Source organism: Peromyscus eremicus, chromosome 7 (genome assembly GCF_949786415.1).
Source record: "Peromyscus eremicus chromosome 7, PerEre_H2_v1, whole genome shotgun sequence".
Lineage (NCBI taxonomy): Eukaryota > Metazoa > Chordata > Mammalia > Rodentia > Cricetidae > Peromyscus > Peromyscus eremicus.
In genome coordinates, this window is record NC_081422.1 from 86,607,991 (window position 1) to 86,680,079 (window position 72,089).

A 72,089-nucleotide genomic window follows, 5' to 3' on the forward strand; every position below is an offset into this window, starting at 1 on the left:
TTAATAGACAACTCTAGGTCTTCTTTAAGGAACATATTGATTGCTTTGTCACGTCTACCTAACTCTAAGATCAGAAAGCTTTGTGCCATTGACACTTTTAGAGAAATTCTGAATGAATACTGAGAAATGGAACATATGACTTTGTCTTTCTGGGCATTTGTCTTAAGAACACATGTAAAGCCAATGATATCAACCACAACTATCTTAAAAACACAGTCTCCAGTTTTGGCTGCTGAGCCCTACTAGGACTTTTGCTCTTGCTCTGTTGCTAGTGCCCACAGAGCTCAGAGATTTTTCTTGGAAAATGAGGATTTAATAGGACACATTTGGAAACCCATATACTTGATCATGTTTTCTTTCCTCTCTTAACTTGTGCTATGTTATGGCCTATTTTCTATTGAGTAACCATCAACAGACATGGTTGATATCAAATTTTGTGGAAAATAATACATATTATCAATAAAAGAGAGGGACATTTACCTTATTTTGCTATGATTAGCTAAATCAAGATAAATGGATATAGTCTCTTATTTTATTTATTTATTTATTTATTTAATTTATTTTTGGTTTTTCGAGACAAGGTTTCTCTGTGTAGTTTTGGTGTCTGTCCTGGATCTCACTCTGTAGACCAGGCTGGCCTCGAACTCACAGAGATCCGCCTGGCTCTGCCTCCTGAGTGCTGGGATTAAAAGTGTGTGCCACAGTCGCCTGGCTTCTAATTTTTTATCTTAATGAGGCAAAATCTGATGCAAAATATTCAGGCCTGTTAATGTTCTCCCTTTCCATTTCCTCGTCCAAACAGAACACCTGACAGCTACTTCCAAGCTTGTTTCACAGAAAAAATAAAATAATTATTTAAAAGCCTTAGTCTTGCTGCAAGACTATGTCTGCTGTACATTCCCAGCCAGACATACACAAATCACAAATTGGAGCTTTTAAAAAAAGATCAAATAATTCACGGAGTCGGAGTTTGAAACCTGCAGCTCAGTTTGGGGTCAGTTCCCATCTGCTGAATTGTATCAATGTGCTTCCAAAGAAACGGGATTAAAGTTCACAGAATCTTCACTTTGCTCTTCAACATAGCATCTCACTAAGAGATACCACGCATACATCCAGGCAGTTTCCTTGTTCAGAATCCAGGTCTCCCTTGAGGCAGGACCTTTCAGGCTGTGCAGTGCCCAGTGATGTCATGAATAAGGTGAGGCAGATTTGTACATTAATTACAATAGCCTTTCTGAGCGCTGAAAATGTCTAGTTCTAATAAAATCAGAAAAGAGTTTTCCAGGGCGTGGGGAGGTGGCTCAGTGTATAAAATACTTGGCAGGCAAGCATGGGGACCTGAGTTTGAATCATCAGACCCTATGGAGATGCCTGTGTGGTCCTGTGCAGAGCAAACATCTGTCACCCCAGTACTACAGTGAGAGGAGACACAGAAACAGAAGAACCTGCAGAAGTGCCAGGGCACAAGACTGGCTCAAGAAAGGTGGAGGATGAGGACTGACGCCAGGAGACCAACATCGAAGTCGTTGAAATCATCCTCTGATTTACAGCTTGTGCTGGCATGCTCTTACACACATTTACACACATAATAGTGTGCACACACAAGTGCCTACCTACATGTGGGAGCACACACACACACACACACACACACACACACACACACACACACACACCGTACAGACAAAAAGTGAAAAAAGAAAAATGTTGTCTCTTGCCCCTGAAACCTACCTGCCCCTATCCAGCTCTGTGCCAGATGAGTTATCTCCTTTACTCCATGTTCTGGGATTCCTTAAATCAATTTAGAGGAACTAGGAGTGGAGGACAGTGGGATACAGGAGCTGTGTATACTGTCTGCCATGACCCTTGCCCCCTTCACCCACTCCAGGAAGCCAGTCACCTCTTCTTCTGGATCATATGGTAATTTACATGCTCTCTGCTGGGATGCTGACTTCTGGACTGAGAGGTAATCTTTTTAAGTCCAGCACTTCCATGTTTATAAGCAACCGCTGTGTAATAAGCACCCCCAGTTTTCCCTGACTCCTGGAGGTGGCTCTCGGTGTACACACACGCATGGCACCAAGTGCCCTTTCTATGGCCCATGCTTCACATTCATAATATCTGGTCCATTAATGCATGTCTCCTTCATAGGACAAAGGGAGCAAGTGGGCCATCTGAAGGGAGGAATCAATGGGGAAGAAAGCCCTCACAAAAAGTCATCATATGTGCCTCTGTTCCTCTTCAATTAGGAGAAACAAACCTCTGCCTTCTCTTTCCTGTGAAAAACGTCACTCCCAGTTGAAGAAGAACAAAAAACAGTGATTCGAGGTTTGTCCCAAATGCTCAAGACATCAATGTCTAACCATACAAATACTGCAAAACTAAGTCATATCTCAACCCCGTCCCTGGGTCATTGTCTTTATCCCTCTTTGAAGAGATAGCAGGTATATTTAAAGATATTTTGAGAATATATGCCTGATCAGAAGATCAAAGATGTTACAAAATTTTTATATCTAAGTATTATAAATATCTGAAAATATTTATAATTTGATCCTAATTCGATTCATCATTTATTTACTTAAATACTATGTATTAACTAAATTATATTAGATTATCTATTCAGTATTTAATAAAGTATACTTTATTTGACTACATTTTAAAATATAGAAAAATGTACAGTTACTTTTATGATTTTGATTTCTATAAATACAACTTCTATTGTTTACCTAAAGCAAGTCCTCTGTGTCCTAGCCACTCATTAATTTAAAAAAATTGAAAAGCAGTAAAAGATTTATAATAGGATGACATATAATACTGCGGAATGAAGTTGTGTGACAGAAAAGAAAATAAAGGACAAATAACCTTACGTTCTAAATTGTTCACTAAGAGGAAACCGTTCTCAGCACCAAGGTCTAATTAATTCTCTTATCAGACGATCAATGGCTCAAAATGTCGCCCCATGAGTGCCTGTTCCTCCACATTGAGCCACACATACAGTTATGTCTAATTTTAAATGGTAGAGAATAAAAAAATTATCTCATAGTCTATAAATTATACAAAAATATAGCATTATTTATTTTTAAACACCAATGGGTTTATTAATCTTAGAAAAAAGTGATAATGAGAATGCAATGATAGCTTCAGGAAGGTAACCGTGGTAACAGTTTGGCTGGTTTCCATGGTTACAAAGAGTACAGCGGAGAGGCTCAAAGAATCACAATTTCCTTTGATTGGTAGATTCTGAAAATGATGATTTGGAAAGTGACAAGGGATTTAAAAAGAGAAAAAAAAAATCCCTTGTGAGGAATGAGACATTAAGTGTAATAATAGCACATTGATGGCTGGACACAAGACAGGCCTTTGAAATTTAATGAAACCTCCTTTTGCTCTTTCATGAAAAAAATGGGTGGAATATCTCAATCTATAGCAGCGTGAATTCACAGACTGAACCCCTTGCTCCTGATTAGCTAGCCAGAGTATATTATTGTCTATAACATGCTTTTTAAAATTGGCTTAAAATCTATTAGTGGACTAAAAGTGTGAACAAAAATTAAAATAAAAATTTCAAGACAGGGATTTAATGTGTATAAAATATATATTTTTGATATCTTCATTTTGTTTTGTGAAAATAAACCAACAACTTGAAAATAGTAAAATTAATATTAAGAAATCCAGGGCCATGGGTCTATTTCCTTAACTATTTGAATATATGTAGTCACAAAATTTTATTTGATACTTTGCTTTCTTTTGAAGTATTAACTTCTGGTATTCAGTATAAAAATAATACTAACTCCAAATAACTACATAAGCTATTGCACAGCAGATCTTTGACTGATGATTTAAATTTTATATATTTATAAATACTGCATTTCCTAGCCTAACAAAAAATAGTAACATGGCATATTACAGACTATCTGTGGATGACAAGGAGCTGCTGAAATATGCCCTTGATCATCATCATAACAGAGTGTAAACCTTGTATTACTATCCCAAGGAGGGAGGGAGATGCCTGAATTTTACTGTTAAAAAATTCTATTGATTACTTACCATTTTCACATAAATTTAAAAAAAATCATAAATTGAATCAACCTGTAAAAGTCAGTAATTCCTATAACACATGATTGTATTTTATTTGTTAATACATTTATTTTATGTGTATGATTTTTTTCTCCTGCATGTATGTCTGTGTGCCATATGCATGCCTGCTTCTCATAGAGGTCAGAAGAGGGCACCGGATTACTGGGATTAAAATTACACAATTGTGAGCTGCCAGGTGGGTGCTAGGAATTGAACACAGGTCCTATGGAAGAGTTGTCAGTAGTCTTATCTGCTGAGCCATCTCTGTATCCTGACAGGAGATTGTTAAGGTCTCTTTCTATACTTTTAATACTATTATTTTAAAATATTTCCCCCTATGTGAAACAAAAACTTGGAGAAGTATGCTGTCAAGATAGGAAAAGTCAGGTCATTAACTCTAGATATCTAGATCCTCTTAAGTACATCAGTTTCAGAAGAGGTGAAAAAAATTGAAAGAGCCTAAGTCTTTTCATTATAATTTTTCCAGAAAGAAGGGTGTTTAAAAGAAAGAAATGTTTTCCCAGAAACAGTTGTTTCCACCCACAAGATAAAACAGCTGAAAACAATGAACTGGAAAAGCACAAATCCTAAGAGCAGAACTAGATGTACTAATGGCCATAAATCTGTGAATGTTAATAAAGGTTTCTCAAACACAACACATGCAATAGAGGACAAAGTCAAGAGAAGATTCATCTCAAAAGATTAAATGACTTTATGAATCAAAAATGGATATGCTTTTAAAAAATGTTATACACAACCAGGTAATATAACTTCTCCAGGCAGATAAGCAAGGAAGTTAAGATATTGATGAGGGACAATGCCTACTATATTATTCAGGGTTCTCTAGAGGAACAGAATTTATAAAATGAATTTGTGTATATAAAGGGAATTTATTAGCATGGATTATGGGCTGTAGTCCAGCTAGTCCAACAATGGCTGTCTACCAACAAAAGATCAAATAATTTAGTAATTTTTCAATCCACAAGGCTGGATGTCTCAGCTGGTCTTCAGTATATGCCAGAATCCTAAAGAAGTAGGCTCTAATGCTGGTGAAGGAATGGAGTAGCTAGCAAGATGACACCAAACAGGCAAAGAGAGCAAGCTTCCTTCTTCCATGTCCTTTGTATAAGCTTCCAACAGAAGGTGTGGCCCAGATTAAAGGTGGATCTTTCCACTTCAAAATATCTGGATTAAAAGAGGGTATTCTCACTTCAAAGATTTAATTAAGACAAAATATCCCTCACAGTTATACCCAGCTGGTTGGGTTTTAGTTAATTCCAGATGTAATCAAGTTGACAACCAAGAATAGCCATCACATCTACTATGTGTTGGTATCACATAAATATCCAAAATGAACAAGAACAGATGCTACAGTGATCTAAAGGAAATAAAATGCAATCTGTGAGTATTATACCAAGCCAGTGTGACCTATAATTTAGATGGCATAAGTTTTCAGATCTGGCATGCCTGAAGTAAGGGAATAGAAATGCCTTTTGAAACACATTATGATAACTCATGATACAGTAAATTATAACTCAAGAACTAATCCTACATGTTGAAATATTTATATACAGAACCTAGGAAATCATGTGAAAGTGAATTTATGTCTTCTTATCACCTGCCTCCAACCCTAGAACTTGAAAAATAAATTTATTGCTTATTATATAAGCATACTCAACATATAATGTTTGGTTCTACAGAAGTAGGACTTTTAAATTATTACTGTCACTATTTATTCTTTGAAATTTTCATATAAGTATACAATATGTTGTGATCATCTCAACGCTTCACCCTCACTTCCAGTTCTCCCAACAACCCCCATTCATATCCTATCTCCATGGCAACTTTGTATGCATTTTTAATTTAGATGTTTTTGTTTTTGTTTTTAGTTTGTTGTTTTAGGCAATTGAGAATGGGGTTACATCTTTGGTTTCTTTCTCAGGATCTTTGTTATTTGTATATAGGAAGACTATTAATTCTTGGGTGTCCATTTTATAACCTGCTACTTTGCTGAAAGTGTTTATCAGACCTAAGAATTTTTGATAGCGTCTCTAGAGTTTTATATGTAGAATCATATCATCTGCAATAGGACTCTGACTTCTTCCTTTCTTATATGTTTCCCTTCTCTTGCTGCTTCTTAAGCGAATACATTGGGACCAATTCTACTTCAAGGAAAAGCCACATTGAACCCATCACCATTTTCTTAAATGAGCTACACTCATTTTTGCTTTCTTCACCTCTCTCTTTAGACTCATAGTCTATAAATTAAGTTAATCATAAATGCATTTAATTCAACTCTTTCTGGACTATGTCTATTTTTATTTATGTACATATTTACACTAATATGTTTGATATACATCTTTGGATTTATATATACATTGAAAAACATTTAGGTATGCTTTATGCATTATATTTTAAGCTGTGCATAGTGACTTATATATCCCATAATAATTTTATATTATTCTCTATAGATTATGTTTATAGAGGACCTATCTATGAAACTGACATTTTTGATGCATAAAGGGTTTAAAATAAAATGAATATGAAAATAAAGCCAAAGCCGGGCGGTGGTGGCGCACGCCTTTAATTCCAGCACTCGGGAGGCAGAGCCAGGCGGATCTCTGTGAGTTCGAGGCCAGCCTGGGCTACCAAGTGAGTTCCAGGAGAGGCGCAAAGCTACACAGAGAAACCCTGTCTTGAAAAACCCAAAAAATAAAAAAATAAAGCCAAATATTTCTTGGTTATGTTCTTGAAGAGGAGACAGACCTATGCGATAGATATAATAGTTAAGATAAGTATACAGTATTTTGGAAAATGATCGAGCATAAAAAAAGGAAGAAAAATGTAAGACAAGAAGAGAACAGTAAACCCTGAAGTAAGATTGTATCTGAGTATTAAACACTGTGGTTAGGATAGACCATGTTTAGATGATGGTTCTTGGATAAAACCATCACTGATGTGAGGCAGTTCTCCTGCAAATACCTTAACAGCCTTCTAGACAGAGGAGTCACTTAGAACAGATGTCCAAAGTGGAAGAATCCCAAGGAGGTATAAGCCATAACAAAGATGCCAGAGCAAGTGAAATTGAGTTAGAAGACCAGAGTTAGATGATGTGATTAAGAGCAAGTTCCAGGACAGTATACCACACAGAGAAACCCTATCTCAAAGGACCAAAATCAAAACAACAACAAAAATATGGCTAAGGGACAAGGTAATATAAGACCTTTCTGGCTCACTTCAGGTTGCATAGAACAATCAAGACTGATTTTCAGTTTCAGTGAATAAGGTTGCTTTTTGCCTTGAGAATAAGTAGTAAAAGCATGAATAAAGATAACAAACATGCTTATGAGGCTAGTATAATAATCCAAGTATGATGTTTTCATGCTGTATAGGAAAAGGGATGGTAAGAGTTGGGTGTTGATTGGAAGTAAAACCAAATGATTCATACATGAGATATATAGCTAAGAAGGAATGTAGGATTTCACCTAACAGGGATGGGTCACCGTAAGTCAGTGAAGAAAATTAAGAAGTTGTTTTTAAACCTGGTGAAATCACATAAAAGTATATAATTCAAAAGAAAAGCTTGAACTTGAGATATATTTTGGAGCAGTAAACATACATAATATATTTCAAGAACTTAAACATAGGAAGATCATCCAGGAAGTGAATGAATAGAGAAAGTGATTAGGGTTTAAAATCTGAATCAGTCTGAAATAGAAAGATTAGTTCTTATCAGCAAAAATCTACAAATATGATATGCCAAAAGCCTAGCAAAGAAAGTGTGTGACACAATAGAAATGTTGTCAATAGATAAGAGGAGAATCATTATGAGTCACTGGAGTTAATAGTAGGAATATTATCATTAGCCTTATAAAAGCACATTTATAGCATAGTATAGATAAAGGTTTGAATGAGTACTTCAGAGAACATGTTAGAAAGAAAGCCAGAGGCTGCAAGTGTAGAAATCTCTTTTGAAGAGATTTATTACACACAATATCACAAAAGAACTCATGGCTGAAAATGGAGCAGATAAAGAAAAATAAATGTTTACAATAGAAGTAATTTCAGTGTGTGAACTGACAGATAAGACAATGTTAGTAGTGAAATTTGAAGAAAAGCAGAAAATTGTCTTGCTCAAATGTTTTTGAGTGTGGATGAGCCAATGAGATACCTTGTAATTGGACACTTTTCTCTGTTCTGCCCCGTCCCGCAGTCCCCTGGCTACTTTTAAAATAATCACTCAGAGGTTTAATATCAATTACAAACTGTTTGGTCTATGGTACAGCTTATTGCTAGCTAGCAGGCATTTTTTGTCTTATTGGTCTTTTATTTTTATATTTTGGCTTTCATTTTTGTGGTATGTGTTTCTTGTTTGTTTTTCTAAGAGCTAAAGAAAGGGTATAGATTGGGTGGGTAAGAAGGATCAGGGAAGAGCTGGGAAAAGGGAAAAGTGTGATTGGAACATTGTACTTTTTTTCAATTAAAATTTAAAAAGATAAATAAATTTAACAAAATCCAATATATCCTTAGTTTCTGGAAAATCAAAATTCCAAAAATGATCAAAATAATCCCAGACTCCCTAATTTGTTTCCAACAATCATGTTTCCTATTCTAATTTGGTCTGACTTTTAAAAGAACATCAGTCTTCTATTTTTCCATACCTTAGCTGCATCTGTTAGTCTATATCTTAGATGCCTTTGTGATTAGATAATACAGTCCTGTCATTTCAGGTTTGTCATGTCCCTCCCTTCTCTCTCCATTTCTCCATTTCTATAGCACTCTCTCTGGTGTTTCCATGAGTAGTCTGATGTGCAAAGCCCTTCAATCCCACCACAATGCACTCAATCTCTTATTCCCCCACCCTAAATTTTATGGAATGATTACTATAAAGTATTCTTCTGTATACAAATTTCTTATTTCTTAGTATCTGATGAAATAGAAAGTAAAGACAAAAAGCAGGTTAATTCTGACTTTTTTTTAATCATCCAAGTCTGCATGGAAACATGTACAATGCATGCACAATGAGGTATTACTTACTGACCTCATTTTTATACTTATGATCTCACAGCTGTGAGATCAAGCATTCAAATATGTGAACTGTGGGGGCCGTTCTCATTCAAACCACAACACCAACCACGAATTTTTGACCTAGTTAGCAATACCAGACAGTTCCTTTTTGCATAGCAGACATTAAATGGAACAAGAAAGTGGTTGATTACTCGTATAACGTTTGTGACAGTATTGCATTAATACCTGTAGCTGGAGTTTTCTCCAGTCCCTCCTGGCCCACAGCTGCTCAGACCCAAATAAACACATAAAGGCTTATATTAATTAAAACTGTTTGGCCATTAGCTCAGGCCTACCACTGACTAGCTCTTACATTTAAACTAACCCATAACTCTTATTTATATTTAGCCATGTGGCTTGGTACCTTTTCCCAGTTCTGCCTTTACATCTTGCTTCCTCTGTGTCTGGCTGGTGACTCCTGACTCAGGCTTCCTGTTCCCAGAATTCTCCTCTCTGTTTATCCTGCCTACACTTCCTGCCTGGCTACTGGTCAATCAGCATTTTATTTATTAACCAATCAGAGCAACACATTCACAGCATACAGAGAGCAAATACATTTATCTTTCCAAGCTGCTTGTAATTGTAACTTGCAGGGTTCACATCCGAGTAAGACTATAAATTATTGTCCCTCAGCACCATGCAGAACACTCTTTTTTTTTTTTTTTTTTTTGGTTTTTCGAGACAGGGTTTCTCTGTGTAGCTTTGTGCCTCTCCTGGAACTCACTTGGTAGCCCAGGCTGGCCTCGAACTCACAGAGATCCGCCTGGCTCTGCCTCCCAAGTGCTGGGATTAAAGGCGTGCGCCACCACCGCCCGGCGCAGAACACTTTCTAAAACCATGAAGCTAGCCAGTAGAAATGAAGGTTCCAGGATGGTACTGGCTTGGTTTTTCCATGTGTTATGGTTCAAGTATGTGATATCTTCTGCAAGATGGTCTTATGGTCAAGTTATGGATGGAAATCTAGGGCAATTGCAGTAGCCTGTAGTGTTTGTGGAGTCTATTGCCCCCATTGACCAATACTCAAGAAAAGGTAAGCCATACCTGGCACTGGAGGTCTTATTTGATATCCTATGGTGTTCAAGTAAGGTATTGTCCCCTGCTATAGGATAACTCTGTTTGAATTCCTTTTATAAATACATATGTATATTTATGAAGCTTCTACAGTAGTAGATTTTCATATAACATTTTCAAATGGTCCTTAGTGTTGTTTATACCTCTCCATACTTCCTCCTCTATTCTGCCCTCCCATCCCCTACTTCATTTAACCTCTTCTGTTTCATTATTTCCCTATTCCCCTTTATACCACCTGCATTCTATTCCATTCCATTGAAGCTCCCGCCTTATAGTTCCTTACTCATTTCTTACCTCCAATGGGTATTCCAGTTTAAACACATATGAAGTTGATAATCCCCTGCATCAAAGTAACAGGATACAAAACCAATATACACAAATCAAATAGCTTCCTATACAACAGCAAAAAACATATTGAGCACAAAGTCATGAAAGCAATTCAATTCACATTAGCCTCAATAAAATATTAGAATAATCAAACCAAGCAAGTGAAAGGTTTGTACTATGAAAATCTTGAGACACTAAAGAAAGAAATTGAGGAAGGTACTAGAAGATGAAAGTCATCCCTTGATTATGGATTGGTAGGATTAATATTGTAAAAACAAATGGCTGTCCTACCAAAGGCAATCTACTGATCCTCCTAAAAATTCTAATGAAATTGAAAAAAGATCATCTCAAATTTCACATGAAAACACAAAGTATCCAGGCAAGTCCAAACTGTTCTGAATAATAAAACACTGATGGAGATAATCACCATACACCTGAGTTCAAGGTATATTACAAAACTATAGTAATATAAATAGCATTGTACTACAACAAAAACAGATGAAACATGTTAAAATAATTTCAACTGTTTAACAAATATTTTAAATATACTTTCCAGAAGGCTTTTAATTACATTTACATTTATAGCTCACAATTTGTATGAGAAAACCAACTAAGGAGATTCGAAAGAAAAAAAATAACATTATAGAGAATAGAAATATCATTCACCCTTTTCAATACAGAGTTTGAACACAGTACTCGTAGAAACAGAAGAAAGGATTTGTAAATCATTTCTTAAATAAAAGTCAATAATAGTTTGTTTTAGATTAACTTACATGTATTCTTTATGGATGTGTTTACTTCATACACCAAGGCCACTACAATTTTCATGGTCACATTTTATAGCAATATCCTCATTCATCTAGAATACATTGCCTCTCTTATTCTACCTTACAAAAACAGTCTTAGAAGAAATAAGGTTCATCAGGGCATAGGTGTAGGAGTACAACCCGTGAAGGAGCTATAATTTCCTTGTTGCTTATCACACATATTGTCCTGTAGAGTTTTGCACATGCAGTTTCTCTACTACACTGCTTTTCGTGTTCCACATTCTTTTAGCCTTAGACCATGGGCTATCATTGGTGCACATGAGACTAAGTAACTTTATCTGAATTGACATCCTATGACTACTCCTTCAGAGCCTATGGGTCAAAGTGACATGTCACAAAATTCATATGTAAGGGATATGCTAGTAAGTATAATCAAAACATGAATTACTAGTTAACTAGAAGCCTCCATGCCTAATTTTTTTTTAATTTTAAGAGAATTTCTTCATTTTGTAAAGAATACCTCAATAATGTATTTTACAAAAATCAGAGTAACCTATATTTCTAGAAAAACCAACCCACGGTAGCACAGTCATTTGCAGCTGGTGTAGATCATAGCTGATTATGATTTAAAGGAAGGATAAACATTGTAGTTCTCATTCATTTTCATAGTTCATGAATTTGCTCATAATTAAGAGAGGAAGACCCAAACTATAAACAAAATTATTGTCGAAACTACGCCATTGTTTTTGGTGAACACTTCATGAAAGCCAAGGGGAAGCCAAAAAAGGTATCAGCATTTTAGCAATTAGGTAAAAAGAACTGAAATAAACAAAGAGCAAACATAGACCTCGGTTTTCCCACAAAACTTTTGCCTTCTATTTAGTGAGGCATCCTTCTGCCTGGCTGTCCCAGTTTGTTTTCTGTTGCTGTGGTAAACACCAAAAGCTACTTGGTAAGGAAACGGTTTAGTTGGCTGGCTGGTTACATCACCTAGGAAAGTCAACACAGAGATTCAAGGCAAGAACCTGGAATTGAAGTATGTCGCGTCCACCTCGACCAGCAAGGAAGACGCAACACCGAGCTCTTCTTTCTGCCGTTTATTCAGGAACCTTGAACAATCTTCTGACCCCAGGGAAAGCCAGCCCATGCCCTTTATAGCCACTGGGCAACCAACCCCGTAGTGCCACGTGGACAATGCCGATAGGGTCAGACATATGCAAGCAAGCCAGATTCTATGCCCAAGCCAAATAAGGAGTTGTTTATCTCAGAGAACACCCGCCATCGGGAAGGCGGAAGCGGGAAGCCGGACGCTGGCGCCATCTTTGAGGCGTGGCCGTGCATGGCTCTCTACAGAAGTAGAGACCAGAGAGGAGCGCAGCTCATGGGCTTGCTCTCCCAGGCTTACTCAGACACCTTTCTCGTAGAAACCACACCCATCTACCCAGGGATGGCACCACCCGCAGTAGGCTGGACCCTCCTACATCAATTAGCCAGCAAGGATATCCCCCCACAGACATGCTCACAGGACAATTTGAAGAAGGAAGTTCAAGTGAGAGTTCCTCTTCACAGTTATGCCTAGGTTTTGTGTCAAGTTGATAAAAGCTACCCAGTACTGTTGTTTGTAGGGTCTCATCTCACTCTCAGCTATTGCTTAGCAAAGCATTCCTTTCAAATGTGCTATTTTCTCAATGACTTAGCCCATAAATAGCACAAGAGGTAAATAATAAACATGCACTGTTAAGCATAAATTGATTCTGATATGTTTTGCCTATATATTTAATGTATATTTATTACAATAATTACTTCATTTTCATGGGAGCTTTGCTCCTGGGGGATTGAAACTCAGGGAAGTTATTTTTAGTGCTAGAAAAGGGGAGAAAATACGCTGCACAAAACAACTGGTCTAGCTGGCTGCCTCTGAACTGCAGCTGCCCTGGCTCTGCGTAGTACAGCTTCAGCCAGTGAAGGCAGTGGTATACAGAGATGCTGGGCTGGAGGCTGCAGTAACTGGAGGGCTCGTTGCGTATTTTGGTGGTATTTGTGAAGATGCGGACAGATGTTGAGAGGAAAAAGTAGCCACAAGGTAACTATAACTCCAATAATGACTAAAAAAAGAAATGGCAGAAGAGTTCTTGTTGGGGTACTTTGAGGGCTCTGAAGATTGGTAATATCTGCTAATCTTTCCATTTGTTTCATATCTCCAGCCCTCCTCTCTTCTCTCTCTGTCTCTGTCTCTCTCCTTCTCTCTCTGGAAAATTCATATAAGCCAGAAGATCTCCAAATGTTCTCTTCCCTCTTAGACTGTCAGGATAGTATCAGAGATTATTAAATTTTCATTGTGGGTAACAGGTAAGTGGCAGAACAAGGCCATGCAGACAGATTTCTGTCCGAACACCATCCCACCTGAGACTTATTGAGCTAAATGTACAAGGCTGAAACAACGTAAAGAGCAATAAGCCAGGTAAATATCTGCTTCTTGCATAGGATTTGCAATCTATTGACCGGAGGTCTTCCAATTCTGTCATTTCTACTCTACCCAGGTCAATGGGGGCTCTAGATCAATGTGTGAGGAATCAAGTCAGATCTGTTCTTCTGAATGTCTAGGATTCTTTTCTTTCCTTTCTGGTCCTTTAAAATGTTATTGTTTCTTATTCTGTTAGAAAGAAAGCAGATTGAAACATTTCTTACTGCCAGAAAAGAAGCAAGATGCAATTTATTACTCTCATTACTCACAAATGAATATTGCAATAGCTATTACTCTTGTGTTGGAAAGTAACAGAAAAGGAGGGCATTTAACATGCATGTGTGAAACAATTAATTGTCAATCTCATTTGAAGACGTTATTGATACTAATTAAATGGTTTTTCAGAAAGAGAATGAGTTGTGTCATTTTATTTTCAGAAGGTAGAAATTGACTTTTAATTGTCAAAAATTGGTAGATTATTGAATTCTGTTGTGATATCGCACTAAGGTACACATTCCCCAGGGTGGAACCATGTCACTAGATTCTTCATGATGCCATGAACACAGTGAAAAGCTAATAAGTGTTTTTAAATGCGTACGTTAATAAAATGCTGTGTTAAAAGAGCAGGTTTGAGTAAACAGTAAGTAAATGCACTCAGGTGTGATGTTTATTCACAATTGTGTAAATGAATAGTAGTGTTAAAGATAAGAAACATCAGTTCACATTAAAAGGTTGTTTTTTTTTTTTCACATTTCATGGATAGCTATGTTCTGGAAAATACCAACAATGATATTTCCTCATATTTGTTTTTTTCTTTCTCTTATTCATTTATTTACTTATATCCTGCTTGGTTCCATAATGTATTTGTTGATAGGGGAAAAATTGAAGATTAGACTTATGAGTAGAAATGCATGATGCAGGTGCTGTTGATGGGATGCTCACATGGCTTCATATTATAGGAAAAATTGCTATAAGCAAAATTGAAAGGAATCTTTATACTGCTAACTTACAGTCCTTCTACACATAGATTTCTATGTCTCGTCATCACTTTCAGAAAGTCAAAAAACTAGTCACTACTATATCATGACAATGAAGTCAGAGAAAATGAAAAAAGAAATGCACATGAAGTTATTTACTTTTCTTAGATTGTGGTGATATTGTGTCCCGCAATATATTGTGCACCTTAATAAACTTATCTGGGGTCAGAAAACAGAACAGCCACAATATTAAACATAGAGGTTAGGCAATGGTAGCACACATGCCTTTAATCCTAGCATTCCAGAGGCAGAGATCCATCTGGATCTCTGTGAGTTCAAAGCCACACTGAAAACAGCCAGACATGGTGACACACGCCTTTAATCCCAGGAAGTGATGGCAGGAGACAGAAAGGTATGTAAGGCGTAAGGACCAGGAACTAGAGCCTGGTTAAGCTTTTAGGCTTTTAAGCAGCAGTTCAGCTGAGATTCATTCCATCTGAGGACTCAGAGGCTTCTAGTCTGAGGAAACAGGATCAGCTGAGGAACTGGCGATGTGAGGTGGCTGTGACTTGTTCTGCTTCTCTGATCTTCCAGCATTCACCTTCATACCTGGCTTCAGGTTCGTTTTTATTAATAAGACCTTTTAAGATTTGTGCTACATTAGATTATATAATTAAGACTTTTGAGTGCTACCTGCTCATAGATTAACATTTATAAGTCCCTAGTTAATCCCCCATTACACTGACCAAGCATGTATTGAAAGAATGTGTGGAAATAAGAACTCTTAGTCACTATTGTTGGGATGGCAATTTGTACTTAGTATTTAGAAAAAATCCATATTTTCATATTCCATACAAGAAATTTCATTTATGCATAGTATAGTACAAAAGAATGACATGTGTATAGAACCACTGCTTGCACAATGGAGACATCACTTTCTATGAAAAGGACAATAGCCAAAACTTAATATGTCAAATAATTACATAGAAAATAATATTTTTAATAGTCAAGAAAAATAAGTGACCTTTTATATAAACTTAGATTGTAGTATGTGTTTGTGTTTATACACCTATGTATAGATGTATACAAATATACATGTGTTTATATGTATAAACATGATTTTTAAATGCTTGTGCATTTCATAGTAAAACCAGAGACAGAAAACCAATCTAGTGAAGCATTACAAAGGCGAGCTCTTCCCAGACTTCTCTCTCAGTTTCTGGCAAATCTGTCATCTTATGGATAACTCTACTCCTCATCTTTTTGCCACTATGTGATTTGGAGAACATTAGTGGCATTTTTCATGTTGTTTTGTGCTGTAATGCATAGTATTTTTCTCTGTTACTATGCAGATTTAAATAAATTCTCTTCCTTGGTATCAGAAGAGACTATTTTGATGAGTCTCTCCACTGGAAATGGATTTCAAATATCTGACCATTAAATAACATGCAATGTTTTAAACAGGGATTTATTATTGAATGGATAGCATAACAAAACACCCATGATATTTTCTGTGAAAAGGCCATGGGCAGAACATAATGGTGCAGGGGATATATTGCAAATTTGTCTTGTTTTCTTTTGGCTGGAACAGAGGACATGGGAACAGACAAAGAGCAAACAAGGCTGGGTGTCATGAATGGAGAATAATTTCACACAAGGAAGCTGCAAACCAAAAGCTCAAGGGAGAGCCGGGCAGTGATGTCTCACGCATTTAATCCCAGCACTCAGGAGGCAGAGGCAGGCAGATCTCTGTGAGTTTGAGGCCAGCCTGGTCTACAGAGTGAGATCCAGGAAAGGCGCAAAGCTACATAGGGAAACCCTGTCTCGGGGGGAAAAAAATCGCTTCTTGGCCTTTTGGCTAAGATCAAGTGCAAAAGCTCAAGGGAGAAACTCTAAAGGGCAGTCAGAGTTTGGGCCACCTGTTTCCTGATCTGGGATTCTTATTTAAATAAATGAAATAAGCATTCACACAGATTTCCATAAGTAGCAAGAAAACTATTCAAAGACAAAATGAATGGCCTGGCAAGATGGCTCAGTAGATAAAGGTACTTGCCACCAACTCCCACAAGTTGCCCTTTGACCTTTATTTGTGACATAGTGTACACACACACACACACACACACACACACACACACACACACACTATAAATAAACAAGTCAATATAATGAATAAATCTAAAGATTGACAGCAGGCCATTGACAGTGAGGGTCTGTAAGGGGCCCAGTTACTGTTTAGAGCTTCCTTTTTGGGGATTTGAGAAAAAGAATGACTGGTTACTAAGCAATATAGTTTGTGTGGGTCCTCATTTTAATTGATAGGAAATTATGTAAGCCTTTGCCCATTGCACATGTCTTTTCCCATAATGAATCTGATTTTAATCATATTCACATACAATTATGCATAACATGGATATTTGGTAGAATCTCACCAAATAGACACTTGAAGACTCATAGTTTTGCCTCATTGTCTACATCAAACACCTGCTCAGGCAGGACTGGCCCTTCTAGGAAGTATTGGAAATAACCTTTGAAGAGAAACTGTCCAAGTTTGGTGGTCACTGAGAGAAAGAGAAACTGACTCCATTGTTTATAGTGGTGTGTGTGTGTGTGTGTGTGTGTGTGTGTGTGTGTGTGTGTGTGTCTTAATGAAAGTAGGAATCTTACGTTTCTAACAGGTATACAGGAATGGGAATTGTGTGCATAGTCTGTGCAGGTAAATACATTATGATTCGAGGGTATTAGTACAGTCCAAGCCAAGTGGAGTTTAAGATGGCTAAGCTATTCTGTACACTTGCTTGCCTCAAAATAGCCAGTCAAGAGTTAACAGGGAAGGGGCAAGCCACAACCCTATGCTTTCTGGTATTTGTTTTCAAGGTTATTTGGGTTTTGTTGCTGTTATTATTGTTTTGTTTGCTTGTTTTCCTGCAAGCTCATTATTTGATTTTCCTATTTGGCACTATTTTTTAATATTACTGGGTTTTTTGTTGTTGTAGGCTCACTTTGTAATATCTCTGCTTAATAGAATCACAATTGGAGAGGAGAAAAACACATCACCATAGCAAGAGAAGCCGCTGTCGGGGGTGGGGGGGAGGGTGTGGCTATCTTGAACAATAGTGGGGACCTTGGTTCTACTATGAACACAGCACTGTTAGGACTGGTAGCGTTCAAGGTGAAGTTGGACAGTAGTTTCTACAGAAAGAGACTAGCTGCAAAGCCCAAAGCAACAGTTATTTATTGGGATACCTGGAACCGTTCGCATGCTTGAAACAGCTGAATTTCACGAAAGAGGGGCCGGTGCCTCTCCTTGAGAAAGAATATGAATCAGGAAGAACAGAGAAGGAAGCCCTGAGGCAGGCAAGAGGCATCTGAAAAGAGAAAAGCAGCGTTGGCCCTGTGATTGGCTGGGCAAAGAGAATGCACAAGAGAAGAAACAGGCAGTGACACACTTCAAAGGTAGCCACACCACATTAGAGCATGCAGAAATGCCAGGTTGCAGAGCATGGTATAAAGAGCTCAGCCATCTGTCACATGACCATATGCAATTGCAGGGGTGGTGTGCCCTCTACAGGTCAAATGTTTAATCATGCTCTTTTAATTTCAAAGTTGGTGCTCGATAGAACCGTCGAAATTATTGTCCAATTATGATCACAATTTAAAACACTTCGTTGGATAGTGTAACTTAACTTCTTAACTTCTTTAGATTATCTCATTTTTTTTTGCAAATGCCAATAAAATGTATGAAGTTTAATTTTTTTAAAAATGTAAATATAGCTTTTCTTTGGAACAGAAACTTAAATAAGATAGTTATGTTCAGCCCCAGACATAATAAGCAGAATAACATAACAACAAAAAGTTTCCTGTCAAGGAAGAAATCCAGACTTTTAATCCGTATCATATTAAACTTCCAGTTTTTTTGCCCCTCTACCTCCTGAGGCAGCTGCACTAATTTTAGAGTCGACACTGCTGTGATGTTTCCTGTGCTATAGCATCCAGGCTAGCTGGGTGAGCAAAGCCCCGTATCCTCCTAGGAAGTGGCACTCACAACCACAAGCTGACTCTTTAGGGTCAAAATTTCATTTTCAGTACATGATGAGTGAAATATGTGTAGGCTTTGCTTAGCTCTGTGAAGCTACTGAAACTTCATGTTTCCTGATCCTCATGATTAATCACATTTAATTTACACCTGAAAATAAAAAATTATTTATCTGCATGAGAGGTGGGGAATGCATCCTTTTTTTTGGTTTTTTGTTTGTTTGTGTTCGTTCGTAGGGTGTGAGTTGGACAGAAATCACACAACAAAATAAGAAAGAATGTGGCTCAAACATTTGAACATAAAAAGAATTGTGTTTCCATCTGTGACAGCCTTCCAGGTGATAGGATGACTTACACAGCATCTGACTTAGCAGACCACATCCGATTTCAAAACATACCACACACCTAAGCGGCAGAACAATGACATGAATGTGTTTTCCTTTCTCTTTGTTATTTTTAAGTAGCTCTTTTAGCCACCGAGTTATATGACTTTTTCCAAGTAGGCCTTTTTTTTTCACCTTGGGTAATGGCTTCATCTCCCCCTATTGTCCAAAAGATAAAATCAAACACTCTAGAACCAGCGAGGCACTGTGTTTCTGTTGTCTGTAAGCTGACATGAGGCAGACAGTGAGTGTCGGGAGTTTTATTCATTCTGTTCTCTGTGTGTTGAAACAGGAAAAGCCTTTTCACCTGGCTGCCTTTGAAGAAGTACTCAGACTGCCATGGCCTCTAAAGGTAAGAGAAAACCTAGTCAGCAACTAAATAGGCCCTTATATACATTATAACTACACGTGCATGGCTCTTGAAGTATTTTAACCAGTGAGGTCGTTACTTTAAAAGCTGTTATTTATTGCTCTTAAGCACTGGAATTTGTATTATTTTACTCCAAGGTTTACTTTGTCCTAACTTAAAATACACACACATTTTAGTCAAAAGAACGTAAAAAGTTCTCATATAAAAATGTCTTTTCACTGCTGTGAATGCAAACTTAGCAAATTGAATAAGAAACGCTTGTAAAGCAAAATTGAGAATGGAAATATTTAATTTAAACCCAATAATGGAATGAAATTCCAAATTTAAATGAATCCAAAGGAAAGATTCCACATAGACAGCTAAAAATGTTATTCCAACATTTGTAATTGCTCATCTGTTGTTCAAAGCCATGTGGCATACAGCCCAATGAAGAACGGAGCGTCAGTGAAGCCTCAACTTGATGCAGTCGAACTAAATATTTTACTTTATAAGCTTAAAATATTTTAAGAATACTTTGGTAGTAAATTCCTCATAAAAATCAATCAAAGTGATCAAATTATCCAATTTAAGCAAGCAGATCTATTAGGAACATTAGGAGAAAAGGGTATACAGTTTCACTCAGAACCTTAAAACTGTTGAAACATCTGTTTTAATTAAGACAGATGTCAAAAGATGAGAGATAAAGTTTTGTCAGGGGTAATAAGACACAATCACAGAAAAAAATATTTCTAAAAATCAAATTATAATCCATTTTATTCAATTATCAAAATAAATCACTATTAAACTCTACACTATTATGAAAAGTTTCAGAATGAGGAGTTTGGTTTGTGAAATTTAGGAAGCATTTAAAACTCGTCACAAATGAGATGACTCTACAAATGTAAACTCTCCTAAATTATCTAAATAGATGATTTAATCCAAATACTGTGAATGTACTCTTGTTTGCTTCATAAACACATCTCCGACACCTATTAAACAAATTAAGTAGTCTTTGTGTTTTTCATTCTTATTTAGTATAGGTCTGAGAATCCTTGGGAAAGCTTAGAGACAGATTATACAATACATCAGGAAGAGAAAACTATTGAATTTTACTGTATGTGTGCATAACGGTCTCTACTTGAAGACAAACAAACACAAACCTTGAGAAACGTTTCTGGAGACTGGCACAACCACGGTCCAAATGCCTCTCGTTTTGTAAATTAAGAGCAGCAACAGAGTGGCCTGGAAGGGGAAGAGTTGCAGAGTGTGTAAAATATTGATGGTTTAGTTATACATTTTTAAAAGAGTAGATAGAAATTCAAAGCCAGATAGCAATTCAAAGGAGTTTCTTATTCATCTGGTGGTCTGGGTCTTTGAAGAAAATGTGACTGGAAAGCAATATTATGATTAATCTTCCAAAAAGACATAATGTTCAGTAATGAAAAGAACTGTATTTGTGACTTAAACATACACGAAACCTAGAGACAAACTTTAAGATAAAAACGGGCGTCCCTGTGACCAGCTAAAAACATTTAGCCCATGGCTCAGATAGAACATTTATTATAAAACCAAAGTGACAGGAAAGTATCATTTAAATAGGAAATCTTGTTTGAGCAATCGCCTTATCTCATTTTTGCCTAAAATATGTTTGAGGATATGTTTTTCAGAAATATTTAAAGATAGGACCATAACTTCATAGTGGTCTTTGGCCTATGAAACTGTGTTGTCAGATAGCATCTCCTCAGAGACGCCAGGTTAATGGGGCATTTTATAGACAAGTCCAAGACAGCCTGAACTGGATGCAATAGATCAAAGAAATGGATATCATCTGGAACCTCTTCACTTGGTAAAAATAAATGCATGGAAAGGCATTCTCTGGACCTGCTGTTAGGTCAGAAACCTAGTAGCCCCAGTCAGGGATATATGTAGCCCCTTTCCAGACATTTAATAACCTACTGTGGTATGTTAATGCAGCATAATTTACAAGATAAACTTGGAGTAATTTACCAATGTTTTAAAAAACAAAATGACAATAGAGGTAATGTAATAGTCTAACAACTTTTGTTATTAATTAACCACGCTTTTATTGTGGAGCTTCGCATGTTCATAACAAACACCAAACGCAGGTCTCATGATTTTCTTAAACAAAGATATACTCATGTAACCGCCACCAAGAGCAAGATATGGAATGCTTCCAGCAGCTGACAATGTTCCCTTTCTGGCCAATAACCGTACCTCTCTATGGTGACATGAACTACCATCACGCACTTTGTTTGTGACCTAATATTTTTAGATCATGATTTTGCCACTACTTTGCTTTTGGTTTTGTTTTCTGCAAAATGAGGATGACAGCTGTTTGGGGCACTGAGGTTGGATGAGGTGTTTGTTGCATTAACTGTTTTCCAGCTGTTTCTCTTGTGGTAGCTCCCCTCTGATTTTAAGACAGTTTTACATTGTCTTCCTGGTCTTGGGGTTCCCTCTTCGAATTCCCTTCCAGTGTCTTTTCCTAAGAAGAAGAGGTGTTATCCCTTTCCCTTTTTGGGGTCTGCTCCCAAGGTCACAGCATTTCTGGAGGAATCTTTGTGGGAAGCCAACTGCTGCAGCCTTATCACTTACAAGTTCTGTTACAGAGGGGCCAAAGGACAAGTTTCTTCATTTGTTTAATCCTCAAGCAAGTCCTGGACAGATCTCAAATGCCACAGACAAATGCAAACTTAGTAACTGACATCAATATTAATATAAACCCAGCCAGTTCCTGCAACCTTAGGGGTAAATAAATAAATGAGTCATCTGGCAATTGCCCCTCATTAACACTTACTGTATGCACAAGCTTTACAAGCTCGTCATTACTAGAATCAATTTATTCCTTTGTCCGAAGGGCCATTCATCTGTGTTCCTTCATCCCTGTTCAGACTGTGCTTGGGTTTTCTTAATGATGGGAGTTTATTATCTTAGAAAGAATCCCAGTACATTTTTAAACTGTATTTGTGATTTCAAGATACAGAAAAATACCTCAAACACACAAAAACTTTCATAAATCTGGCTATTCTTGTAGAAATAAGACGATTATAATTTATGTTAAGTATTTATATAGCACCCCAATTTTACTATATGATCAGTGAGAGAAATTGCTCAAATCTTATGCAGCTGTTATAAATTTATTCTTTGTATCAATCCAGAACCAATTCTTTTGTCTCATTCATGTACATGTTACTTAACAACATTTCAGTCTGTGATGAGCCACAAAGACCATAGTCTATAAAATACTTTTTCCTAATAATGCTAGAGTCTGTTTAGCTTTTAAACATACTCCATGACCTTTACACATCAGTGAATCACCTAATGATTGACATATTCTCAGGAAATGCTAATGTTGTTAAACAATGTGATGCTTAACTGTGCTTGCTTTCATAATGAACCCTGCTATAGTTTTAAAAAGAAAAAAAAAACTTGGTCGTTCACTTTCTTGTGAATCAACAGCTAAGCTAAAGCAACACAACTTTAATAAAACACTTAAGTTTATTCACATTAAAAAAAAAAGAACCTTGGCACTCTATGAGGATGAAAAGCATGAATACTGACAGTCTATGGGAAAAACAGCATCTAATGAGGGAAACCACACAGGATATTTCTGAGAATGGAATAGGGAAACTACTAGAAAGCTATCATTTATAACTTTAGATAAAGCTATTCCTGCTTGGGGCTTATGCATAACATCCATAGACTAATACACAATAAATAGGAAGCCTCCAGAGTTGAATGTGAGATGACTGAAATAGAAACATACTTACTTGGCAGTAATATTGATATCAGTTGATATCTCTAAACTAACAGAGTGACCTTTATACAATTCCAAAATTATGCTAAAACACTCACAGATAAATTATGAGCTTCTTTAAGCTTACTCAGTTTAACAGTGAGTTTTCAGAGCATATCCTCATACCACTAGGACTATTAGCTTTACCAGAGATCTTATCAAATGCAACTTTGCAAGCCTCCCACCCCAGTTTCTGAATCAATCACTGAAGAGAGGCCCAACAACTATTTTGATAGGTCCCCACCCCAGGTGGCTTTGATGAAGGCTGAAATATGAGATTATTCAATTAAACTGGGCTATAATACTATGACTAATAAATTAGACAAAGTGTCTTCATAAAGTACAAGGTAGCCCCATAATATTCAAAGAAAGAAAACCATGACTTAAAAGGTAGTCAAAATCCCAAGGAAAAATTCAAGTCTAAGGCTATCCTTTTATGAGTACAGACTATCTAGGGTCTATTACCATTTATTTTGCTTTTATGATCTATGATTCCTCATCACAGGTGTTACTTGCACTTATACACAAACATATTTATACATGCAATGTATCTCCAGGCCAATTATTTAAGCCAAGTTATTCAGCTTTTTCTCATGACTACCAGCATTCTTCTACATTCCTTTTTCTTTGGCTGAGAAGTCAAGTGGTGGTGGTAAGGAGTAGTGAAAACAAAGGAAATGCACTAAAATGAGAGATACATCAATCAAGGAACAAACTTCCATCTAAATCAAAAAGGAAAAGAAGAAAGAAAGATTAAATAAAAGCAAACAAAACCTAAATTGTAACACACATAAAGATATCCATTCTTGGGCTGGAGAGATGGCTCAGTAGTTTAGCGCACTGGCTGCTCTTTCAGAGGTTCTGAGTTCAATTCCCAGCAACCACATGGTGCCTCACAACCATCTCTAGTGGGATCGGATGCCCTCTTCTGGCATAAAGGTGTACATGCAAGTAGAGCACTCATGTACATAAAATAAATAAATAAATCTAAAAAAAAAAGAGAATGCTGCATTCCTTCAGAAATAAAAAAAAAAATAAATTACATTTCATTTAAAAAAATAAGATATCCACTGTCTTGCAGATTCACAGAATCAAAAGCCTGGAGGTCTGCCTGGTTTTCTTCCTGAAGTCACAAATCCAGATCAATACTCTCGAGCGGCTTCTTCCCATCCCAGGAAACAAGCAAGGCAGCAGCCGGATGCCCCTCAGCCAAGCAGTTTCCTGTCAACAACCAGTCTTCCCCCTGGTCTAGAATATTTAAGCCAGGTTTGCACGTCTTTCCATTTCCACTAGTGTGTTCCCTTTAAAAACAATTAAACTCAGTTTCTTGTCTTTAAACCAATAATTTAATGGAGTACAGAATGCATTACAAATCATGAAGTTATAAAGTACTGACTTTATTTACTTTTGTTATTTAGATAGAATTTTATTCTATGCTATTGCTATCTATCCTTATTTACTTGACAGAGTAACGAGACTAAATAGTTTTGACTTTGCCATTTAGCACGTTTATCTACCTTCTGTTCATTGCTCAAGGTGGGGAGACAGAAATTCTCCAGGAATTATCAGACCAAGCTACCTACAGCTATTAATTAAACATTTATTGAGTACTTGTATATTCAAGGCACAGAAGAAGCATAAAATCTAGCCCTGTTACTCAAACATTTTATTAGTTAATGATCAAACAAAAAATGTTGACCAAAAAGTGCAAAGCATGGCCCAAAAGCCAAGAAAACACTCATCTTTAAGGGAGAAGGCAGTCGTGGAGACTTCTGCAAAATGCTGAGACTTTTCAACAGATCTCAAAAGCAACATGAAAGACCAAGGGAAAACGAGTTACCAAGGCCACAGTACTGTCTTCCGATGTTCCTGAGTCCCCAGGCCAACCTGCTTGGATGATCACAGCCCACTATTAGGTACCATTGCCGTTCATGGCAGGACAGACGGCACTTCAAGCCTTGTAATAACTTTGTTCTGTGGCAAACAAATAGAAGTCGCTCTTCATATGTGGATGTATTACTGTTATTTTAGCACATTATCCTACCCAAGATTAGAAAGACTCTAACACTAATATTGAGATGTCAGCACATCTGCTGCCATGCTCACTTGTTTGGCATTCCTTCAAACATAAAGTCTATCTCTTTTATCAAAATCAAATCTCTGTGTTAATTCCCTTAAGGTACAAGAGATTTCTGCTCTGCCTGATAGGGCCTAAGCTGCCTGTAGCATATGTTCCTGGGAAAATGTTTATAATTGCAGATGCCTTCCCCAGAAGCCCACTGGCAGACAAATGTTCTATAGAGACTGGCGAGCTCAGGGAGCTACGGAAAGAAAGCTGGAAAAGCTAACCTCCCATCTTCCATCTGCAAAAAGGATCAGCTGTAATAGCTGACTAGAGTTGATTAACTGCTGCAAGCTGTTTGGGAGCGTTGTCAGACAAGGTTTTGCCAAATATAAAAGTGATATACCAGCGCCAGAGGGCTGAGGTTTGATGATCACATATGGTCATCACATATTCTTCCTCCACCCATGAATGATGACACACCGTGGCCAGATGCTTGACGTGAATGCATGTTCTAACCTTCAATAAATAGACAGAAGGACTCATGAGCTTCAGTTTTAAATGCAGTACATATTCTAAAAACACATCTTTGCTAATTTTTTTTTCAGAAAACAAAATATGCCATAAATTGTTTACATTTTACTTCTAAAGGGAATAACGTACTCATTTTGTACCAAAAGACTATGGGTTTGCTTTAGGCTGTATACATATAGAAAGATAAGCGGGGATTTCAAAAGTATTTCATGTAAGTCTGTAAGAGCATGTCTGTTAAATGACTTTGTATGTGTTAACTGTTCTTTCTTTTATTGAAAATATACTTTTTTCTTCACATAATATATCCTGAAAACAGTTTCCCCATCCCCTTCTCCTTCAAGTCCCACCCCCCTTCCCCTCTATTCTCAATCCACTTCTTTCTGTCTTTCATTAGAAAATAAACGGGCTTCTAAGGGATAACAATAAAATAAATATAATACCATAAGACAAAACAAAAACTAACGCATAGGAATTGGACAAAACAAACAAAAGGAAAAGAGCCTGAGAGATGGCACAAGAAACAAAGATCCACTCATTCACACACTCAGGAATTTCATAAAAACACTAAAGTGGAAGCCATAATATGTATGCCAAGGATTTGTAGGGTTAAAAAGAGAGAAGGAAAATCACACACACACACACACACACACACACACACACACACACACACACATATATATATATATATATATATATATACATTAAAATTAAAAATATATAACTTTTTTTAAAGGAAAAGCCCTGACATTACATTGTGTGTCAAGTAACCTCCAAAGATGCCATTGAGTTTATTTTCTTTTGGCCATCTACTGCTGGGCATGTAGCCTACCTTTAAGAGTAGTTTGTATCCCCAGTGAGACTCCCTTGGACAAAATTAGATTTTCATTTGCAAGTGATTATCAGTTGGTGATTGCTTCTGGGTTAGGGATGGGGACATGTGTCTAGCTCTTCTTTCAGCTCTAGGGCACCATCTGGTGCAGACCCATGCAGGCCCTGTGTATGCTGCCTTAGTCTCTGTGAGTTCATATGTTTTTAAGTATGTTGGTTTAGAGGGCCTTGTTTTCTTGGTGTCCTCCATCCCCTTTTGCTCTTAAACTCTTTCTGCCTCCTCTTCAGTAGGGTTCCCTGAGGCCTGAAAAGAGGGATTTGATGGAGACATCCATTTAGGGTTGAGTGTTCCAAGATCTCTCCCTCTCTGCATGTCTGGCTGTGGGTCTTTTCTGTATTTGTTCCCATCTGCTGCAGGAGGAAGATCTTCTGATGGCTGAGTAAGGAACTGATTTATGAGTATAGTTGAATGCCTTTATGAGTCACTTTATTGCTACACTTATTTTTAAGAACAATAGTATTTATTTTTACTGTAGACCCCTGGGATATCTAGTCTCAGGTTCTTGATCACCCAGGTAGTGTCAGGTACAGTCCATCTCATGGAGTGGGCCTTAAGTCAAATCACATATTGGCTAGTTACTTCCACAGGCTATGTGCCACCATTACTAGCATATTTTAAAGGCAGGACACCCTTGTAGATCAAAGGGTTTGTGGTTGTACTGGTGTTTATATTTCTCCTTTGATAGAGTGCAGAGTACCTTTCTGTATCAAAGATGTTAGCATGTAGAAGTGAAGGCTCTATGTACTTCACTTAAGTCTGTAAGAGAATTTCTGTTAAAAGACTTTGTGTGTGATAACTTTCAACTGAAAGACATAAGAATTAGTTAAAACTATGAATATTGAAAATACTGCATAATTCAAGAAATCAGAAATATATAAGAAAAATCTTTCTATGTTAAAAACTAGATGGTTATTTAAACTCTTACTATATTATTTGTGAATAAATTCAATCCACTCACTCTCAAGAAAATTGTGTCAAACAATTTGAAAATAAACATATGTATATATAGTAGGATAAATCTAAGGAGAAGCTAGTAGATACCTTCTAGATTATATTTACACATCCACAGGAGTGACTAATATTTAATCCTATAGCATCAGAGTATAAATATTAAAACTTAGCTATCAACAAGGGGATAAAATCACACATAAACATTCCATTTGTTTTTAAATGCATTCAATGAAATCAATACTTGTAATCTTTTTTTAATTTACGTTTAAGTTATATATTCAAAACTGCCACAATGTTTTTATTGTCCCAGAAAAAAATCACTTTCTTTGTCCTGATATCTGAATGTATGTTTTAGTCTATTTAAAATTTCTACTGACTCCTAGTCCATCAGCCAGCAGGAGACAATGGAAAGGGTCCATTTAAGACAATTTATTAGTGACTGCAGTAGTCAAATCAGCACTGTCAAAAGCAGGGGACTTGCCCACAGACAGAGATCATTTCAGTTTTTCTTAGAGGATGACAAAAGTGTGAGAGAGAAGAAAGCAGGGAACACAGGTGTTGTAAGTCATGGTGTCATTTGGGAATTGCTTCCCTTGTTCCTAAAGTTAGGTTAGCCACACCAGTGGAATAGGATGGGTGGCCATCTGCATGCTCTGTGACTAGTGCAGGTCCCTAATTTCCTGGGGTATCCATCTAGATCTAGTTGGGGGTTTTATTTAATTTTTGACTATACAATAAGACAATATACTAAAATCTATAGAACAACAAATGCTTTATGGGCATCATTCGGCTAATATCTGTTGTTGGAAATTAGAGACACAGCTTCCCTTTTCTCTGTGGAGTAGATCTACATAGCTTCAAATTTTAGGACTAAAACTGGATCCATGACACCAATATTCAAAGACCTTAAACTCAGACTGCTGTGGATATTGCTCTGTATGCTGTGAATGTGTTGCTCTTACTGGTTAATAAATAAAGTGCTGATTGGCCAGTAGCCAGGCAGGAAGTATAGGCAGGACAAAGAGAGAGGAGTATTCTGGGAACAGGAAGGCTGAGTCATGAGTCATGAGCCAGACACAGAGGAAGCAAGATGTAAAGATACTGGTAAGCCACAAGCCATGTGGCAAGGTATAGATTTATAGAAATGGTTAATTTAAAATGTATGATCTAGCTAGCAAGAAGCCTGAGCCATTAGGCCATACAGATTTAATTAATATAAGCCTCTCTGTGTTTACTTGGGGGACCAGAGTGAGAAAGATTAGTCCTGACCATGGGCCAGGCGGGACATAGAAAAACTTCAGCTCCATCAGACACCCTATCCCTGACCTCAGTGCTCCATCCCTAATTTAACTCTTCTCAGAGCTAATAACCACATTCTTTCTGAAGTTTACCCCCTTCTTTGCCCACAAAGAAAATCTCTATTTTCTGCAAGATGACAGAAGTAATGTGATACCCTCAAAAACTTACTCCACTTCAAGATGCTTTGCTTTGAGTGCTAATATGATTTTAGACTATCTCAAGTCATAAAATGACTTCCATAAAAAGTATTGGTGATTTTAAAAAGAGGCCACATTGTATTTCTCCATCAGTGATAAGACAATAAGAGAAAATGTTTACCTCACCTGAGGATATACAAGGAAAATGAAAAAAAGAATACAGCTTCAAATTTCCTGGAGTTGTAGATTTACAATCAATACCAAAGTTTATGAAAAATTGCCTTGGTTTAAAGATTCTTACGGAGTTTACATATATGAATAGAGAATACAGTGAAAACAATGTCAAGATAGGTTTAAAAATGAAGCATTAGAAATGCGGTGATCAGCAGCTCAGTCAAGGCTCATGATTTGGCTTTACTAGGTCTATGAGTGCTGATTAAACTAAAAAAAAAGAAGCTGTTCTAAATCTCATATTTTATATTTCCTTTGCAAAGGTAATATATGGGCTGCTAAGATGGCTGGGGGGTAAGGGTGCTGCAAGCCTGGCAACATGAGCTCCATCCCCAGCATCTACATAAAGGGAGAAGAAGAGAAACAACACCAAAATATATCCTCTCACTACTAGATGGGCACTGTGCTATGTGTAGCATACATCATGCACACAAACACACACGGTATCAAATAAATTTGTAAACGGCTATTTGACTTGTATAATTTCTTTTTAATTACTTAGCCCAAATGCTATGGCAGATATTTGGTAACGGAACACTTATTCTGCTTCAGTTGATGTTCTGTGGGTGTCTGAAAGTTTTGTTTTCCCTGGCCTGAAGAAGAATAAGAACTATTTATAAAATGTCATTTTTCCAGCTTACAGGTATTTCCTCCCTGAGAGGAGCATGGTGCCAACTGACAGAGTCATGAATATACAGGCACTGGAAGAAGCTGGATGCCCAATACTCATCTGGGTTCATTTCCTCACAAGAAATTTGGGGACATTTTAAAATGTCGTCTATGTTATTACTCATAGGTTATTTAAAAATATCCTAAATGTACTGTTTGACGTATCACCCATTTTTCTCATTATCACAGAGTTAGCGTAAACACTATTGCTTTTCTTGTTCTTGGCAATTCTGACTTGGAATTTTAAGAGTTCTATAAATTATTAGTTGAACAATAACATTTTGTGAAGAGAGGTCATGCATCCTATAAGTGAGACGAAGCCTCAGAGAGAAATTATAGGGTAATTATTTGAGAAATAAATTCTTCCTTACCAAATTTGTTCTTTAGTTGAAATACAGTACATGTTTGTTCATAGATCTAGAATAAAAAGTAAATAATTTTCTTCTCAGAGTTTGCTTTCATTCCTGTGGCTAAGTCTTGCCTTATAAATTGTGAATGTTCAAAACTTTTTAATGAAAATGACAGATTTCCTGTTGCATAGCAAGGGCTGTGGCAGAACGGTTTTCACTTCCTTTGTATGATCCTTTGCAGTTGGACCTGATAATCATCCATCAGCAGGTGGAACTTCTTGGGAGTAAGTACATCAGATTCTGCATTTATTAAAATTACTGAAAAGGCTTTACTGTTCAGAAGTTTCTTTACATCTAAAATCTTATAAACAATGGATGGAAAGATCAAATGATTGCTTGACCTATTTTTTAAACCAAAATTAAATTCATTAGTTTAAGCACAACTATAAGTATAAAAGTAAGTCTTTCATAACAATGACATCCAAACTGCAATAAAATTAATCTGAAAGTGACAAAGTAATTAATATCCCATAGATATTAATCATTGAAATTTCTTAACATTCTGAGAAGGGGAATCACAGTTGAGAACATATTAAAATTTCATCAACACAAATGCTACTGTTTTATTGCTTCACAACTTACTTAATAAAATAGGCACACAACTTATCAGTAGATAAATGTGTGTAAGCATGATTAATAATTTCAAACTGCTCAAGTGTTTCCTGTTTATAAGATCCTATGTTATGTCAAAATATATCAGAACTGAAGAAGTTGGCCAGCACCACTACTGTGGATGTTAAAGGACATTTTAGATACAGGAAAAAAATACCACTGTAAATTGTCCCAATTGCTTGCAGAAGAATAATAGGGTTATTTTTTGAGTAATGAATTCTTCCTTACACAATCTGTTCATTGGTTGAAAGATGTCACAACATGCTTGTTCATAGTTCTAGAATAAAATTCAGTTAAGTTGTTAGTTTTGTTCTTGGATCTTGCTTTGACTTCTGAGGCTGAGTCTTCAGAGTTTAGAGCCTGGTAAGAGATGTGTATGAAGATGAGACTATCAGAAATTCTGCAGCAACTCTATGTTCTCCTAATACTCTTTTACTTTTGACAAGTGGCGATTCCATGTCTTTATAAGATGTGTTTTCTGATAGTGATACTCGGCACTGAGACTTCCAACAAATATGAGATCAAAAACGGCTTGGGACAAAGAATTTACTTTGCAGTGGAGGAAAGCATCTGTTTTAACCGTAATGTATGTTCCACGCTGAGAGCCTGCACCCTGAGGATCACAGACAACTCGGGTCGAGAGGTGATTACAGTGAACAGGCCCCTAAGGTGTAACAGCTGCTGGTGCCCTTGCTACCTACAAGAGGTTGGTCACTGCCTCTGAGCATCTTTCCTTTTTAAGATTATTCCTTTAAGTGGCATTCATCTGGAGCTATGAGAAAGTCAACCTAACGGTTGTTTGAATTTATATCTTCCCTTTCAGGAAAAGGAAAACATGAAGATTTGGTTAGGCACTTTTTCCATTTGTAACTCATAACTATGATAGCTTGCATTGGATTAAATAGTAAAGGAAACCCGTTGCATCCTACAACTGAGACATAGCCTCCTGAACAAGTATATTAGCCAAGTAATTGTAATATCTACAGGTTCCTGTTACACAAATACTGTCATCTTCTCTGACAGTAGCAATGCCCAGGAGGTGCCATGACACTTAGCCTCTTCTAATGTGTTATCTTCCCTGGATGTTATTCTGCTCAGAATAACACCATTTGCACATTCAATAAACTCATGGTATGAAAAAGAATGATGTTACTCAACTATTTTATTTTAAACTATAATTGGTTGTCATTGTTATTAGAGCCATAATAATAACTTTCACTGATGTTTCTCTATTCTGCAGATTAGAAGTATGTGTGTGTGTGTGTGTGTGTGTGTGTGCGCACGCGCGTGCTTGCATGTTCTAATATCTAAGACATTATATATATTATATCATTATATATAGATTTCACAAGGTTGATTCATAGGGAGTTAAAAGCACATGTGGGAAAGAGTGAATTTCTGTATTTTGACTACATATGCCATATGTACACATAGGCCATACATGACTATATATGTATGAATATATGCATATCAGTGCAATGAATCCTTATCATTTCCATGATAAAATATAAAATGTCAAAACACCAGTTTTCATCTTAAATAAGTCATATTTATTCAAAATGCACTTTATATAATACACTATATATATATATATATATATATATATATATAGTCTATCCAAGAACATTGTAGACATATACACAAGAAGATAAATTTAGTATGAGGTAAAAAATGATATAAATAGGTAGAGAACTTGTTTACTTCAAAAGAAACATTTTCTATTTGCCCCCTCTCCAAAATATCTTACAAAGGGATTTTGTTTGGCTTACACTCAAATGCTAAAATAATTTCTAAAATGAGGCTAAAATAGATACGTGTTAGGGCTACAACTGAGAAGTAATTACTGAGTTTATCCATGCTAAAGGTTATAATTCCCTCACTGTTACAGATAAGATGAAATGGTGACTGTGCCAAGGACACCAAGGCATTTAGAGGAGATTGCTAAACAGATCAGTGTAATGAACTCTTATCATTCTCATGACAAAATACAAAATGTCAAAAGAAAACACCAATTTTCATCATATATATACATATATATATATATATATATATATATATATATATGTAGCTTTGGTGCCTGTCCTGGATCTCGCCCTGTAGACCAGGATGGCCTCAAACTCACAGAGATCCACCTGGCTCTGCCTCCTGAGTGCTGGGATTAAACGCGTGTGCCACCACCACCTGGCCAAAAATATATATTTATAATGACTCTTATAAGACGTTAGTTATTTTATAACAAATATTGTGTAGATATAAATTGACATTCTTATGTGATTAATACACAATAACCTTAGTAAAATTTCATTTTGTTACTATTTTCTCTTACAGCTAGAAATCCAAGCCCCTCCAGGTACTACAGTTGGTTATGTTGCACAAAAGTGGGACCCCTTTCAACCCAAATTCACAATCCAAAATGCAAACAAAGAAGACATTTTAAAAATTGTTGGTCCTTGTGCAACCTGTGGCTGTTTTGGTGATGTGGACTTTGAGGTATGGATGACAAAGAAAGTTTTGCTTAGGTCCTGATTTCTTGAATCATAATCCAGTTTATAAAATATTCAAATAATGGGGCTAGAGAGATGACTCAGTGATTAAAAGCACTGGCCGCTCTCCCAAACGACTGGGGTTCAATTCCCAGCACCCACAAGGCAGTTCACAACTATCTGAAACTACATTTCTAGGGGATCTGGCATCCTCACCCAGAAATACATGCAGGCAAAACCCCAATGTACATTTTTTAAAAATACTTAATTAAAAAAATCATGATGTATCCCTTAAATACATTTTAAAAATTGCATGTTAGGCAGGGCAGTAGTGGCCCATGCCTTTAATCCCAGCAATCAGGAGGCAGAGCCAGGTGGATCTCTGTGAGTTCAAGGACAGCCTGGTCTACAGAGAGAGATCCAGGACAGACACCAAAACTACACAAAGAAACCCTGTCTTGAAAAACCAAAACAAAAAAGAAAAGAATTGCATATTAGTGTAATATTCTCACAAATCATGTTTCCATGTCAATAATAATAGCCATTACTCCAGAGATTCTAAATCCATGGGTTTTTAGCCAAAATAATGCTGTGACAACATACTGGTCTTAACCATTTTATCTGTCATAGATCACCACACATGCTCTTCAAAGAAACTTTAACAAATGAAAATGAGAGATATAAAATTGAAATTCTTGACATATTTGCTAAATATAGTAGATAAACTACTATACATCCTTACCTAAAGAAGTGAATGTCTTGTTATTTTTAACTTCAGCCTCTGAACCTTTGAACATCAAGCTTTATATATAGAGAGAGATAGTATTGTGATTTTTTAGATAACCAATATGTTGTGATTGTTAAAAATCATAGTAACCCTATGTTTGATGAGGTTGATTCATAGGAAATTAAAAGCACAAATGGGATAGAGTGAATATGTTTTTTGATCACCAAAATTATCTATGCCCTTTCTTGTGGATCTGCTTGATGGACATTTAACCCCATTCAGGTCTCATTTCAGAACATACTCCACTAGAGTGTCACTATATAAAACTGCATTTGTAAGAGTACAGTCATGTACTTTCAGGTTTCTGGAACTGAATATTAAAATGGGCCATTGCAAATTTAACCTGCAACAACATATGCTCTCTGAACAGATTATTGTAAACATACATTATAGGCAGGGTTCAATAAAACCATTAGCTTTTAAAGCATCTACTTTCTTTATTTGTATGCATCCCACCCAGATATTTTTTCCAGACTTCTGGAGGAGCCTATACACACTGAGAACACAGACTTTGTTAAGTGATTTGTCCTAGGCCTAGAATTGAGAAAGCGTGTGACATGGCCTTTTTGGATTCTTTTGGTTTTGATTTTTGGTTTTTGGTTTTTCAAGACAGGGTTCCTCTGTGTAGCCCTGGCTGTCCTGGAACTTGCTCTGTAGACCAGGCTGGATGTGGTCTCGAACTCAGATCCTAGTGCCTCTGCCTCCTAAGTGCTAGGATCAAAGGGGTGCGCCACCACCACCTAGCTACATGGCTTCTTAATAATATGACTGATGAGATTTGAACATCTGGGTTTAGGTTCCATGCTATAGCTATGTCCTAAGAAAACTTTCCTATTTTCTATTTTCTATCACCACAGGGAAAAAGAAACTATATTAAATAAGTGTCATAATAATAAACAGGATAAATAAATACATAGTTGATGGAATCAGATGTAGATCCCTTACTCAGTGGGCTTGGTAGACTTCAAGGTCAGACTCATCTCAATCTCCTGTTTATACACTAGCTCAAAGTGATTTCTAATACTTATGGTTAGTTAGAAGGAAATGTGTTGACAAATGGCTGACCGTAATATAAAAGTGTAGCTTGACAATGTATTTATGTTTAAAAGCTTTAATAATTACATAGTTAATAAATGTTTAAAGTTCATGAATTATACCTAGAAAATACTTTAATTCATCCAAATAATATTTCTAATATGTGTGTGTACACACACACACACACACACACACACGCACACACAGAGTATATATGTTGTTCATACACATATTTTATGATAGTAAATTCAGGTTTAAAAAACAGGTACCTTCAGGCTTAGCTACATAACTAAAAGATGTACCTGCTGCCATCTTGTGGTTGTCTAGCCTTAATTATTTCCTCCATCTGCATAGAAAACTAAAAGGAAAACAAATTATAATGGTCTACAAACTGTGGCAGTCTGAAACTCTTGAGCACTGTGGAGGTAAATGTCCACACAGGAACAAACAACGTAGAGCCGCCTTTTGGATATGGCAAATAATACAGCAGCTCAAATTCATCCTGAAAGAAACATGCTGAGAAATGTCAACTATCTCTGTTTACCTGCAAAGCTCCTACCTCTTATTTTTCTTTTCAAAGGTGAAAACTGTGGACGAAAAGCTTACGATCGGGAAGATTTCCAAGTACTGGTCCGGATTTGTCAATAATGTGTTCACAAATGCTGACAACTTTGGGATACATGTTCCTGCAGATCTCGATGTGACACTCAAAGCAGCAATGATTGGTGCTTGCTTTCTCTTTGTAAGTTTGGTCTAAGCTGCATGGATGGATTTTGTCCTTACATGCCAGACTGTATAGCGATAATCCTCCTCCACACAATCTTGACCTACAGAACACGCTTTATACAAAGAAGGCAGTTTAAGATAGGATCATTGTCCTTTGGCACTCAGAATTTAGAGGTTTACATTTCACTAAGGCTGATAACACAGGAGACAAGTAACACCTTTGCCAAAATGCTTGACTAGCTCCTGCCTCAGGTCTCCCCCATTATGAGCATTTTGAACTCACAGAAACCTATGTCTCTCTCTCTCTCTCTCTCTCTCTCTCTCTCTCTCTCTCTCTCTCTCTCTCTCTCTCTCTCTCTAATAAACCAGCATCTTTCTTTTTCCTTTTGTTTTTGCTCAGAATTTAAGATCTCAAATCTAATGATTACATCAATCTATGCTGCTGTTGAATAAACTCAACCCATTTATTGTGTCTCTGCTAAAGATACACATTGACCACATTAATTACATTAAAGTAATTCCATAGTTATATCTTTGATGGACACAGAGAATTACATATAAAATAGGTAAATAGAGAGAGTTGTATATCAGAATTATGTCTTCAAAATCTTTTGAGAAATCAGCTTAACTAATTATTTCCTATCATTAATAGTCAGTCCCTATTTTTATTTACAAATCAAAGTAACTCTAATTAATTTTGCCTGTCACCCAAATTTTCATTCATAGTACTTCATTGCTTCCTGTTTACTCTTCCCTTTTTTGGTCATTCTACACTTCAGCATTAACTTTTCAACACATACACACAAACAAACACATATAGAGACGTACATTTACACACACACACACACACACAGAGAAAAACACACTCTCACAGAAAAACACACTCTCACACAAACACACATTCACATTCTCTTTCTCTTGCTTGTTCATTAGATCTTCCTGATAAAGCTGTTTAGTTAATTTTCATATTAAAAACAGTTCATCTGTTATGTTTTCTATTAACCTACTTTGCAGACAGGCTGGTGACAAAATGGTCCTGGTAAACAAGAGATGTTTTCTGGATCTTAAACCTCACTGATTTTTCTTTTTGTTCATTTCCCAAAGCCTTCTAAATATGTGTGCCTTCACAAGTGTATTTCCTGTCCTTGGCTCACATTCTTTGAGAGATTAATGTGATATGGGCAGGTTGCTTAGATCCTGTTCAATATGTACTACATTGTACAATCTCTGCATGGCTTGAAAGCTTGTAGACTCTTAGCTTTCCCCTGGGTGCATCAGGGCCAGCGCTTGAGCATGACATCTAATGAGTCCTCTGTGCTCAATAAACTCAAATGAAGACTAATCTGGATAGTCCCCCCAGTTATATGAATGGGTAATACTCTAGTGACTAAGAGACACACATACTTAAGTGACAACAGGAAGAACTCTCATCCACTTCTTGTTAAATCATAACCTTATGATATCTTTGCAACTTTGCCAATATATGTTTTGAGACAGCTTCTCACATGTGTCTCTAAGATAGATTACAAGCACTTCAAAGGTGATGCCTGCTATCATTTCTTCCTCTGCCTTATGTTTACAATTGAATTTTACAACCTTGATCGCCCCCAAAATTTTGATTGGCGATATTGGGATTACTTAGATAAGGGTTTAAGTTCCTTACATGATGAAAATGCAACATGTAAGAATCATGAACCTTAAAACGTTGTAGTTTTTAATCTTCCAATAAGTCATGCATTGCTGAGAAACCATTAGGAACATCTTTGCTTCACATAATCAAAGCTGGCACGTCAAGCTCTTGATCCTAATTGTTGCCTCTTTTATACATACATTCATATTCAGTTTATTTGTTTGTAGGATTTTATGTTCTTTGAACACTCACTTGCTGGATTATAACAAGCATGATGACGAAAACAATAAAATATGCAGAGCACATTTCAGTAAGTAAAAGACAAGTTTAAATGGCCTCCTTCCTTTGAAGATGTCTATGTTTGACACTATCTAATTCTTTTTCATTTTCTTCTAGATGTCCCTTGGGCTCTGAATTTAATTTCTGAATGGTTTGAGTATTTGAATTTTTATAACTAAATGTTAATTATTATATTTATTAAAACACAGTGTAATGAGACCATTACCTGGTTGTGGATGCATGATAGCTAAATATGCAATTACTAAGCATGAGTACAAGGTTACTTTGAGAGATTATCATTCTCTTTTCATCCTTTTGAAGTTACTGCAATGGTAAGCATGAAAGATGAGAGCTAAGGCTTGCAGCATCACTGATGGGAATTCAATGTTTAGAGAACACTTTGAAGTGTTTCTGGTACTAAGGGTGGTTACTAATCAAAAGGCTTGAATTTCTAAAACATCTTTTCAAAAGTAGTTCCTTTTGACTTTCTTAATTTTATTTTTTTAATTGTCTCATGTAGTCTTAACAAATTACATTATAAGCATTATTTTATAATGCATTTTTCACATTTTTGAGAGAGAATCTCATGCATCCCAGACTATGTTAATTTTCTTATTGTAGTAAACATATTTTATTTATATTGGAAAAGATGGAGATTGATAACTAATATGTGTAAAAATCTGGAGAAAGATAGATAGTTTTTATTTCTTGAAGTAGCAGAGGCACAATTATATTCTGTAAGGCAATTAACTAAAGCACTGAGCAGAATTGTTCCAAAGATTTAAATAGCATTACAGATAGACTCTAAGTTAGCAAAAGCAGTCTTATCAATCAGGATTTTATCTAACTGCTACGAAGTTTCTGCCAGTTAAAAGACCTGAGACTTCAAAATGAAAAATGGACAACTCGGGAATTGAAAACAAACACACAAAACCAAGAGTCCGACCTGAATCCATGCAACAGTGCGGAGGGAAGAAGGCATTGATTCAGAATTCACATGATACTGGGTAGCCCTCCTGATTCCTAGCCCTTACTTGTCCATATGTTCCCAGAGCCCTCCAGCCAGCCTCCACCTCCTGAACATTACCAAACAGGGCCTCAGTTGGGAACCAAGCGTTGGCATACATGAGCCTGTGGGAGACATTCTCATCCAAACCACCACCTGAGGTCAAGGCCATCCTGGGCTGCAAAATCATGCCCCATCTCAACCTCACACAACCCAAAATAAAAACAAAAGAAATTAAAAGAAACGTCTTAATTGACCTGAAGCTGGTATGCGGTACCTAATGCTCAATGGTTTTATGAAAGATACCTCACATTGTCTTGCAGATGTACATACTTTTGCAAAAATCAGTCTTTGTTTGATTCAGTAAGTTTAATGCTAGTTTTAATTGTTACCCATTAGGATGATAAGTAACACGAATTGCTAAACGGTCTTATTAATAAAAAATCCAGAGCCAGATATTGGGGTGAAAGCTGAAATATCAGAGAAACAGAACAAGCCAGCCACGTTCTTACCTCTATGAAATCCTCAGCCTAAAGAGAGCTACTTCCTGTTTACTCACACCTTATATACCTTTCTGCACCCTGCCATCTTACGTCCTCTCTCTGCTCAACTATATCACTTCCTCTTTCCACCCAGCTCTATCACTTCCTGTCTGTCTGTACAGCCCTTCAGACCTCTACGGTTAACTAGTGCTGGGAGTAAAGGCATGTGCCACCATGCCTGGCTCTGTTCCCAGTGTGGACTTGAACTCAAAGAGATCCTGATGAATCTCTGCTTCCCGAATGCTGGGATTAAAGGCGTGTGCTACCACTGCCTGGAATCTATGTTTAATATAGTGGCTGGCTTTGTCCTGTGATTCCCCAGGCAAGCTTTATTTGTTACAACACAAATGAAATATCACCACAATGATAAGTTATTAATCAGTTCTCTCTTAAAAGGGCAAGAGTTTTGTTATTTCCAGGCCCAGAAAGAAAAGTTATTCAGGATAAATAAACAGACATACACAGAGCTGTTAATTTGAATAAAAGGGAAAAGAAGTCAGCGAGAGATAAGAGCATTCAGAAAAGAGAAATCTTGGCAATTGAAAAAGAAAGTGCAAAGTCTCTGAGTCAAACATGCTGGGCAAGTTTGATAAACACAGGAAATGTGACAGGAGTGTCGTAATCAAGAGGAGATACAAGGGCAATAGGGTTTTAACAAAGCATTCTTTGTGAACCATAAAATCCTGAAACAAAAGACTGAAAGCTTCCCATGAATCACCAGTATGTCTCTATGAAAGAGAAGTTTTAATTGGTGCAGTGATGTGTGCCTATTATCTTGGTACTTGGAAAACAAGAGAATCTGAAGTTTGAAGTCAGTGTATTACAGAACACTCAAGAGAAGCCAGGTCGATCCCCAAAACAGTTACCATGCTGGATAGGGAGATGCAGTCACAGGATACTAAAGGGGATAAAGCACTCCCCTAGCATCTGCAGGGATCTGGGTTTGATCACGAGGACTGAAGATGAAAAATAAAACTAAAAAGAGAAGGGAGAATATTTGCTCAACAATCTGAAAAACCAGGTGACATAGGAACAGCTCACTAAAATTCTGACTCACTTGAGTCTCAGTTAGTACATATACTGTTTTTCATACAGATTTTTATATTTGTAATTTTTACTACCAAAATAACAAACTTTTAATGCTTTCATAACTTGACAGCATTGCTATTTTTATTTACTTTATTACTTTTTGTGTATTGGTCTTTTTCCTATATGTATATCTGTGTACCACTTAAGTGCCTGATGCCTGTGGAGGCCAGAAGAGAGCATCAGATTCCATGGAATTGAAGTTACATATTGTTGTGAAGTTACCATGTGGGTGTTTGGAGTTGAACTCAGGTCCTCCGGAAGAGCAGCAAGTGCTCTTAACCTCTGAGACATCTCTCCAGTCCATCAACATTTCTATTTCAGGAGTTCTATGTCATTATGTCTCTGTTAAAACTGGAGGGTCTTGAATTATTATTTATTTATAATATTTAACTTTTCAAGTTACATATTTTTCCCTTTCCATAAAATTTGAATTTTTGTTTTGTTTTGTGAGATTTTCTTTTGTTTTGTTTTTGTTGTTTTTCAGTATGCATAAGGGAGGCCAAAGGCCAACCTTAGGATGTTTTTTTAGAAGCTGTCCAACTTGGTTTTTGACACAGGGTCTCTCACAATTGTGAACCTGGAGCTCACAAATTAGACTAAGCTTGCTGTCCAGTGAGCCCTGGATCACCAACTCTCTCAGCTCCCTTAGCAGTAGCATTACAATTGCCTTCCACTATGTATAGTTTTTTTTTTTTTTTATGTGGAATGCTAGAAATTGGATTCAGGTCTTCATGTTTGCACAGCAAAAAAATGAGCTGTCTTCAGCACCTAAAATTTGATTTTAATCCTTTCTTATTACATTTTTAATTTATTAAGTTTGTATTTTAACCATTCTGGACATGGGCACAATGCATTGATTACTCTCTAGGCTTACCCTCACTTGTCTCCCCCATCAATCTCATCTTCTCTTTACAGATCCTTTTACCATATTCTGTGTTTATGATTTGTCTTGAAATCTGATGTGTTTATAACCAGGATCACCTGTGTGACTGTGTTTGGAACTGTATATTAGAGCCTGGTTGGATAACTGTAGTTACACAACTACAATTACTACCACAATCTATCAATGAACACTAATTCAGTAGAGTGAATAGGACCCTATGCCTCTCCTTCATCCATGATTGATTGTGGACAGGTCCACTTTTGTGCAGATACAAGATAAGCAAGCACAGTTACATTGAGTTCTTTTTGGAATGGCTGCACCATGGCACATTCTAATACTTCTTCATAACTGTCTTCCAGCTCCTACATTCTTTCCATAACTTCCTGAGAAGGTGATATAAATGTCTTGTTCATGGCTAAGCATTCAACTTTCACTCATTCTCAGCTTCTTGATCAGTCATGTGTGTCTTTGCATTCACTGCCTTTCACCACAGAGAGGCTTCTCTGATTAAGGCTGAAAGTAACATTAATCTATGTCTATAAACACGAATAATTAGAAGGCAGTTTGACACTGGGTCTCTTTAACTAAGCAACATTAGTCAATTATTCTCAGGCATTGAATTTTTATTTTTTACTAGAATTTGTAATAGCAAAGACAGAGTATGTCCAGTGGACACCAATCAGAGAGCAGTTGGTTACTCCCACAAGAGCCATGCCACTATTGCATAATTAGGCACATCTTGCCTGGCAGACAGGTACTGTAGTTTGTAAAGTTTACAACTAATTTGTAGAGTTTACAATGATTCGTGTCTTTTCTCCCCCAGGCAGCCTGCATGACAACTTCTATATGTATGAAACTTAACCACCAGGGAGAAATCTTCCATCTCAGTTCCAGATTAGTTTCTCTTTGCCTTTATTTCTTTAATGACTCATTCATCTTTCAATAGGGTATTGTTTAATCTCCATGATCTTGTGTCTTTTTAAAGCTTATTTTTTTCTGTTGACTTCAAGATTTATTCGATTGTGGACAGATAGGATACAAAGAACTATTAAAATTTTCCTCCATTTGTTAAGATTTACTTTGTGTCCCAATATATAGTCTATTTTAGAGAAATTTCCATGAACTACTTAGAACAATATGTACTCTGTAGTATTTTGGTAAAATATTCTAGATGTATTCATTGGATACATTCAATTTCTGATGTAATTTATTATAAGATTTCTCTTTTTAAATCTGTCTGGATGACCTATCAATTAGTGAGAAGTGCTGATGTTATTTAATGCTGTATTGAGATTAATATGTAGCATTCTGCCTAGTATTATTTGTTTTATGAAACTGGTTGCACTTGATTTTGGTGCATGAATGTTTAAGAATGTAATGTCCTCTTGGTGTATTATTCCTTTGATCTGAATGAAATGACCTTCTTTATCTCTACTGATTAGTTTTTGTTTTACCTCTATTTTATAAGATTCTAGCATTGCAATGCCTGTTTGTTTCCTTATTCCATTTGTTTTGGAATACTTTTTCCCATCCTTTTTATCTAAAGTAGTATCTATACTTCAAGGTAAAATATGTTTCCTGTAGACAACAAAAAGGTGGTTTATGTCTTTAAATCCAATAGGTTAGCCTATATCTTTTGATAGGGGAGTTAAGGCCATTGGTATTAAAAGTTATTATTGAAAGTTTTACATTGATCACTGTCATTTTATTGCTTTTGTGGTGTTAGTTTCCTTAGTCCTCATTTGCACATTTGTTATTGCAGCATTTTTAGTCTTCTTCCTGTAACCTCTTGGATATGGTTACCCTTCCCTTCAGTCTGAAGAATCCCTTTCAGTATTCTCTGCAGGGATGTTTTGTAGAGTTGAATTCCTTGTCTGCCTTTTAATTTCAGTAGGTTCTTCTTTTCCCTTCAATATGACAGTTTTGCCAAGTGTAACAGTCTAGTTGACTTATGTGATCTTAGGACTTAAAGGACATTGCTATAAGCTCTTCTGACTTGTAAAGTTTCCATTGGGAAAAAATAGCTGTTATTATGATAGATTTGCCCCTACATGTGACTTGCCTCTTATCTCTTGTAGCTTTCACAACTCTTTATTTGTTCTATATATTTAATGTTTTCATTATAATATGGTATAGGAAGATTTTTTTCCTGGTCCCATTTGGTGTTCTGTGGGCACCAGACCATCTATTTCCCAAGATTTAGAGAATTTTATTCCATTAACTTTTTAAAGATATGTTGTACATGTTTACCAGGACTTTTCCCTCATCTTCTAACCCTATAATTGGTATGATCCCAATGATGCTGCATATTATATTGGTGATGTTCTTCTTTAAAATTACCCCCTTTTAATTGCATGATCATATTCTTTTGCATTCTACATAACTCATTCTGTTGGTGAGGTTTTCCACTGGAATTTTTTTAATTAACCTACTGAATGTTTCATATCAAGTAAATTTCAATTTAGGTTTTCTTCTGTATTTCTGTTAGTTATATTCACTCTTCATATCCTGAATTGTCTTTATGTATATCCAGCCATTTGTTTGTATTTTCTTGGACTTAATCAGAATTTATCCTGTCCTTTTTAGATTCACTCAGGTGTTTACCCATGTCCTCATTGAATTTGAACTCTTTGAACATGTTTATAATTGTTCTCGAAAACCTGCATCTTGGGGTTGATCTACATTATCGTGTTGAGGTATATTGCTCTGGGATTGATCATCTTTTAGGGGATATATTGTCTTTGTTTTTCAACCATTGATATATTACTTGTGTCTTTATAGAGGGGCCTGGGAAACGAGAGTTAGGTTGTTGATGAGTTTCTTGCCTACCTGTGCTGGGTGGTGGGTTCATTCTCTTTTTGCTGTTACCTTAACTTGGCTTGTTTTGGAAAAGGTAGGGGGTGCTTGAAATTCAGTCTTTTGGTCCTTCAATTTTATTTGTAAGTGGAGAGGCTAGGGTGGTTTGACTTCAGAGGCTGATAGAGTCCCTGGGGTCTCACTGGCTTCATGTAAACCTGTTTGGGCAAAAACCTGGGGCCAGATAATGTATGGTTCTGTTTGATATCATTGGTGGACACGTTAGAGTTCCTTGAACAAGGACCTAGGACAAGCAGTTGGAGGGACTGAGGTATCTGACCACTATTGACTTTGCCTGCAGCTGTTTAGACTAAGTCTTAGTAAGGATGGGGCTGGGTGAGTCTAAGGACATCTTTCTACTTGGAGCTACATTTGTGGTTGCTTGGCTCCTCTCCAGGGCAGTCGTATGGGTATAGGGAGAGACAAAGGGTCTTATTCTTATCAGGAGTTGTTGTCTATGTGGATGCTTAGTCAAAGTTCAGGAAGCAGGTGGCTAAGCAGAGCAGGGTCAATAATTTTACCAGTGTGTGTGTGTGTGTGTGTGTGTGTGTGTGTGTGTGTGTGTGTGCATGCAAGGTCCTAGGGTAAGGTCGAGGAGTTTCACAACTTGTTTTCAGAACCTATGGCGTATCTTGGAAGAAAAAAAATAATGTTCTTAAATAAAAATTATCTAAAAAAATTACATAAATTTTGTGTGTTTCTCATTATATGACATTTATTTTTTCCACTGAAATCAAATGAAGACTGTACTCAATTATGTATATTGTGTATTGTGGCTCCTTTTAACTGCAGATGATGTGTGGAATTACACTTCAGCTCAAGAGCACAAAGACATGATGTGAGAAACAAAATGAGGGGAACAAACCACTGGGAGTCACTGCCTCTGACAGGTTGTCAGCCCTTAACCCACTAGAAGTTGCACTTAGAGATCTAGATATTGCAGATATAAATAAAAATTAAATTGATTGAAATCCCTTTAAAGAAAAGGAGGAAAAATACAGTGGGTTTTGTGTACTGAGCCATTGCTTTGTAGATGACCTTTATTAGTGGTGCCATAATAATATCAAAATTCATTTCTGGGAAGTTTCTATTTATAAACATCTGCTTTTAAAAGATCTCCTACACTGGAATTATAAGAGATTTAAAACTTTAAAATTTGGTACCTTGCCTGAAACAAAATTAAAACATGATGAAAATGTTTCATAAATGTATAAAAGCAGGCTAGAGAGATGGCTCAGAGATTAAGAGCACTAGCTACTCTCCCAGAGATCTTGAGTTCAATTCCCAGCAAACACGTGGTGGTCTACAACCATCTGTAATGAGATCTGGTGCCCTCTTCTGGCCTTCAGGGATATGTGCAGGCAGAACACCGTATACATAATAAACAAATAAATCTTTTTTAAAAAATGCATAAAAGCTAGCATTAATGAATATTTTAGAATAAAAGACTAGGCTTTTTACACATTTCTCATCCAATTTTGATTTAAAACAAAAAATAATTATTATAAGCTCACAGGTTTGAGTGACGAAATCAGTCTCAGAAGTGGATGTAAAGTAACCTGCTCCATTTTACATACCTGATCATCTTGTGCCTGCTTTCCAGGATGAGACTATGAGTGGACGGAAAATGGAGGAGGGAGGGGCTTTTAAACACAGAGAACGAGAATCCGGACGTGCAGGGAAAGAGCGTCTTCATTTCCTTGAAATAGGCAGTGTCTCTTCGAATCCGTCTGCTGTTCTTACCTGGAAAAGCAACAGGAACAATGAACTTAGACGTTCCTCTCTGCCAACAGTGCTCTCTCAGTGTCGCACTAGCAGTGGGCTTTGACATGACTCCCTCATAAACTGGAGGAAGCAGCCTGTGCATAAACTGGAAAAGCCCTCTTGATGAAAAACTTTAGACAAGATTAATATTTATATTTAGCCAATGGTGGTAGACTTGAAGAATCATTCCTGATGTCAGTAAGTTATGAATGCCCCTTTTGTTTACGAGCTCATTGCCTTTCAAAATTAATTTAGCATAACTAAATAATCAGTAAATATAAACTGAGTATTTCACTACCCCATACTCAAGTACTTTGTGTATTTTAGGCTGTCTTTAAACACCATGAATAGCAGCAATAGAAAACACAGAGAAAGAGTAAAACGAATTAGAAGGTTCTTACTTTTAAAACAGCACCATGTATTTAAAATGCAATAACATAAGGTAGGTACAGGGAATGTTTTTAATAATTCTTCCATGCTGCAGATGGCAGCAACAGTTCACATTATCATGGACACAATGTAGCAAAGCAAGAGGAATCTGGAAAAAGCACATTTCTATTAGCAATTCACTTTGTGTTTTCTGTAATCTGGGAAAGCATGCAGGTTTCGCCAGGAAGAGGGTGAACTTTGATGTTCATTTCCTTATCAACAGAGAACCAGACTATGTTTCTAGCTGCATGATGCATACCACAAAGGTTTTGTACTTTCTGCTTTCAGGGACTAGACAGAATGCAATTTCAATCAACTTCGTAACTGCATATATTCCTTATTCTGCCATGAAAACTGATGAGCGTTAGTCCAACAAGTGAAGTGAGAACAAGCGTAAAGATCAAGCTTAGGAGCTGGGTGTGATGACTCACTCCTGAGATCCCAGGGCTAGAGAGGGTGAGGCAGGAAAACTGCAGAAAGTTCAAGGCCAGCCTCTTAGACATAGTGAGTAAATACCAAGGCAGCCTGAACACAGCAGCAAGACTCTATGTTAAAAAAGAAAAAAAAAAAAAAAGATTCAAGCATAAAACTAGAAGTAGGTCCCAAAATCTGATTTCTGTTTGTCACAAAGACTTAAACAGCCTCAAACAAAAATCTAAAGTGCCTGAAAATTTTGCAGGAAGCCTATGCAGGATGGCCATTGCTAAGGCATCATAATGGGGTGACTCCTGCATCAGGTCAGATCTCTCCCCTACTATGATTCAATCATCAAGCCAGCATTAAGAGGTCTGCTGTGAATAGATGTTAAAATAAGCACAAACCATGATGCATACACCATGCAGAACTGGCTGTAGTGTCAGAAGGGAAAAGGAGACTAAAATAGACAGAAATCACTCTATCCTGGACAGGTGATTTTCAACCCAGTGTATATTTAATCACATGGTTAAATGTTTTCTTAAAAACCAGTGTCCAGACCTTGGTGCAGACTAGCTGAATTTCAATTTGTGCACCTGTTTTCTTGGTCACTGTATACTTCTAAAAGAAAAGTCTATCTGAAAATTCTATAATGAGCAATAGCAGCTACCTATGCAATGTTGAGAAAAATGTAAATTTAGTTTGAGTCCATACTCCATGTTTTTCTTTCTAAAACATCAGTGAATAGGGTTTTAGTGGATTCATGACACTGGGATCTGTGTGAAGATTCCTGGTTTATTTCCTTTACTTGCATTTCAGATAAGCAAGTAGTTGCAAATAAATAATACTAGTAGTGATATCATCTCTTGACCTAGAAACCTTCCTGTATTTCAAAGCATTTCTGCAGACAGTAATGTCCTGAGCTGGTTCTCACAGGAACTCAGAGGGTTTCAGTCACCTGTGACACTGGAGGTGAACCGGTAGAGCCCTCCCTTATACACAGAAAACTTAGAAATTAAGAATTAACAGGAAGTTAAGCAATTTTATTCTGGTTTATGTTAGGTTGTAAAGCGATAAAACATAAAGATAATGGTGATGCACACATTTAATGCTAGCACTTGGGAGGCAGAACAAGCAGATCTCTGAGTGCAAAGATAGCCTGGTTTGTAGCTGGAGAGCTTCTCTCCGGGTCCCGCTGAGCCCCAGCAGTCCGACAGCCCACTTATAAAATAAACACACAGATGGTTATATTATTTACAAACTGTATGGCCGTGGCAGGCTTCTTGCTAACTGTTCTTATATCTTAAATTAACCCATTTCTATTAATCTATAAGTTGCCACGTGGCTCGTGGCTTACCGGTACCTTACATCTTGCTTGTCATGGCCATGGCTGGCAGGTCTCTCCCACTCAGCCTTCCACCTCCCAGAATTCTCTTCTCTGCTTGTCCCACCTATACTTCCTGCCTGGTCACTGGCCAATCAGCATTTTATTTATACAGAGTGATATCCACAGCACTGGTTTACAGAGAAAGTTCCAGGACAGCCAGAGCTACACAGACACAAACTCTCTAGAAAGAAAGAAAAAATGAACGTACACATAAATATAAAGGATGGGAAGAATCTACAACATATAAGAGACTAAAGCAAGCTGATTTGTATAAATGTTCAGAACCATGATTTGCTTGCAAAACTATATAAAAAATTTACATAGAAAAAGGGAGGGAGAGGTGGAAACAGAGAGAAGAGAGAGTAGAAAAGTGCTGGGGACGGGATCTAAATTGCTTGTTGTAGAAGTAAATCACCTCAAGGAGATATTCAATTTCTTCATCTACACATTTACCAGAATGACAGGGAAGACCCAGGTCTGCTACAAAGTATTTAAATGTGTAATTTACACTGGAGCAGGCATGGATTAGATCTCGTAACAGTGCGGCTGGAAAGATCTCACACAAATATTAAGATCCCAGTTCTAATTTCAGGAAAAAGTTTATGGAGTTTGGGTTTTGTTGTTTTTTGGTTTTTGGTGTTTGTTTGTTTGTTTGTTTGTTGTTTGTTTGTTTTAGGGGGAAATTCCTGGAGCTAACTTTCTGAACTTGAGTTGGCAAAATGACGCCAAAGAGCAAAGCTAGCCCATTCTACCTAGGGAGAGTCTTGTCCACTAAACTTGGAAGAAGAAATAGACACGGGTCACAGATAAGAAGACATGTCTTGGGGATGAATTCTTGGCATGAGCCTCAATGCCACAAAAGAGTTAATGGCCCTCACAGTCTCTCAGAACACTTGTAGGAGAACTCTGAGAATTGAGACAATTTCAGAACACAAACTTTGCAATTGTTTCTTGGCCCTCTGGCTAAGAACAAATGTTGTATATTTTGGTTGGCTAATGCATTTTCAGACTGCATCTTGTCAAAATTAACTAAAAAAGCTAGCTGTAGTCTTTGTATACATGACATACAGAGAGAAATGAAGTGAATAAATAACATGAAAAGGTCAAATTTCCTGTTTGCAATAGCAGAAACACGGCTACACACTCATCTGCAAGCCACACAAAATGTGTGTACTGTGATTAAAAGGATGACAGCCCAAATACCTCTACTCTCCAGGCCTTAGACTACTCCAAAAACAATTGCATCTTCAGCTTTGCTCCATCTAACAGAAAAACAAACATGCATTATAGAAAATGACATCAATAGTCTTCTTTTCCTGTTTTTTGTTTGTTGGGTGGTTTTTGTTTGTTTGTTTGTTTGTTTTGTTTTGTTTTTGTGACAGGGTTTTTCTGTGTTTCTGGCTGTCCTGGAAGTCTCTCTGTAGTCCAGACTGGCCTCGAATGCATAGAGATACTGCCTCTGCCTCCTAAGTTCTGTAATTAAAGGCATGGGCCACCACTGCCAGCCTTCTACTCTTAAATACTAAGTACTATTATAATATTTATGTACACACATATATACACATATACACCTGTACAAACACATACACATGCACATATATACATTCACATGCATATACATGTACATACATGCACACACACACACACACACACACACACACACACACTTATATACCTATGATGGTGACTAATTTTGTTGTCAACCTGACTGTATCTGTAATTAATTAAAACTCAAACATCTGGGCACACCTGTGAGGGACTTTTCTTCTTTGGATTACTTGAAGTATAAGATCTACCCTAAACCTAGATTATGTGAGATCAGAAGACCCACCCTAAATCTGGACTACACCCTCTGGGTGGCAGCCCACATAAAATGACATGAAAGAAGGAAGACTTTGTTTTTTGCCTGCTTGCCCCGACTCTGGCTGGAAAGTCCATCTACCCTGTTCCCAAGACTCCCCTTTGCTGGTATTAGAACCTATGTCTTTGGGATTCCACCATACACTGAAAACAGGTAGCTGTCTAGGACTTCCCTGGGACATCAGTGCCAAACTGTGGCTGCTGAGACATAAGATCCTTGGCCTATTCATCAGGAGACAGCAATTGTTGGCCTACTTGGACCACAGCCTACAATCCACTCTAATAAATCCTTTTTCTGCATATATATATATATATATATATATATATATATATATATGCCATTTATATACATATGTACAGTAGTTCAATCTATCAGTTCTGCTCCTTTAGAGAACACTAATACACATACATACATACATATAAACACACATACACACATGTACCCATACATATTTGTACACATTCACACACACAGACACACACATTACATATATATGTATATATATATGTGTGTGTGTGTATATACATACATATATATGTATATATGTATGTATATATACATATATATGTATGAAAGAGAAAACAGAGATCAAGATCTTGCACAACTAAATCTTTATCTCTCAGTCTGTTGTTCCAAAGAAGAAACAAATATAAGCTGGGAAAAGGAAGAGAATAAAACATTGAAAACAACATTCTGCTGAACAATGAAAAAGTGGAGACATTTTTATATTCATTAAGGGAGAACAGGAGGCTGTAAAATGAAAGAAAAGGAAGAACTCATGAAAACAAACACCACATAATACAGCTATAACTGATAATCTAGGATCAAAATTCAAAGGAAGTTTAAATATTTGTTTTTAATTTATAGCTTGGGCTCAATTTCTAAGAAATGGTCTAATAAGTAACACAATGAGCAAAGTCTACATAGTACTTTCAATTATTTTTCTAATATTAGCTTTATTTTTAATTAGTGTGGGGGGTGTCTGTCTGTCTGTCTGTCTGTCTGTGGATGTGTGCATATGATTACAGTCCTTGAGGTAGCCAGAGATGTGGATCCTCTAGAGCCCAGTTAGCAGGCTGGTGTGAGCCACCCAAAGTGGATGCTGAAAACTGAACTCCAGTTCTCTGCAAAAGTAGTACATATTCTTCATGCTGAGCTGTTTCTCCAGCACAATTTTCCAAATTGTATGGAATTTAATTAAAAATAATTACAGAATTTTCTTCCTCCCTCTCCTCTCACCAACCTCTCCTATGCCTCTCCATCTCCCTCTCAAAATTATAGCATTTTTTCATATGTATATATATACATACATACATACATACATACATCTGCACAACTTCTGAGTCCTTTTAGTGTTGCTTATATGTATATGTCTTTATGGTTAACTACCTGGTAATGGATAACCACTTAGGGGACTCATCCCTGTAGAAGGCTAATTTTTCTCTCTCTCAGCAGTTGTAGATGTTTGTAGCTCATTGTTTGGGGGTGAACCCCATGAGATTTCCCACATCCACAGTGGCACGTCAGCTGGTGTTGTCCTTGTTCAGGTCTTGCTCAGGCAGCCATATTGCTGAGATTTCGTGGGTGCGTTTTCCTGTCATATTCCAAAGACTATTTCACAGCAGACTTCCCATTCTCTGGCTCTTACATTTCTGCCCTCTCTTTTGCAATGTTCCCTGAGCCTTAGGTAACAGAGTTTGAGTTGTAGACGTATCTATTGGGGCTGGGCACCCCACGGTCAGTTTTTCTCTGTAATTTGCCCAGTTGTGCTGTCTGTAATGTTCTCCTTCTGCCATAGAAAGAAGCTTTGTCGTTGAAGCATAAGACCTACACTTATCTTCTAAGAATAAAGATTATAATGTACTTAGGCATTTCAATGATTAAGGAAAGTGTCAGTAATAGGTTGTCTTCTAAGTTCCATGACCTTAATAGCCACACACAGTTGGTTAGGTTTACAGGATCAGGTATGATTTTTCTCCTGTTAAGCAAACTTTAAGTACAGTTCCTTGGAATTCCTTAGGAATATCTAGCCATGCTGATCATAACTGTGGTTTATAGGCATCAAAGCTGGGTAGGACTATTTCATGGTTTCCTCCTTTGCCAACTTACATAACACCTTCTAGTACTATTGAAGATAGTCCTCATGGAGGAGACATTGAGGTCAGATTCAGCTGAGTTGTTCAAAGCCCCATGTCTAAAGTGCATGGGGACTTGCCTTCAGCTTCCAGGAGGCATGCAAGGGCAACAAGAATAGCCTATATTGTCTTGTAAGTCTCTTGGATTACCTTGACCAACCTCAAAAGGAGGTTTCTCAGGCCTAATATTGATATTTTTGTTAGATAGTCTATGACTCTCAGGTACATTTTATCATTCCCCCTCCCTGTGCGCATACACATACACACACACACACACACACACACACACACACACACACACACACACATACACACACACACATAATTTTAGGTGAATAAAAAATAATGAGTCCTTCTTCCTTTTACAAACATCCTAAGTATTATTTGCCCCTCCCCTCTTAATCTCCAATCTTCTAGTTCTTAAACAGAGGTAAATATTAGCAATAAAGATAATAATAAAAAAAGAAAGGAGAGATTGTGTGAAGGCATGTAGATTAGACATCTTTTACATTATTCCTTGCTGATGTGTTTGCTTAGTAAATGTGCCAAAAGCAAGAAAAGGTAGCCAGATTTGTATATTAGAAAAAGAAAAGTCAGAGGCTGTGCTTTTCCCATTTTATTTATGAAACTATAAAACTTTTAAATGTGTAATTAATATAAATGATTCAGAAAAATTGACAAAAACTATTCTTTTAAGTAGTAATTTTACTATATCTGAAACAAATGAAAATATGGTAACATGTATAGTCTTTGAAAATGTCATGAACAGAAGAATGGATAAAGAAAAGATGGTATCGCTTCTCGGCCTTTTGGCTAAGATCAAGTGAAGAAAAGATGGTATATATTCATGATAGAGGTTTTTTTTAAAAAAACCAGTTTTTATTTATTTATTTATTTATTTATTTATTTATTTATTTATTTATTTATTTATTTATTATGTATACAGTGTTTTGCCTGCATGTTGCCTGCAGGCCAGAAGAAGGCACCAGATCTCATTATAGATGGTCATGAGCCACCATGTGGTTGCTGAGAATTGAACTCAGGGCCTCTGGAAGACCAGCCAGTGCTCTTAACCTCTGAACCATCTCTCCAGCCCTCGTGATAGAATTTTATTTAGGCAAAAAAAAATATGAACAAAATGCTATTGCTTGCTAGGAAATTAATGCAACTGGAAACATTCTGAATACTTTTTTTTTCTTCTTTGTGGTATGTGTGTTAGTGTGTGTGCCACATGTGTGTAGTTCCCCACAGAGGCCAGAAGAGGGCATCCTTGGATTCCCTGGAGCTGCAGTGACAGGTGTTGTGGTAGACAGGACTATACCTGTTCTGAGAAGGGAGTTATTGGGAAAACAGAAGAATGCTTAAACTATGGGTCATCATTCCATCCCTGCAATGGGTAATTCAATCAAAATGAGTAAGACACAGACAGGCAAATATTCTGTGTTTTCTCTTATTTGTGGGTCCTATAATTCTTTATACACATAAGACACACACACACACACACACACACACACACACAATTTGACATAAATGCAGAAGAGAGACTTAAAGGAATAGGAAACAGTGGGAAGATGAAAAGAGGAAAGCATGGTAAAGACAGAAAACAGAAAGGAAGCATATGGTCAAGGTATGCTGAAAAGGATTGTCTATATGGAATCCAGCAGTAAGAATGATGCACATATGCCAAAAAAAATAATAATTTATCCTGGAGGGCTAGCTTCCTGTCTTACCTTGTGACTTGTCTGGAATTACTCGATTATTACAGTTTATTCTGCCATGAGGCCTTCACCAGGAATCAGAAGCTTATTTCAACGTAAGCATAGCAAGAAGAGAAGAGGGAAACCCCAGGAGATAAGATGAAACGCGGGGACTGATGATGGTGTTCCAGTGCCACCACAGGACCTCCAGGAACACAGGCACAGGGCCACTCCTGCCAGGCCACAGATATACAAAAGGAGCAACAATCTTGAATTAAGAGTTTATAAAGCAACTGTCTCGTCAAACCATTACAGAACAAACACAGAGTCTCCCGTATTTGGGAACAGCATCACAGTGGGGAGAAGCGTGTCTTAGTGAACTATGGTGTGTTTGAAGAAGTCAAGCCTGAGGAAGGTTCTGAAAACAAAAAGGAAGAAGATAACATCAGATATTTTGAAACAATATCTTGGCCACAGAGGTTAGGAAATGTAGAATAAATCCAAGGTTGAACTGACAATTTCCTGCAGGTGCCCTTGTCTAAGATTTTATATAAGGCTGAAGTGGCCTCTCTGCAAGTCGGTGATCCGAGCACTCTTGTGGCAGCTGCCTTCAGACAGTTGTGACTATGAACTCTCTCTTCAAACCTTCAATTCTTTTCTTACCTGTTCATTTTTTAAAGAGGTTGACAGCATTAATTGCATTTTGATTCTGACAATATTCCCATTTCTTTCTAATTTTGAAGTAAAGCAAAAAGCAAAAGCAAGCAAAAGACTTTTAAACAAATGTTAATGGAGATTTCAGTGGATTGAACACCAAGTCTTGTAGAACATCACACGTCCTGCAACAGAAAACAAACCCCATAGGCATCTCCCAACCAAAAGTTCTCTTAAACTCCATTGCTAAGTGGATCCCCAACCCCAAAGTCCCAGAAAAGTGAAAGTACACACACAGATGGGACTAGGTCCACTGTCCTATCATCAAAGACTCCAGGAAAGCCAACAAAAACTAGATCACACTGGAAGGTAAGAGGAGGAAGAGAATCCATGCTCGTGGGGCACTGCAACTTCACAGACCTCAGGCTCCACTGTTGACGTTTATAAGCTTTCTCTGTAAACTTTCAAGGCAGGTGTTGTCTTAGTACAATGCTGGACTTCAGACATCTCATTGTCCATGCCCCTCTTCTGCCCTTGCAGAGTCCCTGGACAGCCCCTGTAGCATCAGCGGCATAGATAGCCATAGCAGCTCCGGGAGTAATGCTTAGACAAATCCAAGAAATCAAGGCCAAATTGAAAAACACAGACTGGTTCCCTGGCAAGCGTGGTGATCCCACCGTGGCGACAGTCAGAGCTGGTTACCCAGAAGCCTGGCAGGATTGAATTCACTAACGAATTGACTATTCAGGTAGCTATCATTTTTCACACTCCCTTCCACTACCATGGCTCAGACGGCTTGTGGTTTAGACCCATCAACCCAAGCAACACTGACTTTACACCCCTCAGTTTGTTCTGGGCCTTTGGAATTTCTACTAGCCTAGCTGGTAACACTCTCAGCAAACTAGGGTGTTGTGTGACATTTTGTTTGTGTTCTGACAAATAAAGCTTGCCTGGAGATCAGAGGACAGAGTTAGCCACTAGTTAACCATAGAGGCCAGGCAGTGATGGCACACACCTTTAATCCCAGCACTTGAGAGGAGGAAGCAGGAAGATCAGGAGTTCAAGGCCACCCTGGGCTACATGAGATTGAACCCATCTAAAAGAGAAACAGAGCCAATTGGTGGTGGCTCACACCTTTAATCCCAGCACTAGGGAGGTGGAAACAGGAATATAAGGTGAGTGGAGACAGGATCTTGCCCATTCAGTCTGAGGATTTGTAAAGACAGGATCTCTCTCATTTGGTCTGAGCACTGGCAGAGGTAAGAAGTTTCAAGTGGCTGCTGCTCTGCTTCTCTGCTCTTTCAGCTTTCACCCTTGATATCTGACTCCAGGTTTTTATTATTAAGACAAATTAGGATCACACTTCAGTAGGGTTATCTAAATCATGTAATGACCCTTCACAGAGGGGTTGAAAAATAGGGATCTTTTACATCTGAGACATTTCAGGGATAAACCTTAGCCCTTCAAAACTGGACAAGTCTCTTCAACTAACCTACAAAGCTGTCTCCAGTTCTTGGCTCTTGTGGGCTTTGTAGTCCACCATTCCATTCAGTGACGCAGTTTTGTGCACAACTACTCCGGGAAATGTGACATAAAGTATTGACCTGACGCCATAGAAAATTCTCTGTTATTTGACTCTTCTTCCATTGAGATCTAGCTGTGACCTAGGGCAGACCTGAAACTCCTGGTAGATTTGGAATATCACACCTTAAAGAAAATAGCCTTGCACACGTCCCTTTCATAATTCCCTCATGAAAGTAAAAATTGGGGAGGGGGGATATGGAGAAGTCTTGAGACATATTGCAATGTTGCTTTCTGTTCCCTAACTGCCTTATTGTTGTGAACCAGAGGCACAAAGGGAAGATCTGAAAACATTTCTCTTAGATGTTCTTTGTAGCGATAATAATACTATATTTGATTCTATATATTCAGAGAAACAACTGAACTCATCTAAAAATTCTGGTTTGGTCTGACTTCCAAACATTGTTTAATATTGGCACAAAGTGTCTTTTTCCATGTCTCCTCTCCTGTATGCATACAAATTTGTCATTACCATTAAGGAATTAATTTCCTTTGATTCAGAACTTTTGGTGTGTAATATTTTTATTAAATTACCAAGCTTTATTGTTAAGAATTTAAAAATATGTTGAAGGCCTTATGCTCCCAATAGTTATTTTTAAAAAGTAAAGTTATTGAATGTTAAACAGATCACAGAAATGTTAACTGCCATCATTATCAGGGAGTTCCCCTCACAGGACCACAATGCCTGTGGGTTGGTAAAGTGTCCAGAGGTAAGCCACTCTAGAGACGTGTCATGGAACAGTGTCTGTCTTACTGCACATGAGCAACCACTTAGATTGTGGAAGCCTATCCACTATGATTACTTAGCACATTTCCTCAGATTGGACAGTGATCACTCATACCACCAGGGGTCTCTATCAGAAGAAGCATATAAAAGGAGACTAGAGTGCAGATACCTTAGCAGGCTAGCTGCCAGCTGCCAGCAACTCACGCTACTTCAGAACTCAGTGTTCTGACTTAAGGAAATACTCAGGAGCTTGGTGTGCCATGCTTCTTATTTAGAAGTACAGTATGCCAGGAAGGCTGACTGCCAGGTCATGATTGAATTTTCCCCTACAGTTAATAGACCTCAGAATATTCAGTGAATAGAAAAACATTCGGTTAAGATAATAAGTGTTTGCTGTGCCTTTTGTACCTGAAGTATATATTATTTTTTATAACCAGGTTTATTTTTAAATGTGAGCTGCAATACACCTAGCAAAGTCTTGAGATCAAAGCATTTCTAAACAAATATGACTTTGTGTTATACTTTGAAATAAATAATTTTTTTCAAAAATAAATATTTAGTCTATCAGAATATAAGGTTCATTCCTTGTCAAGAACCTTTACAACCATTACAAACAATGAAATGATACAAGAATCAAATATATGAAACATGTTATTGCTTTGTAATACAATTAAAATATATTTTACAGAGTGAATACCAAAAATAAAGTGTAACAGACAAAAACATGTAGGCAATAATTGTAAAAAGATATACTTGGTATATTCTGCAAATAAACTCAGCTACATGGGAAGTAAAATATATTTCTGTTAACAAAGTGATATGCATTTTATAATTCTATTCTTTTGTTCCATACAATAGGACTCACTATGTGAATTTACTAATACACAAACCCCCTTCATGGGCAAATCACTCACTGTTCTATGACTAGTTGCAGCCTCCAAAGAAGGCTGTGGTAGTTCGCATGTAATTGACTCTCATAAACTCACAAGGAGTGGCATTACTGGGAGATGTGGCTTTGTTGGAGTAGGTATAACCTTGTTGGAGGAAGTGTGTCACTGTGCAGAAGAGCTTTGAGGTCTCATATATGCTCAAGCCATGCCTAGTGTCTCAGTTCACTTCCTGTTGCCTGCAACAGTAGGACTCTCAGCTACTTCTCCAACACCATGTCTGCCTGCACCCTGCCAAGTCCCACCATGATGATCATGGACTAAACCTCTGAAAATGTAAGCCACCCCACTAAATGTTTTCCTTTATAAATTTGTTGTGGTCATAGTGTCTCTTCACAGCAATAGAAACCCTAACTAGGACAGAAGCTGGTACCAGGGATTGGAGTATTGCTGTGATAAGCCTGACCATGTTTTTGTTTGGAGGAATTTGGACTTTGGTACCTTGAGTTAGGAAAGCAGTGGAAAGTTTTAAGCATGCTTAATGGGTCATACTTTAGAATCATAGAAGATAGTAGTGATGAGAGTGATTTGAACTGTGGGGCGGGGGAGCTCAAGAGGTTTCAGAGGAGAAGAATGTTAGTTTGTGGCCTAGAGACCAATCTTGTGATATTTTGCTGAAGAATGTGGCTGCTATTTGCGCTTGTTTGTAAGAGTTGTCTGATGCTAAAGTGAAGAGATTTGGATAAGTTTCCTTGACAGGACATCTCAAAACTCTGTTGTGTGGTTACTAGTGTTAACTCTAATGAAGACATACAATGAAAAGGATCAAGCTGAGCAAAGAAAAATATTTGAAGAGAAATGGAGCACCAAGTAGAATGGTGCTGAATCCTCTATTCAAGGAGGTAAATAGATTAATAAATAGAATAAAATGAGTGATGACTTCAGGGCAAGATACCAACCAGCTAAGTTTCCAACTTGTTAAAAGAAATTCAAGAAAAGCTTAGAGCCTGGTGTGGTGGTGAATGCCTTTAATCCCTGCACCTGTAAAGTAGAGGCTGGTGGCCAGCCTGGTCTACAGAATGAGTTCCAGAACACCCAAGCTTAGTCAGTGAAAGAAATCATTGAAAATAGAAAGCCAGTGAAGATGTAATTGAAATATCTCTGAATTAAAGGTCAGCCTGGTCTCAAAGTAAATTCAAGGACAGCTAAGCTTAAAAATCAAAAGGAAACTATGAAAATAGAAGGCACGTGAAGATGTAATTGAACAAGAGGCCCATGTTCCAGCCCCAGCAGACAGCAGAACTTCAGTCATATGGCTTTAGAATCAATGACAGAAAAAAGGTGTTATGGAATCTTCCTTCACAACTAAACAAAGCTGCTGAGGCCAGGCAAGTGTCAGCACTGTGCCTGAATAGAGGTCTAGAGGCCATTTTATGAAGCTGTGAAGTTGAAGCCTGAACTACCTTGGAGACCCCAAAATGCTGGAAATCCCAGAGTCATGGCATACCTGTGAGGACAGCTACTAACTGGGAGTGATACCAGACCAAGAAAAAAAAAAGTGTGTTTCAGTCAACAAAGCTGAAAGAAGTTGGAGAAATCTGTAGTGTTTTGACATCAGACAAGGTGATGCAGAGTTTGGAGCTTGCTCAGCTGATTTTTCAGTCTTGCTTTCTTCCAGTATTTCCTCACAATGCTCCCTTCCCTATGTTTTGGAATGGTAATGTGTATCCTGTGCCATTATATGTTGGAAGTATGTGATCTGTTTTTCAATTTTGATTTTATAGAGGATTACAGTTAAGAGATTGCAAGAATCTCAGAAGAGACTTTGAACTTTGGACTTTAAATAAGTTTGAGACTGTGACAGACTATGGGACTTTTGAAGTTGTACTGAATGCATTTTTCCATTATGATATGGCTACAAGTCTTTGGGGGTCAGGGAGTGGAATGTGATGGTTTGAAAGAAAATGGCTCTATTAGGAGGTGTGGCTGTGTTGGAGTGGGTGTGGCCTTATTCGAGGAAGTGTGTCACTGTGGGAGGGGGCTTTGAGGTCTCATATATGCTCAAGCCACATCCTGTGTCTGAAACCACTTCCTGTTGTCTGTGCAAGATGTAAGAACTCTGAACTACCTCTCCAGCACCATGTTTACCTGCATGGTGCCTTGCTTCTGCCATGACAATAATGAACTGAACCTCTGAACTGTAAGTGAGCCACTCCATTACATGTTTTCCTTTGTAAGACTTGCTGTGGTCATGCTGCCTCGTCACAACAGAAACTCTAACTAAGAAAAATGCCAACATGTAAATCTCTGTGTAGAGTACTTCAATCACCCAAACACCAAATGGGGTGGCTGCTGGGGCTCGGGATGTATCTAAAATCACTACCCAGTTGCTTGGGAGATGGCACAATCAGAAAAGCGCTTCCTATGAAAGCATATAAACTTATGTCTGGATCGTTAGCATCCACAATAAAAAAAAAAACCAGGTGTCACAGCACATACCTGTTATGCCAGTGTTAAAAAGGAAGGCAGGAGGAGTCCTCAGGCTAGCTGGCCAGCATGTCTAACCTAATCAGTGAGCTCCAGGTTCAGTGAGAGATCCTGTCTCAAAAAATAAGAAAGAGAACAATTTAGGACTGGACCTTGGGCCACCATGTAACACAACATACACACACACAAACACACACAAACACACACAAACACACACACCACACAATTACTACGTATGATGCAGATATTGATTCCTGTGCTTCATACATTTCTACATAATTGCAAAAGCAAAAACAGAATTTGCAGATCTATTGTTTTAAAATGGAGGGTCATAGTAAATGGAGTTCCCAAGTGGGAGACTCAAAATCCTAGTATTAAATTTTCAAATTTAATTTCAAAACCCAAAAAACAACATCTGGATTTTGATTACACACAGCTTAACTTGCTTTACTCAAATTCAAACATGCTCAAGGCCCATAGATTTCTCACATTTATGAATGTTTTTCTATACTCCTTAGTGCCTTCATATTTTCTACATGTCTAAATACTCTGCTTTGTTTAATGATGAAAGGGTTTCTCTTTCAAAGCTATTCTCTCATTTTCATTCAATCTACATTACCTCCTCAATTCTCTTCATGTCAATAAAATACAATAGTAAGTTTATCGTGGAAACCACCGTGTCCTATTGTGTGTAATCCCTGCCCAACTTCTTCTCTCCACCTTTGCTAGAACGAGCTGATTCTGGGAAGGCTGAGACACAGAACTGTGTTTTACTTTGGTTTTGTTTTCAAGCTGTCCCCATCGAACATAGAACACTTGGTCTTATATGTAGTTAATTTCAGTTCTGTTTTGTTTTTTTAATTAAGCAAATGTTTAGCAACACTGTCTAAAAATAATATTTAGCATTTTAATAGAAGGTATGTCAACAGTCTTTGTAAAAGAAAAAAGAAGGCTTTTACTAAGTCAAAGTTCCAGTGATTATTTGAAAACCAAAGATCTGCCAAGGGAAATGACAAAAATGTCTGCCTATGACAAAGGTGTGGCTATGGTATTGTGTATTCCAGTTCTTCTGTTTCCTGTAAGTAACAAACACTACAGTTAAAAATTCAAACTTTAGTATTGCATCAAAGCTGAGGCCATGTGGGAAAGAATGGCGAAACCTGTAGAGTCTGTGTTCTCTGAAGAATCCATGACAGATGGGATCGGGACTGGGAGGAGGGAAGGGAGGGAAAAGTGGGTCACGATGTATTGTATGAGAGAAGAATAAAAGAAATTAAAAAAGAAGAAAAAAAATCAAGAACAATCTACGTCACCAGCAAAGGAAATGTGAGCTTTGTTCTGAGTCACTTGGGTGTCGGGAGCATCGATCTATAAAACTGACGCAACGGTTGTAAATTCCTCTCAAGACTTTCTTGAAGGTTAAGTAAACCACCAAAAATAGCTCTGGACTTAGAGTAAGTAATTCGTGGAACATAATGAAGTCTATGAACAAACTAATTTCTAATTTCTTTCTCTTCTAAAGTGGGCAAGCAATGATAGAAAAAACAGAGGCAGCATTTCTTCTATGAGAAAAAAACTTCATGGCAATTAGAATTCTCTAGCCTCTTAATGAAATAGTTGAACTGTCAACTTAGAGGGCTTCTCTGTGAACTTCTTAGAGAGACATTCTCATCCTTCAGTGTGAGCTTATAGAGGACAGTCTCATCTTGGGAAGAGGTCAAGTTATATCTCCCTCCAGGTGGAAAACAGGAATGCTGATGCTTGGAATGTGGTTGTCACCAAGAACAGCAGAGTGCTGGCAAGCTCCTGCTGGACATTCTGTCACTATTAGATGGGTAGGAACAGTCCTTATCTTATTCATACGTGGAGCAATTGGAATTACTCACACACTCATCACAACGTCATTAATTTGGTGCATGTGGGTGTTTGATGGAATTTCCGATCCTTGATATACAACACTAAAGTTATAATCCTTTGTAAAGGATAGGAGCACAGAGAGCTGACAGCTAAAGATTAGAGTTAAGAGGTCACTGAAATCTGGGAGCTGGGAGGCGAGAGCCGGCCACAGGAAGTCTCAGGCTCTCTCAAACACAGCACTCACTTCATAAAGCTGTTAAGAGAGATGAAGCAATAACATGGAATAACCAGGATACCTACTGCAAGCATCAATACCCCTAATCTGCCTGAAGTGTCCTAAACACCTGCAACAGAAAGCCACCATCAATAATGAACTAATGATGTTTTTGCTTAGAAAATCTACCAAGAGAGGTTCAGGGGAACCTATGTGTGTTGTGCTTCATTTTGTGCTTAGCTTAGTAAGAAGAAAAATTTGGAGAATTTGCTGAATGGCAGACATACCAGCATTCCACACAGCACTTAGAAAGTGAGCCCAAATCCCTCTGTAAAGAGAAGGTCTGTGTCACCCGTTGAATCGAGGTCCTCAATTCCACTTATGTTACTCAAAGTCTGCTGTCTCAAATCAAAAATTAGTTACAAGCACATGGGAAAATGTCAAACCAGTTATGTCACACTCCATACTTGGCAAACACCACAAGTTTTTAAACTAACTGTTACTTTTGACACATAGAATCTATAAGCATATATTGAATTAAGTGGTATATTTACATTGACTTAAAAACAAACCACTCTGGATAACTGAACCATAAGATAGTGTACACACATCTCAGGTGTGAGGATGGAGGCTAATGGGAGGGGAAGGCATAGAGTAATGCAATGCTGAGCCTTTAGCAGCCTGGGGGTCCAGCTCCCAGAACTGCTATCCACGATTACTCAGACAAAGACTTCTCAAGAGCAGCAATAGAAAGATTCCTTATCTATAATAATTCACACATGATCTGAGGGTCATTCTCTTTTATTCTTCTTCAGTATTCTCTAATTCTTTTGTTCTAATTCTGTAGTTCTAAATCTTTGGTTCCAGTTCTCCCTATTCTAAATCTTTGGTTCTAGTTCTCTCTAGTTCCAGTTCTCTTTAGTTCCGATTATCTCTCACACTTCGTCATCTCTCACACTTTCTCTCTGCCCATTTAGTTACAACTTTCTCTCTGCCCATTTAGTTACATCCCCCCCCTCTCTCTCTCTCTCACACACACACACACACACACACACACACACACACACACACACACGCACTCATTTCTGCCCAGCTCCTTTCACAGCGGCTCTCTACATTGCTCCACACAGCCCCTTTTCCACAGCCAAACTCAGGATAATTATATGTTATGTTTTCAGGGTCTGACTCATTCTCATAACACATGATAAGTCACACAGTTTCTCTCAGGATAGGAAGGTCATACTGACCGGCCAATGAGTAATGCTTGGCTGTACATGTAGCGCTGAGTTGGTAAGGGTTCCCAGACAGAAAATTCAGGACTTAACAATAAACAATTAGCTAAACCTTGGGGTGGAAGTATAGGCTTTAAAAAGTCCATTACTGCAGAGGGTTATGGTTTTTTTTTTTTTTTTTTTGGTTTTTCGAGACAGGGTTTCTCTGTGTAGCTTTGCGCCTTTCCTGTAACTCACTCTGTAGACCAGGCTGGCCTTGAACTCACAGAGATCCGCCTGCCTCTGCCTCCCAAGTGCTGGGATTAAAGGTGTGTGCCACCACCGCCCGGCTGAGGGTTATGTCTTAATTATGTCAGTCTGACTTTGACTTAACAAACTTGGGAATTTGTCCTTGAGTATTCTCTGCAGGGGCAGCTAGTCTGTTTTGAATTTATTCTGAAGTCTAAAATTATCTGTCTTCATGACTGAGAATACTGTTACTTTCTTGTATCAGCTATGAAAAATATTCTAGCATTATCAGAATTATACAGTTTAAGCAGAAATCATCTTCCTGACCATCCATGCCTATATATGTGCCCAAAAGATGTAAAACACACTACCAATGTGCTGTGGAAGGAACCCCACAGCTGTTCCTTTTAGGGCTGTATTGTGGTGGCACATGAGAAAGGTACCGACAGAAAACAACTGATTTCCACAAACAGTGACCCCACAGACTTTGCCTAGTGGGGCTCCTCATCAGAGAGTTACTCATCTGGTAGGTTGACCTGTTGAATACTACTTTTCACCTGCTGTATACTCCCGGCCCTCAGCATGAGTTTCTAGGACCTCCCCTGAAAACAAATAGGATGATAAGAAAAAAGGTGGAAAAGAAGAAATTAGGAATTCATAAAAAGCATGAGAGGAAGCAGTGAATTTCCTAAAAAATCAAAGTATTAACGTAAGATATTCTGATTTTCTCCTTCCGTATTTTTGATCTATCCTCAAGCTAAGCTTGGTGTATTGGAAATAATTATGCTGAAAGGAAAATATGAACATAAATTGTGAAAATAAAACATAAAGAGAGAAGATAGAGAATGGAGATAGACAGTTTCTGAAGACTCCAAGCTTAATTCCATCCAGTTAACTAGACATAGTTTTCCTGGATTACAATTACACTTTGAGGGGATTTAAATGAACCCAGCTTATTGAAACAAAGAACTGTTGCTCTTATCACTGAGATATTGGCCCAACCTAATGTGAACAAGAGTTTCCAGAGCAAGGGATTGAGGCCTTAGGACGAGGCTGAGCAAGATGAATGATGTAAAGAGGAGATGCAGAGACAATTTCTTTCTATTCATATGATAATGAAGACAAAGGAAGTCTTACCAGCATTTTCCTTCTGCTTTACCAAGTTTCTATACAATATAATGAATTCAAATGAAATAAAGATTGAAAAGAAAACTCAAGTCTTAAGCTCCATATTGTTTCATTAGAATCCACAGGACTTACTTGGTATGTGATGCTTGCTAAAGCTAGGCATCAAATCCTCTCTAAAAATTTACTGTTTGAGAATTTTATTTATGCAAATGTGTTTTGATCAAATCCATGCCCCACTCTAATCCCTCAAACATCCATCATATCCCCCCATCACTTTCTTCTCCCAACTTCATGTATTCTTTTGTTCAAGCTACTGAGTCCACTCAGTGCTGTCAATGTGCACATGGGTGTAGATCCATCCAGTGGAACATGAGCAAACAACCAGAGACTGCATCCCTGAAGAAAATCAACTCTCCTTTCTCCAATAATCATCAACCACCAATAGCTCCTCGTCTAGACATGTGACTGACTATATGATCATCTTTCCAATCCATGCTGGAATATTGCCTGACTTGATCTTGTATAGGTCTTGTATATGCAATAAAAGCCACTGTGGGTTCATGTGTGCAAGGGTCCTGTCATAGCCAGAAAACACTGTTTCACAGCTGTTCTCCATTATTTCTGGCCTTTACAGTCTTTCTGCTCCATCTTCTCTGATGGTATTTGAGGCTTAGGACAAGAGGCTATGATACAGATGTCCCATTTAGATTGAACAATCCAATCTCTTATTTTCTTCACTTTGACTAGTTATGAATCTCTATGTTCAGTGTCATCTACTCAAAAATGAAGCTTCTCTGATGAGGGTTGAGATATGCACTAATCTATAAGTGTAAATATTTAAAAAGGTATGGATACATGCAGAACTGTGTGTAGTATTTTGAACTTTATATTCTAATTATAATACTTATCTTGATGAATGTATGAGGAAGACAACACTAATAAAAGAAGAATGAGTGGGTAGAAAGAAGGCTTAGGGGTGTAGAGTACATATGCTCTTGCAGAAGGCCCAAGTTCAATTTCCAGCACCCCTATCAGGCAGCTCACAACCACCTATAATTCCAGCCCCAGGGAATCTGACAACCTTTTTTTGGCTTCCAAAGGCAACCACACTCACACATATCCTCCACAGACATACACACATGCATAGTTAAAAATCAAAATAAACCCTTAAAAATAAAAGTGAAATAGAACTTCGGAGTGAGTACTAGAAAGTAGAATAATTAAAATACAGAAGTGTTGTATTTATAGATTGGGCTTGAAGACTAGGATTAAATATGAAATAAATTACACAATTCATACCTATATATGGAGATTATACCTGCCTTGTCACCTTTACCAATGAAGAATTACTTGAAGTAGAATTATAATAAATGAACAAAATACAAAATAGCCAGAACCCTCCTTTATGCAATACGAAAATTAAACATTGCATAAAATGACAAATGGGCCTTAATAAACACAAAATTAGAAAAAAAATGGAAAAGAAGATACATATGTCTGTGTTTATGGACGCTACCAATGAAAAATTGGGAAACACTGGCCATATAGCAACAGCCTGGAAGTTTAGACCTATTTTTACATCTGTAGGATGATAAAGCCTTAAAATACAAGATATCAAAGAAATTATTAGTAGTGTTTTTAATGTTTTCAAGAAATCATGACATGTTTCAAGTGATGGAAATGAGTGAATAGTGGTCACTCTGTGAGAAAATGGACCTTGAATTTCAATGGGAGTCACCATCATAATGATTAAGAATTTTACCTTCTCAAGGAGAATTAATAGTATATTAAAACGGTTGTTTGCTTTTAACTTGGCGTAGCAATACAAGTTGTATATGCTTATTCAAGTGGCCTAGCTGTCTGATTTTCATAAAGTATATCATTGTCAAAAGCTTGACAGTTTTGAACATTTAAAACTCAACTGTGTTTACACAATTTCATACCTCTAAATTTAGTTTAGAAAACTCTGGTATTAAAAAAGAAATGAACGAAAAGACAAACTTTCCCACAATTGTTGAAAGTTAGTAAGAGTTGAAGACAGGAATGTGAATGTGTCTGTGCATGTATGTGGAGTAATAGATTTTAAAAGTTGTAGGTCTTTGCCACTAGCCTGGACCCTGCTCCCCAGAGAGTCTCTGGCAGCCTTGAGTTGCCAGCACAAGGCATTCACAGAGCCTTTAACAACTTTTACACACCCAGGCATAGCAAGGTTCTTGATAAAGAGAAAAGCTATAATCAGTGTTTGTTTAGTGAAAATAGATCTTAACTTCCTCAGAACACATATGCCAATGTTCTCTTTATCTTTACCTCAGTGAGTTAAATGAAAACATCTCACACATACATTGATCTGAATGACTCACTAGTGAGCATATGGTTAAGACTGTGTGTGATTCTAAATACCAGGAAGTGGTAAGTGGTAAGTGCTGCTTTTATGATCCAATGTAGGTGCACCTACTAGGAGTGACATACAGAGTTAGTTATGTATAGATAACTCAGAAAAGCAATTTGGAAATTTTATAGGTTCCATTTTATAAAGAAAGCATCTGGAGTCAGCATATAGCTCAATTGGTAGAGCGATTACACAATATGCATTAGGCCTTGAGTTCAATCCCCAGAGCTTCATAAACAAGTTCAGGCCTGCAATCCCAGCACTGGGGAGCAGAGACAGAGAGATTAGAGAAATTCAAAGTTATCTTTGGCTACATGGGAACCTGAGGCCATTCTAATTCTAAGATCCTATATAAAAACAGAAACGAACAACAATGCCATCAAAACTTGGCTTGCTTAAAGTTAACATATCTCCTAGCAAATGATTTTTAAATCGCATTTACAAGAAATTACAATTTAAGTAAAGAAATTAGGAAAGCAAAGAGAGGGGGAAATGTTCACGTTCATCTTCTACAATGGTTAGATTTATTTAAGTTTAATATATTAACAACAACACAACATAAAGATGGTACCTAAACTGAAACACTTCAACCATGGAACGACAATTAGATTCCACACATTCTGTTTCAAATCATTCAATTTCCCAACTGATGGAAATGTGTGTGCATTTCACAATTCTAAAAGAATTTTAATCATAAAGAGTGCAGATTATATGCTGGGTATATCTCAGTGGTAAAAGCTTACCTAGCTGTAGGAGGTTCTGATGTAGCATAATTCCAGTTACAGAGAAGAAATATAACCAGTTAGAACATTGTTAATATTTCCCAGGTTATTATTCTCTTCCTAGGTTGTCCGTGTGACTGAGCTTTTTCCTGTGGATATAACCACTCTTTTAATCTTGAAAATTGTATTCCTAAACATAATCTTAATGAGAAACAAAAAAGGGTAAAAAAGTAGGAATAAATTAAATAGTATTTCCATACCATAGTCTGATTTATGTCACACTGATATTGAATACTCAATGTATGTCAGGAAATACATCAGCAATATATCAAATCAAGTTTTGGTGACACTGTTACTTACACTTAAGAAAGGAGATGGCCAAGGGAGGCACTGAGGCAGAGTGGCAGTGTTTGTACACATTACCATCTTTCCAGAGTTTATAGTTTAGTCAATGCCAAGTCAACTCACTCATTGTATTTGGTCATACATGGTGACTTCTGAGTGTAACAAATTTGAGCCTGGGGCTGCACGTGAATATGAGCACAGGTGCTGATGTATATCTAAAGTCAGCAACTCTGAGAGACTGATCAGTTTGATAAGTTGGCAAAGACTGGACAGTGTCGTCCAGCTGCCGTGATCCAATGCAGAGTGTGATGCCTCCACCACTGGAAGTGCCTTCACTGGGCCTTTCCTTTTCTGGGTGGCCTGTTCCTTGAGCCCAAGAAAAGCTAAAGTAGCTGAGCTGAGGTACCTAGCTACATTTATCTCATGGCTAAATTATTTTCCCAGTCTGACTTCCTAAAATACGAATTCTATGTATGTGTATATATTGTTATAGAAACTGTCTCTTGGACAAGTATAAACTGAAGCTCTCAAAAGGAAAGGGTGGAGGGATGAGAAGAGGAAGAAAGGAGGATGAGGAGAAGAGAAAAGCTGAATCTATGTTAAAGATACCAAAAGACAGAACCTCTCATCGAGGTTATGAGAAGTTGAAATGTTGAGGTGGGAAGAATGTAAAACCCAGAGGGAGAGAGGTCACCAGGGAAATAAAGCCCTCTACACCAACTGAGCAAAGCTCATATGAACTCACAGAGACTGAAGTGACAGGTCCAGGGCTGACATAGGTCTGCACCAGGCCCTCTGTGTATATATTACAGATAGCAGCTTGGTATGCTTATGGGACTTTTGAGTGTGGGAATGAGTGGGTCTCTGAGTCTTGTGTCTTCTCTTGGGCTTTTTCTTCTGTTAGTTTGCCTTGTCCAACCTCAATGTGATGGTTTTTGTTTCATCATATTATATTTTATTTTGATATGTTGTGTTATCTCTTAGAAGCCTGTTCTTTTCTAATGAGAGACAGAAAAGAAGTAGATCTGGATGGAATAGGAGGTGGAGAGAAACAGGAAAAGAGGGAGGAGAAGCAATAATCAGGGTATATTATATGAGAAAAGAAAAGAATCTTTTTTTTTTTTTTTGGTTTTTTGAGACAGGGTTTCTCTGTGAAGCTTTGAGCCTTTCCTGGGACTCACTTGATAGCCCAGGCTGGCCTCAAACTCACAGAGATCCTCCTGGCTCTGCCTCCCGAGTGCTGGGATTAAAGGCGTGTGCCACCACCGCCCGGCTAAGAATCTATTTTCAATAAAAGGAGGAAAAGAAGGACATGAAGTTGGGTGGGGGTGAGGAGTTGATCTAGGAGGAGTGAGAAGTGAATATGACCCAAATACATGATACTGCATGTGTAGAAGTTTCAAGAAATGAATAAAAATATTACATTTTAAATGTCAAGAGATAGTAAATTATTTTTAAAAGTAAACAACAAGAAATGATGTAAAGCAAAGATAAATTCTCTTGGGCTACTTTGAGTATCCAGTTATCTACAACCCACCCCTGTGCCTCACCTAACATCCTGTAACCTTCAAAAATCTTAAACTCTGTTCTTAGCAGATCACTAGCTTTCACCAATACAAAAACTGAGGTGGTCATCTGAAACCTACTGTAGAACCTTCCCACACTCCCTGTGCCCCCCAAACCTGTGGCTTCTACCAATGTATTTGGTGAATGCTTTGACTTTTTACTTTCTTTGTTCTGTAACTAATAAAATCTCCTGTATGTACATCCAGAGTGGAACATGGTATTTGGGGAAACTGAATGTGTGTATAGGGCTGTGGTCACTCATTTCTGGGTATAAGAATAAACTATCTCCGTTCCCTTTGAGGTGAAATCTGTGTGTTTTTGTCAACATGGAAATTCAAGTTAATTGAGGCACTTGCATGCTGGGATCACATAACCGGACGTTTCTCTCCATAACTTGTGGAATATTTGTACACTGTGTGAAAGTGTATTGCTGTGATTGGTATAATAAAATGCTGAATGGCCAATAGCCAGGCAGGAGGTATAGGTGGGACTTCCAGAGAGAGCAAGGAAGAGGAGGAGGAATTGGGGGGCAGGAGAATCCAGGAGACACAGAGAAGAAACAGGAGGTGCAAGATATAGAGGAGAGGTAATGCCATGTGACAGAACATAAATTAATATAAATGGGTTTATTTAAGTCATAAGGCCAGTTAGCAACAAGCCTAAGCCAAGGCTGAGCTTTCATAATTAATAAGAAGCTTCCATATCATTATTTGGGAGCTGGCTGCATTTATGCTAGCAAAGTAGAAAGCAGGATATTACCATCTTAAGAGAATTGGCCCCGAGAGTAGTCAACAAGCCTCAATCCCTTCAGCTGTGATCCCATCTTCAGCTCTGTGTAAAACATATGTCAGCTCTAAAATTGGGATAAAATGTAACCCAGAGCACACAGAAGTATAGTGGTTGGCATGAATATTTAGAGCAAGGAATTTCTCATAAATACTGCCTAGGAAATCTAACAAACACGTTAAGAGCTAACTTACTGTAGAAAAACGTGTACGACCAAAGACCTGAAATCTGTTTGAGATTGGACATATTTTAAAGTAATGCAGACACATTTTGTTTCCATGTCTTCACCCCTACTTTGTTTCCCAGCATTAGCCTCGGAGGCTCTCTGTCCACGCAGCACGGTAGCAAAGTAAGAAAGTTCCCAATTATGCTCTATCAGCAACCGTTCGCCTCTGGGCTCTCATTGTTACTGAGAAAATATTCACACTTCATGCTTTAGGTGCTTACATTCAACAGATTCTATGTCCAACTCACGTCATTTTTGAACCAAATTTAAAAATGGTCAAAGGCCGTAATGGAAGAAGAGATAGAAACAGTGCTCAGATCTGTCCAGGGGGAACATCTGCTGTGGCTCTGATGTTGTCAAGGCCCTGAAGAAGACAGATGCCTAAGCAACCTCCACACAACCTGACTAACAGGTGTTCAGACATTTCATCTATTAAAACTGATGGGCTCAAGTTGGCCCATCTCTAGTGACGCTTTGGAGAGGTTAGAAGTAAATGCAAAATAGACCGACTTTCATTTAACAAAGTAGCACCAATTTAGAATATTTTAAACACTTTTCACTAAAAAGAAAAGAAAATAAACAAGAACAACATCTGGGCTGTGGGTGTAGCTCAGCAGAAGAGGCCTGCTTAACATTCACAGATACTGCACGAGAATGCAGACGAGAGAGACGCTAAGCCCTGGAAATTTTCAACATTCAAATATATCCTAAATATTTTCAAAGAAAATTTTACTTCAATACAAAAATCTCTAAATTTGGTTTTAGAATTAAAAATGCAAACAGAAAGTTCACATTTATCATTCAGTGTAAAATAAGATTAGTAATATTAGACTATGAATATGAATCTTATATTTGAAAATAATCTTAAGCACACAATTTCTCTATCTAATAATAGAGGGAGGGATAAGTTATTGATTGATTGGGATGTGGGAACA

The 72,089-nt window shown here is 37.5% G+C and overlaps 1 protein-coding gene across 1 annotated transcript; it reads left to right on the top strand.

Annotated features, from left to right (window-relative positions):
* The first annotated feature begins 19,501 nt into the window (after positions 1-19,501).
* On the top strand, positions 19,502-38,049 carry Plscr5 (phospholipid scramblase family member 5). The gene is made up of 7 exons (XM_059267070.1): positions 19,502-19,514; positions 24,410-24,594; positions 30,692-30,734; positions 31,608-31,828; positions 33,451-33,612; positions 36,008-36,169; positions 38,011-38,049. Exons 1-7 carry the CDS (start codon positions 19,502-19,504, stop codon positions 38,047-38,049), a joined length of 825 nt encoding a protein of 274 aa, XP_059123053.1.
* Positions 38,050-72,089: the final 34,040 nt, after the last annotated feature.

What these genes read in the sequence shown, in the direction of transcription:
- Plscr5 (XM_059267070.1), top strand. An exon ending in GTCTAGAATATTTAAGCCAG is followed by an intron (nt 24,595 to 30,691) that starts GTTTGCACGTCT and finishes GATCCTTTGCAG; the next exon opens with TTGGACCTGATAATCATCCA. An exon ending in TTGGTGCTTGCTTTCTCTTT is followed by an intron (nt 36,170 to 38,010) that starts GTAAGTTTGGTC and finishes ATTTGTTTGTAG; the next exon opens with GATTTTATGTTCTTTGAACA.